This window comes from Rhinolophus ferrumequinum, chromosome 23, assembly GCF_004115265.2.
Source record: "Rhinolophus ferrumequinum isolate MPI-CBG mRhiFer1 chromosome 23, mRhiFer1_v1.p, whole genome shotgun sequence".
Taxonomy (NCBI): domain Eukaryota; kingdom Metazoa; phylum Chordata; class Mammalia; order Chiroptera; family Rhinolophidae; genus Rhinolophus; species Rhinolophus ferrumequinum.
Genome location: NC_046306.1, coordinates 12,477,665 through 12,547,056, shown reverse-complemented (window position 1 = coordinate 12,547,056; position 69,392 = coordinate 12,477,665). Strand labels below are relative to the sequence as shown.

Here is a 69,392-nt window from a genome sequence, read left to right as displayed (position 1 = left end):
CCGCAACAATCAGTATATAAAATGGTTTCATAATCCTACATTCCCCTGGGCAAAATCTCTTTCTAGTTAACCCTCCTCCCATTCCTGGCCCTGGCAATAACTGATATGTTTTCAGTCCCTATAGCTTTGCCTTTTCCAGAACATCATATAAATGGAATCCTACAGTATGCAGCCTTTTGAATTCTGGAATCCTTTCATTTATTACAATGCATTTGAGATTCGCATATGTTGGGTGTCATTTGTTTCTTTTAGGGTTTCCAGGTGGGAATGCCTGCCCAGTCTCAGGAATTTTTTTCGCTTTCCTGTTCCCGAATCCTGACATATAAACTGTTTTCTGTTCTCCACGATGAATCGTTTCCACAAAGGGACGGCCAATACTACCAACCACCTGGGTTCAAGGAGCCGTTTTTCCCGATTTCCCAACCAACTTTTCTCGGGATTCAGGAACTGGAAAGCGAAAAAAAAAAAATCCCTGAGAATGGGGTGGAATTCCCGCCTGGAAACCCTAGTTTCTTTCCATTACTGAATAGTATTTCATTGTATAAATATGCCACTGTTTGTTATCTAATACAAATATTATCTCCATTCTTCTATTGAGCCTATTGAGTGAGTTTTTTAATTTTTTGCTTTCTATATTAGGGCTGTTGTAACAAATTACCACAAACCTGGTGGCTTAAAACAACAGAAATTTATTTTCGCACAGTACTGGAGGCCAAAACTCCAAAAATCAAGGTGTTGGCTCCTTCTGGAGGCTCCAGGGGAGAATCTGTTCCAGGCCGCTCTCCCGGCTTCTGCTGACGTCCAGCAATCCTTGGTGTTCCTTGGCTTGTACACCCATCATTCTGATGTCTGTCTCCATCTTCTTATGGTATTCTCCTCTGTGTCTTTCTATGTTTTCACATCTTCTTCTTATAAGAATACCAGTGATTAGACTCAGTGCCCCCCCAATCCAGGATGACCTCATCGTAACTACTTATATCTACAAAGACACTGTTTCCAAGGAGGGTCACACTCTGTGGTTTTGTAGACATGTAGACATGAACTTTTGGGAGGACACTTTTAACCTAGTATAATTAGTTTTTCTTCACTTCTAAGATTTCTGTTTGGTTCTTCTTTATATCTTCTGTTTTTTCCCCCTGATATTTTTCATTTTTCATTTATTTCTAGAATCTTTGTAATTGCTTATGGAATCGTTTTTGTAATAACTGTTTTAAAATCCTCATCAGATAATTCCAACATCCTGTGATCTGTTTTATCTGTTGGTTGTCTTTTCTTATCCGAGTTGAGATTTTCCTTGTTCTTGGTATGGTGAGTTATTTTCATTTAAACTGAACATTTCAGAAATTATGTTATGAAACTCTGGATCTCGTTTAAGTCTTCTGTTTTAGTAGGCCTCTGCTGACCTGGGCCAGTGATATGGCGGGGCACCAACTCTTTACCACCCGGTGGGAGTGAAAGTCCAGGCTTCCCACATGGCCCCCACTGACCCACCCTGTAGGGGAAGGGGAGGGTTGCCTCATCACTGCTTGGCAGAGGTGCTCATATAGATTCTACACTTGGCCTCCTTTACATTGGGGGGAAGGGAGTGGTGCCTCATTATTGTTGGATGGGTGCCAGTGGGGCTCCCTACATGGCCTCCACTGACACCATAGAAATTGTCGGGAAGGGTACTTGTTACTGCTGGGCCCCGAGGAAAGCCCTGACTCCCCTCTTTGTCTCCTCTAACACCACCTGGAGGTGAGGGGGAGACGTGTCTTGTTATCACAAGAGAAAGATTAAAGTCTAGGCTTTCCCTTCTGCCTATGCTAGTGGAGGTTGGAACTGAGGTTTTGCTGGAGTGGGGCATGTCATGTCAAAAGATTTCTGTCTTGCTAGGGAGCCCCTTTCCCAGTCCTTTGACAGAAAACAGGTTTTTCACGGGGGTGATTTTTGTCAGCCTGTTTGGCATTTCCAGGTTGCAGGCTTTTCTAGCACCCTAGCAAAAAGAAAACCCAGGGACTCGCTGCTGTATCATTTGAGTACGAGGGTTCCTGGTTGGTCTGCCTTCTTATGTTTGTTTTATATATAATGTCCAGCATTTTAAGCTGTACTTAGTGGGAGGGATAAAGAGGTACGCATCTACCCCATCTTGTTCAGAATCGGAAGTTCTCTTTTTATTCTCTACTTCCTTGATCATCCCTATAAGCCCAAGCTGGAGACGTGTCTGGATATGTAATTCTTTTAAGAACTTGTGGGTCTCTGAATCTGATTTAGGTCCACTCTATCAGACAAAAACCATGCTTACAATTTCTTTGCGATAAGTCCTTCTCTCCATTAGGCTTCTGCCAAAATGGCTAAGGGACAATACCCTTAAGCTTTACAGAATCTGTACTGTTTGATTCACAGGATCTGTGAGACACACCTATCATCTCTTTAGAGGTCTTCTATCTGACTGACTAGTACACTGAGGCATTGTCTTAAATCTTTCTGAGATGTAAACAATAGGTTTTACAGTCACATTCTCAGTTTCATTTTTGGACCATGTTTTTTGTTTTGTTTTGTTTTGTTTTGTTTTGTTTTGTTTGTTTGTTTGTTGTCTATGTGCTGGACTTGAGTTGCTTTATTAGGAAACCATTTCTTAGTTTTACTGTCATTTGCCATTTGGGGTGGTTGAGAATTTTCTGCCATCAAGTCCTGAATCCTTCAAACTTAACAGTTCTTCCTTGTAGCTCAGGGTTTCTCAACCTCAGCACTGTTGACATTTTGGGCAGGATAATTTTTTTTTTTTAATTGAGGCACCTGATACCATTTCTTTTCTCTCTCTCTCTCTCTTTTTTAAGGAGGGAGCAGCTCACAGTGGCCCATGCGGCAATCGAACCGGCAACCTTGGTGTTATCAGCACCACACTGTAACCAGCTGAGCTAACTGGCTACCGCCAGGATAATTCTCTGATGAGGGGGGAGGCGGTCGTGGGGAGCGGGGTCTGTCTTGAGCATTGGCCTCTACTAACTATGAAGCCAGTAACAACCTCTCCGGTTTTGACAACCAAAAATGTCTCCAGACGTTGCCAAATGTCCCCCAGGAGGCAACATCCCTCTCATTTGAGAACTGCTGCTTTAGTTTCTTTCTCTCCTCTTGCATTTTACTATAAGCAGCAAGGAGAGACCACTTGAACACTTTACTTGGAAATATCCTTAGCTAGATCACCAAACGCATTAGGCATGTTTTTTTTTTCCCAAGTCAAGCTGTTGTGCTTTCCATGTAACTACAGGCAACAGGGTTGCTGAACTTTGTGCCACAACATAACGCGAAGAATTCTTCTTCCCCCAGCTTCCAGTAGTATTTACCCTGACTGCAGCCTCTCCAAGGCCGGAGGCTTCTAGTAACAGCTTTATCAAGGCACTTTCACTCCACTCTTCTCAAAATGTATTGTCCATTACTTAATGCCACTCCCATATTTTAGGGAGTTGTGACAGCAGCACTCTACCCCCATACCCAAATCTCTATATGTTATCTATTGCTGCATAGCAAATTATCCCCAAATTTAGTGGTTTAAAACAAGAGGTATTTCTTTATTTCAGAGGGTCTGAGCATCAGGAGCCCAGGAATGCTCTAGCTGAGTGGTTCTGCCTCAGTCTCTCACGAGGTTGCAGTCAAGCTGCTGGCCAAGGCTGTATCATCTCCAGGCTCTCCTAGGGCTGTGAACTTGTTTCCATGCTCACTCAGGAGGTTGCTGCAGGCCTCTGTTCCCTGGATGTTGGCTGGAATCTTCAGTTCCTTGCCACGTGGGCCTCTCTGTGGGGCTGTTGACAATGTACTAGATATTTGCTCCCTGCAGAATAACGGATCCAAACAATAGAGAGAACACACACCCAAGATGGAAGCTGGGCTCCTTTCTTTTGAAAATCCTAATTTTAGAAGTAATATACCATCATTTCTGCCAAGTCTTATTGGTCATATAGAGTAACCTTGACAATAGCATTGGAGAGGACTACACAAAGGTCTGAATAAACAGAAAGTAAGGAACATGGGGAGTGCTTTGGGTGGCTGCTGCATTTCAGTTTCATTCAATTCAAGATATTTTTCTGATGTCCTTGACTCATGGGTTATTTTGAAGTGTTGTGTTTTATTTCCAAGTATTGGGTTGCTTTCCAGATATCTTTCTGTTATTATTTATATTTTAGTTCTTTTATAGTCATGAAACATATTTTGTATGATTTAAATTCTTCTAAATTTATTGAGGTTTGTTTTATGGCCCAAAATATGATATATCTTGGTGAATGTTTTATATGCAGTTAAAAAGAATGTTTATTTTGCTGTTGTTGGGTAAAGTGTTATAAAATGTCAAGCAGAACAAGTTAGTTGATAGTGTTCAGATTTTCTATATCTTTAGCTCTTTTCCTGTCTAGAACTTGTTATTGATTACTGAGAAAAAAGTGTTGAATTCTCTACCTGAATTATAGATTTTTGTCTTATTTTAAAGGTCTGTTGGTTTTCACTTCACGTATTTTTGAAGCTCTATTATTAGATGTATATACATTTATGATTGTTAAGTTTTTTAGTGAATTGAACCTTTTATCATTATGTAATGTCCTTCTTCATCCCTGGTAATAGTCCTTCTTTTAAAATCTACTTTTCCTGATACTAATACTGCCACTCCAGTTTGCTTAGATTGATTTGTGTGGTATATCTTATTCCATCCATGTACGTCTTTTTTTTTTTTTCAATTGGGGAAGGGGAACAGGACTTTATTGGGGAACAGTGTGTACTTCCAGGTCTTTTTTTTTTTTTTCCAAGTCAAGTTTTTCTCCTTTCAACCTTAGTTGTGGAGGGCGCAGCTCAGCCCCAGGTCCAGTTGCTGTTGCTAGTTGCAGGGGGCGCTGCCCCCCATCCCTTGTGGGACTCGAGGAGTTGAACCCGCAACCTTGTGGTTGAGAGCCCACTGGCCCATGTGGGAATCGAACCCGCAGCCTTCGGAGTTAGGAGCACGGAGCTCTAACCGCCTGAGCCACCGGGCCGGCCCCATCCATGTACTTTTAACTCATGTATTTCTTTATAGTTAAATGGGGTTTCTTGTAGATATCGTATTATTGACTCTTGCTTCCCCGCCCAGTCTACTAATCTGTCTTTTAATTGGTTGTTGATACAGTTGGATTAAAATATTCCATCATACTACTTGTTTTCTGTTGTCTTCCTCTTTTTCTCCCTTACTTGGATTAATTATGTTTTGTCAGGGAAAAACCTTAACCTCATGGTACCAAAAGTAGACAGTGAGACTTACTGTATCCAATCAAGACAATTTATTATTCCTAGCACACCAAGCAACGTGACCATCAGCATAGTTTTGTGTTGGTTCCCTCAGCTCTGAGTCCCACAGGTGATAACAGTGGTCTCAGGTGCACAGTGGGTTTGTCTTATGGCTGAGAAACCCAGGCCCAGCACTTTTATAGCAAGCCGTACGCAAGCCTGCCTTTGTGCGATGTGATCTCACCTCTCAAAATTGCCAGCTATATTCACAATCCTGAACAAGGGCCCAGATGAAAGAGAAGTCAGGGCCTTGCAATCTTGACATACTCAACAAATCACATTGAACACAAAGAGACCCAGGAGGATACCTCCCGATATTTTTATGATTCCATTTTATCTCTACTCTTGGCTTGTTATTTATACCTCTTAACATTTCTTTTAGTAGTTGCTCTTGCACTTACAATATATATGTTTAATTAATCACAGTAAATCTTTTATTATATTATATCACTTCTTATGTAGCATAAGGACCATTTAACAGTATATTTCTAATTCTTCATCCTATAATTTTTACTATTGTTATTACCGGTATCATACATTTTCCTTTTATGTATGCTATAAACCCAGTGTATTGCTATTGCTTTGTTTTAGACAGTCAATTATCTTTTAAGGTGATTAAAAACAGAAAAATGTCTTATATTTACCTTTGTTCCATCCATTTCCAGAGATCTTCATTTCTATATGTAGATCCAGGTTTCTCTTTGGTATCGTATTTTTTATGCCTCCAGAACTTCCTTTACCATTTCTTTTTCTTTTGTTTTTCAATTACAGTTGACATTCAATATTATTTTATATTAGTTTCAGGTGTACAGCATAATGGTTAGGCATTTATATAATTTACAGTGATTTCCTCCCCCCCCATTAGTCTTGTACCAATTTTACCATTTCTTATAGTGCTGATCTGCTGTTAATGAATTTTCTGTTTTCGTTCATCCGAAAAAGTGTTAGTATCTCTTCATGTTTGAAAGATATTTTGCTAGAATTCTGGGTTGACAGTTTTCACTTTCAGCATTTTAAAGATACCATTCTATTGTCTTTTGGTCGTATAACGTCTCTGATGAGAAATCTGCTGTAATTCTTCTTTGTTCTTCTGTAGGTAGTTTGTCTTTTTCCTCTAGATGCCTTCATGATATTCTCTTTATCTGTGGTTTTCAACAGTTTGAATATGATAGATCATATTTGTGCGTGTGTGTGTGCACGTGTGAGTGTGTTTCTATCTGTATCTCTTCTACTTCTGGCATTCAAATTACACATATGTTAGCTCTTGGATGTTCTGTTCTGGCTTTTTTGTTTCATTTTGTTTCACTCTTTTTTCTCATCCTGTTTCAGTTTGGGTAGTGTCTGCTGACCTATCTTCAAGTTCACTGAGTCTTTCCTCAGCTGTGTTGAGTTTACTGATGAGCCTGCCAAAGGCATTCTTCATTTCTGTTACATGTTTTTAAAAATTTCTAGCATTTTACATATGCCTCTTTTTTATAGTCTCTATCTCTGCTAAAATGCTTCTTCTGTTTATGCATATTGTCCTTATTTTCCAACACGGCCTTTCACATATTGTTGTAGTTGTTTTAAATTCTGTGTCAGGTAACTCAAGGGGGTTATCTGGGTCCCAAGTCTGGTTCTGTTGCTTACTTTGTCTCTTGACAGTAGGACTTTTTGGTTTTTGGTTTTTTAAAGTTGCTTTTTGTAATTTTTTTATTAATTTCTGGACATAATATGTAGAACAGTAGAGACTGAGGACAATATTTATTATGTATGCTTGGAAATTGTCATATCTCTCCTTAGGCCATTAATGTGGAGGATTGAGTCAATCTTGTCAGGAGTTGAACGAGGGTTGGGTTTTGTTGTTTCTATGATTACTTTTAGTGTCTGTGACTTCCACAGATTCTATACTCTCACACTAGACACACTGGGCCTTTAGCAATTCAATTAAAAACTATAGCTTAACTCTTACCTGCTTGCGTGGATTCCTCGTCTTCCTCCTGCTTCACAAGTGTGCCAGTGCCTGCATCCCATTTTTTCTTGGAGGCTCCTGTCCTTCTTTGGAATTCAGGTTAATTTATTGCTCTGCAACCTCAGCTCTCTGATGGGTTCAACAAAAGTTATAATTCTATAGATTACCTAACAACTAAAAAAAAATTATTCATGTGGTAATGATACTCTCCGTAGCTTTCTGCATCTTAGGTGGAAACCAGAAGTGTAAGCCATGTATTTTGTCATTGTTCCTTTCAAGACCTTTTGCCGTCCATTTCTGGATCTCCTGCCTGGGTCTTTCTCTTGGCTGACACCCTTCCAGCGTAGCCCCCAGAATTATTTCTAGCTCGGATTCTTTTCCTCTCTCTACCTTTCCATCTTCTTTTCCATTCTTTTCCTCTCTCTACCTTTCCCTTCGCAAAGTGAGGGGACAGAGGTTCCTGATATGTCACTATCTTGGAGACAATTCAAAATAATCCATGGAGCCCTGTTCCCAGAGATAAGCCTGAAAAGGGGGGAGGTGACTTTGGGATCTGAGTTCTCATCCACTGTACAATGGCTTGGCCTCATTCCTTTGTGCTGGGAAATGAGACCAAGTATTTACTCCATCCATTAATAAGAAATAGGAATCAAACTGACAAAACACTAGTTGGAAGATAAAAACTGAAACAAGATAAAAGGGGAACAGGCTGGGAGTAGGGATTACAAACACAGTCTCTGGAAGCAGCCTACCTGGGTTCGAATTCCAGCTCCATCACTTACTTACTATGGTCTTGGACAAGTCCCTTTACCTCTCTGCATCTTCGTTTCTATATTTGTAAAGTGAAAATAATAGTACTTACCTCACAGGACTGTTAAGAGGATTAAGAGTTAATATATGCAAAGTACTTATAAGAGTGACAGGTACGTAAGCTCTGTAGAAGTATTAACTATTAGAGAGCACTTCCTATAATTTCAGAAATTCATGGATGAAAGCAGTTTACTCCCTTTCTCAGAATCCATTACAATCAGAACAGCTAATGTTTATCGAGCATCTCCAAAGTGTCCAAGTCCTGTACTAAGCATTTTATGTGAATTACCGTGTTTCCCCGGAAATAAGACCTAGTCGGACAATCAGCTCTAATGCATCTTTTGGAGCAAAAATTAATATAAGACCCGATATTATTTTACTATAAGACCGGGTCTTATATAATATAATATAATACAATATAATATAATATAATATAATATAATATAATATAATATAATATAATATAATATAATATAATACCGGGTCTTATATTAATTTTTGCTCCAAAAGACGCATTAGAGCTGATTGTATGGCTAGGTCTTATTTTCCGGTATCTCATAAGAGGTAGGAATTAACTATTCCTACCTAATAGGCAAGGAAATCCAGGATCAGAGAAATTAAGTGTTTTACATAGCTGACTAGATGCAGAACTAGGTTTACAACCCAAGAGGGTCTGACTGCCACGCCTGTGCTTTCAACCACTGCACTTGTTGCTTCCCGTAAACTAGTTTTCTTGCTTTTAAAATAGTGGGAAAGCTGTTTGCTGTATTTATCTCACAGAGTTGTTTTGAGATCCCAATAACAATAGAAGAGGCAGTGCTTTAGGTTTTTGTACAGTGCTGGTCCCCTGACAGGGAAACCTGAACCTGTCATGACTTTTCACTCCTCCATCCCTTTGCACATGCCCTTCCCCCTCATCTCTGCTTGTTGAACTCATTTCTTCAAGACTCAGCTCAAATAGCAGGCCTAGATTTTATTCTAACAATGGAGGGATTTAAGCAGGGGGTGGCACATCAGACTTGGGTTCTGAAATGATGACTGACTGCTGCGTGGGGATTGGAGAGAAGCAGGACCTGAATGAGGACAGGGAAACCATATATTAATAGAAGGCTGCTGTAGGAGCCAAGGGAGAGATGGTGGTGGAAACGGAGAGGAATGGTAGATTGGAAGGATATTTAGGAAAGAGAATCGACAGGAAATGGAGATTTATTTGAATGTGGGCAGCGAAGGACAGGGAGGTGCCAAGGATGAGTCCTATTCTTGACTTGCTGGAGGATGATTGAGTGACCTGCATGGCTGAAGCATCTCCGACAGACACCTCCTCCCACCCCGCCCCCCCCGTCCCCCACCCCCTGGAGCTAGGAGCACCGGAGGAGGAGAAGAAAGAGAATGGGCACAGTCTTGGTCCGGGAGCAACTAGATTGGACACTTCCAGCACGGGTCTGAGCCAGGAGGTGCTGCGAGGGGGCAAGCGTTTCCCCTATTGGCCCGCAGTTGGCGCCTCTCCCCTCCACCCCCGCCAGCCCGGCATGCTGCGCCCTTCTGAGCACCCTGCGGGAGTTGGCTCCTCGCGGGTGTGTAGGAGTGCGGCGCGGCGGCCCACCCCTCCAGCTCTGACCCGCCCCGTCCCGGCGCCCACCCCGCCCAGTGCGCTGGAAAGGCTGGGCGGTGGCTCTGTCCAGTCCCGGAGCCAAGGAACCAGAGGCTGCCGAGTGAGTCCCAGGGTTAGGGGGTGCTCCGCCGCAGTGCACCTGTCTTGACAGGAGGTACGGGGTCGGTGCCCTCCCCCTCCGGCAGTCCCCAGCCTCTCTTCCCCGGCATGCGCCCTCTCGAGATGTGCGCGCATCAGTGTGCGAGGGTGTCGGGGTGCGGGTGCATGCTCGTTGTGTCGGGGTTGTCCTGGAGCAGCAAGTGTGTGTGCCCGGGAGCCCGCGCGTGTTCCTGCAGCGGGTCTGCGCCCGCGGGCGGGGTGCGGCTAGTGGAGCCGAGCGTGCGGAACCGAGCGTGCGGGCGACGGCGGCGGCGGCGGGGAGAGCGCGGAGGAGGCCGGCTGGGCGCGAGGAGGAAGGATGCGAGCCGGGAACTTTTCGGCGGCTCTGGAAGTATGAGCTGTCGCGCCTGAAGGGGCTCCCCCCGGCCGCTGGACAAGAGGCGAGCGCGTGTGCCCGCCGCCACCCCTCCCCCACTTCCGCCTCCCGCCTCTTCCTCGTTCCCGGCTCCCAGGGCCCGTGCGTCCCGGGGGAGACCCGGCGGCGCAGCCCCACCCCGGCCGGCGCGGTTGGCTCCCACGCCCCCGCCGCCGTCTCGCCTGAGCGGACAGATTGAGTCAGCGGGTCCGCGGGCGCGGCAGGTAGGGGCTCCGCGGTGGCGGCGGGCGCAGGTGCTGCGGGGAGGGCTGGTGTGGGGCGGGGACGGCCGGGTCGGAGGGGCCTCTGTCGCCTCCCCTCCATTCCCCCGCGGACGCGGCGTGTCCCTTTTTAGGGAATTCTTTCGCTCTCACTGTCTCCAGTGCGGGTGGGGCAGAAAGAGAGGGTGCTTTCCATTTCACTGGTCCCCCGCCGGGCTCCTGGCAGCCTTCTGCCCCCGAATTTCTTCACCCCTCTCCCCAGCACCTTTAGTCGCGTAAACAACTCCCTTCCTCTCTCTTGCACTCGGCTTCGCGGCCCCCAGGGGGTAGCTCTTTCAATCTTGTGAGATTGATGGGGTTGGGGGAAGGGAAAAGAGAGGGGACGTCCCGGAGCCCCTAGTCCCTGTCACTCCCCTTACCCTAGCCTTCGCCCTCCCCCAACCGCTGCAGGACCAGACGGCCCCAGGGGCCTGGGTATTTTTAGCGTTGTGACCTGGGCCACAGCTCTCAGAGCCTTTCCCAGGAGTCGGCGTCAGCGCCTCCTTCCTCCGCCGCCGCCAGCCGGTGGCCACAGAATCTCCCAACGGTTCTGTGGCCCTGCCAGGCCCACTTGGGTTTGGGTCCCTCGCGGCCCGCCCCAGCGCCTGTGGAGCTGGCCAGGGTCTCGAGTCCACCCACATGTGGAGGGAAAGGCAGTCTACAGAGGAGGAGGATCTGGTCCTCGAGTTAGTTACTCCCTGGCCTCCGGTGATGGGCTCAGAGCCCAGTGCCTGGAAGGAGGCTGAGCTTATGCGACTGAATACAGGGCCTGGGAAGGCCCAGAGCTCTGGTGTTCTGGAAAGCTCTCAGCACTGGGAACCTGGTCTGAATTGGACCCAGGACCTGCCCTTCCAATGACTACTCACTGACTAGTGGGGAGATAAGACAGTGAGATATGTCAGAGGAGAGGAGCTCAAATAGAGAGCTGTGGGAGTACAGAGAAGAGACTATGGATGATTCTCTGAATAGCACAGGTATCAGAGCTTTACATTTTACGGAGCAGTGTCTTGTGTTTGAGGCAGGTAGGATGATTATGGCATTTTCCGATGGGGAGACTGAGGCTAGAAAGATGATTTCCTTAGGAACAAAACTAACTCTGGAAGTCAGGTCTGTAGCTTCAGAGCAGGGTGTGCAGTGGATGGGGGTGATGGTGACGCGGGTATGTGTGTGGGGGGAGAGAGAGAGAGAGAGCTCTAGCTTTTGTCTGGGTTCTGAAGAACGGGCAGGAACTGGAGTTGCAGTACTAGAGGAAGAAGACACTCCACCTTGAGATCTTTGTCCCATCCTCCTCCCTGGCCTTCTGAGGAGATGCCAGGTCCATAAAGTGGAAAAAGTGCCTCCCCTTTCTGGGCCAGACCAGTCCCTCCAACCCCTCTCAGAGGGCATGATTCTGAGATTTGGCCATTGGCGGCGTCTGTCCCCTGAATACAGAGGAGCCTCTCTTGCTGTGCCTGGAACTGGCATCCCCTTTGTGGAGCTAGGGTAAGCCCCGCCTCTGCATGAGACTTGAAGTTTGTGGTAATGGACTTTGTTTCAGGGAAGGGGAAGGAGAAAGCCAAGTCCAGAAGTGTCTGGGCTGGAACCAGAGGCCCCACTACTGGGATGCTGGCTGCAGTGGGACTCCCCAAGCCTAGCCCCCCGCCCCCACTCCCTGCATTCCCTCTCAACTTCATAGCTTGCTCTTCCACCCTCCAGGAGCTGACATGGACCCAAATCCTCGGGCAGCCCTGGAGCGCCAGCAGCTCCGCCTGCGGGAGCGGCAAAAATTCTTTGAGGACATTTTACAGCCAGAGACAGAGTTTGTCTTCCCCTTGTCCCACCTGCATCTTGAGTCGCAGAGACGTAAGTTCTAAGACCTGGGGAGAGGGCCTAGGATAGGGAGGACGTCTTGTAGGGCCCCCTCCTCTCTTATTTTCTTGGCCCTCTGAACTTCTGTCTCTGGACCTGACACATCGCTGACCATCCTACCGCCTGGGTCCTCCTGACTTGCCCCCTTCTTGATCTGCAGCCCCCATAGGTAGTATCTCATCCATGGAAGTGAATGTGGACGCATTGGAGCAAGTGGAACTTATTGACCTTGGGGATCAGGACGGAGCAGACGTGTTCTTGCCTTGCGAAGATCCTCCACCAACCCCCCAGACATCTGGTATGCCCCGCTGCTGGGAGATGGGCACCAGTTAGCCAGGGCCGGATGTCGGGCTCTGGAGTGAGGCTGCAAGGCTGGGCTGGGGAAGTATAGCCGTGGGGGCTGGAAGGGGGCGTTGCCACCAATGAAACAGCTGTTTGTTCTGATTTTAAGGAAGTTGACCCTGAGGGGAACTGGGTTACAGATCCCCAATCCAAGGTTCTAGGAATGCTCAACCCCCTTAGCCTTTGCTAATTTTACATTTGTGAAATTAATGTAATTAAAATAATATAAAAATGTAATATTTACATTAGGTAAGGTAAGCAGTATTAGTCATCTTAATAATATTTATTGAGCACTTTATTAGATTTCTAATACTGTGCTAAAATACTTTACATATATTATCTCAAGCCTTACAATGTCCTATTAGGGCAGGTGGTATTATCTCCATTTATAAAGAAGGAAGTTAGAGAAGTTGTCACATAGCCAGAAGGTGGCAAAGCTGGGTTCAAACCCTGGCTCTGTTACTCCAAAGCCTGTATGTTTAACTTACAAAAGATATTCACTTATTTAAAACTGCTGCTACTGATAGCCTACTACGTGCCAGACATTTTATAAGCATTCTTAGGTTTTATCCTCAAAACCCTTCTGGAATGTAGGTATCCCATTTTTTTACAGAGGAGGAGCAGAGTGCTTGAGAGGGAAAGTGACTTGCCCGAAGCTACTCAGTAGCAAGTAAGTGACAGGTAGAACTCACGCTCTTGCATTGATTGACCTGACTCTGGAGCCCAGACAGGCTCCCAGAAGTAGGAGGAACTAGGAGTCAGAAGACCGGGCTCTTTGCTGGACTGGCTAAGTGACTCTGGACAAGTCCCTGACCCTGTCTGGGCTTCGGTTTCTCCCGGCCAGATCATATCTGAGAGTCCTCTGAAGCCCTGTTTGTGACCCTGACCAGCTCTTCTCTCTGGGCAGGGCTGGACGACCATCCAGAGGAGCGGAGCCTGCCAACGCACATACCAGACAGGACCACATCCCGCATTTCCTCCTCATCTTCTGACTCTTCCACCAACCTGCACAGCCCAAATCCCAGTGACGGCGGAGCAGACACGCCCTTGGCACAGTCTGATGATGAGGAGGGTGGGGGTGATGGAGGGGCAGAGCCTGGAGCCTGCAGCTAGCAGTGGGCCCCCACCTATGGACTGACCGAGCTGGCTATTCTCCACTTGAGACCCTAGGGCCAGCCAGGGTCCTTCAGAGAAGACCAGACTCTCCTTGTAGTAGGCACCACCAGGAGGAAAGGATGGCGGGGTGGTGTGCCTCCCTGGGAATTAACCCTCTCCTGCTTTCCTGCTAACCTTGTCCCGCTGCAACCCTGCCACGAGTTTTTGGCTTACTCCTGAGGTACAGCTTGCAAGCAAGGAGATGGAGATGAGGTAGGACGTGATGCCACTGCTTTTCTTAGCACTCCTTCCTCCCCCAAACTATCCTGCAGCCTTCTAACAGTCTCTCTCTCCTACACCAGTGTCTCTAAATGGATGTGAACTCCTTAGCACTCAAGTGAGGTGGGACTCCGCCATCCTGCTTCCTTACGTCCTCTTTTGGAACAGGGCACGGTGTAAATAATAAACAAATAATACACCAGCCATTCCACTTCATTTTTTCACATTGCAAAGATATCAAACCCACTATATTTCTAATCAACACCATCTTCCCCTACTCATCTACTCCTTTTACTGAAGCAATGCTCACTCCTGTGCTGGGACTTCGGCATCTAGTTTGAATAAGAAGGCGGTACTGTCTTGGAGGAGGACAGCAAGTGAATACCACCCTTCACAGTGTAACACGTAGCATGACAAGGAGCGGCTGTGGTGTCAGAAAGTAGGGGCATCTTAGCCTGTACGGTTGCTGAAGAGCTGATTTTTAAATTGAGATCCAGAGCATGAGTAGGAGGTGAGTAGGAGCTAGCTAGGTGGGGGTTGTAATCCAGGCAGAAAGAGCAGCTTGGGAAGACTTTCAATGGAGAAAAATAGCCTGGAGGAACTTAAAAACACTCAACGTGGCTGAACTGTTGAATTTGAGAAGAAGATGAAGGGAGAGGTAAGACTGACAGAGGTCAAGTCATGAAATGCTTAGAAGCCTGTATCAACTTTCAATTTGGCTGTTCGCAAACTATCAGTGACTTAGGATATACACTTATGTCTTCATATAAAAGAAGTCCAAAGTATAGGGCTCTAGAGCCGCTCCATAGTTAGTGGGCATCAGGGTCCTATTGGGCTCTTTTTGCTCAGCCAGCCCAGGCACATGTCTCGAGTTCTTATTGCTAGTTCATGTCTAAACTAGCTGATGAAGCCCCTGCCATCATGTCCTTGAAACTGGCAGAAAGCAGAAGAAATTGGGGATGGCCAAAGCACACCCAGCTGTCTACTCCCACGTCAAGAAACATACTTGGAAGTTCTAACCAGTACCATCCACTTTCATCTCATTGGCCAAACACGAGAAACGTTTCATTTGTGGACGTTTTGCAGACATGAGGACACAGCATTATCTGGGAGAAAGGAAATTCTGGCCTTTGGAAAGATAACCCTCAAGTCACTGAATTACCAATGTATCTGATTTCTGTACGACCTTTCAAACCTCTCCAACACGCTGGTCACGGGGAGGCTGGGATGGTCCTTTCGTAGGGCACACTGCTGTAATCAGGGTTATGTTACTAAGGAACAAGAGGACGATAGTCTTTGGATAGGTAACTAGCAGATTACACATTAGAGGCCACGTTCGTGAATTTGAACTTTATTGGGAGTAATGAAAGATCACAAATGGGTGAATTTGCCTGTTGAAAAGATAATTCTGGCTGCAGTGTAAAGAATATACTGGAGGAAGGACAGGGTCAGGACAGACATATGACGCAATAATCCATGAAGAGGTAACAGTGGCCCAGAAGATTGTGGTGATCAGTTTAACTGGGTTGAGGCACGGTATAAATAATGACATTCATTCAGTAAACATTAGATGTCAGTGTTGAACATGAGACACTGAGCACGGCCTCGGGAATGTAGTAGTGGCAAAAAGGCCTGCTCTTACGGAGTTTAGACTCCAGTGGGGGCCACATGTAAAACTGCAACTATGACTAGTGCTAGGAAACAGCACTATTCAGAGACGTGACGGAGTGTTTCCCTTGAGGAAATGGCATTTGCTGAGATCTGAAGGATGAGGAGGAGTAACCTAGGCGAAGAATGGCTGGAAGACCTCCTTGTGGAGTACTGATTGGAGGGGACCGAAGTGGGTGTCTGGAAACCAGGAGATTGTAGCCATCTAGATAAGAGGTAATGGACTAGGGTGGAGGTAGTGGGGGATGTAGAAAACTGGAAGGAATGAAGATTTAGGAGGCAAATTCCAAACGGTTTGAGAGGTGGGTGTGAGAAAGGAAGGGGTCAGGAGTGCCACCACTGTTTCTGCCTTTTGCAATAGGATGATTTGGAGGGTGCTTCACCCAGACGGGGAGTTTGGGAGAGAATCAGGTTTGGGAAGGTCATAAATTTGGTTTTGGATGTGATGAGTTTGAGATCTCCAAGAGGACATGTTGAGTAGGTCGTTGGACTCACGAGTGTGGGATTTAGGTGAGAGGATTGGGCTGGAAAATAAATATGTGAGTTATCAATGTATAAGTGGTCAATGAAGCCATGGGTGTGCAGGAGCTTGCCCAGGGGGAGAGGAGAATGAGAGGAGCGGTTATAGGACCTAGCCTTAAGGAACGTGAAGTATTGAAGTCATTTTCTCACATTAGAAAAAAACGAGTCATTCCACCTGCCTTCCTACATCAGACACCACTGATGGGATCAGAGCCCTTCATCCTAAATTCCAAAGCTCTTTGTGCCATCCAGGCTGAGTGACAGGGCTGCAGTCTTCTGATCGTCCCATCCTGCTTTCACTCCCGCAGGAAGCCATTGTAAGTGACAGTTCCTAAGCGCTAGGGAGAGACTTGTGGGAGTTTTGTGCTCCTTTGTCTAAAAGCCTGTGTCCAAGTTGAGGTCATCGTCTAAGCTGGGCCAGGGCCCAGTGTCATGTTAAATTGTGCAGTTTTTCTGGATTGCTTATGACTTTGATGCACACACGGTCTGTGTCCTCTTGTGCCTTTTCCCTTTAGTAGCAAGGCTCAACCTCCTGACTGTGGCTGAGCTTTCTGGGCTGCAGCCCATGAACGCTGCAGCTCTGCTTTGCGGGGGTTCTCAGCTCCCAGGTTACTTCACTTTCCTTGAAGGTGAGTGATGGGAAGCTAGACTAGCTTGATTGCTGTCAGCATGTCAATAAACCTCTTAGTACCACAGGCATGCGATGCTAGGATCTGTGGGGTTTGGGCAGGGAGCCGCCTGGGGAGAGGAATCGACAGCCTTCTGGAGAGGTAGAATTGTTTGTGAGCCTATGGGGAGCCTTCAGTTCAGCTATTATGAGTCCCAGCCCTGCCTGGAAAAGTCTAGGGTCAGCTGAGACCCCAGGACCACTTCCTGGTTGGACAATGACCTCTTCTTCTGCCAAACCACAGGGGCTTGGCTGGCCTTCAGAGCCAGCAGCACCAGCTGTCTGTTTTTTGAGGCAACACAGTGCCCTTGGAGATGGGAGGAGGATTTGGTGCCAACTCCAAGGCAAGCAGCCCAGCTTTCAGTCTCCAGGCCACCGTGTGGCTTCTTCTGTCTGTTGTATAGACTTGTCATAGTCTCTGGAGAGGAGGGAAGAAGACGAACTCATTCTGCAGAATCCTGTACTGTGGAGGACACAGGAGGGACCACAACCCAGGGGAAGATTCTCTAGGAGGCTCACGCTGTAGCGGTCCCTAGGAGTGCACAGAACTCGGTTCTGTGAATAGCATGGCAATGTGGCAACAACGTGGAACTGCTATAATGTTGTCTGTTTGTTCGTTCAAACGTTACCGAGCACCTACTATATGCCAGCCTTCTTGCTTGGGCAACAGAAATACTAAGGTGACCAAGAACTCTTCCAGGAACAGATGTGGCCAAGGATAATGGAAATATAATGTGGGCCATAGCAGAAATGCACCGAGGATGGTAGCACACCAGAGGGAGAAGCTAAGTCTTCTCTGCAGGTGGCTGGGTCTTGAATGATGAGGACAGGCAATTTCAAAAGGAAAGAAAATGCAGAAATACAAAATAATCATAATGGTGCAGCTACTTGCCCCCCCTTATTGTGCCTCCCTCCCACTCCAGTTCAAGCCATTGCTTCTCAGTCTAGTTATATAGGACACAGCTCCCTGGCCCATGCTGGTATTATGAGCCTTGTACTCCCCCTGGCTGAGGCAGTCGATAGCTGGTCCGCTCATGGCAGCCCACAGAGCCCACAGAGCCCACAGAGCCCACAGAGCCCACAGAGCCCACAGAGCCCACAGAGCCCACAGAGCCCACGGCAGGCCACAGCAGCCCAGCTCCAGGGAGAGCTGTTGTTCGTAATCTTAGCTGTAGAGGGCGCAGCTCACTGGCCCATGTGGGAATCGAACCTGCGACCTTAGCCTTAGGAGCAGGGCACTCCAACCACCTGAGCCAATGGGCTGGCCCCCCCCTTTTTTTTTTTGATATGGATCATGTGGTCTCTAGTCTTGGCTCCATCACTCACTGTGATCTTAGGCAATTATCTCAGTTTTCTGTACCTCAGTTTTCTCATCTGTAAAGTGGAAATAATAGTCCCTACCTCAAAGAGTTGAGTAAACGTTAGTAAATGTTATTAAGCAGTTATTACATTCCAGATCCGACGTGTACAAAACTTTTAATCCTTGCAACAACACTGAAAGTAGGTTTATCCATTTTATAGAAGAGGAAAAGTGACACTCAGGTTGCTCACGCTCATATGGATTAAAGGCTGATGTGGGGATTTGAACCCATATCTATCTGACCTCTAAACTCACGGCTGTCCTTCTGCTCCCTGTCTAGTGGGACAGGAATACTGGATATAAGTAGAATGAAGTCATAGTGAAATAAAAACACCTTTTTGACACTTCATCCCTGGCTGGGGTGTATCTTGGCAGACCTTCCTGACACTAATTTGGCTCTTCATAGAAGTATGGTTGTGAGTGGTACCAAGACACAGTGTGCAAAATTCTTCAAAAATGTGTTCCCCATAGGGCAGCTGGGAAAACTAAAGCAGGAATTTAGCACTGGAACTCCTACAACTCAATAATAAAAAGGCGAACCAGCCAGTGAAAAAGAGGGGAGTGTGCAAAAAGTTTTTAATAGACGCTTCACAAACGAAAATACATAAATGGCGGATAAACACATGAGAAAATGCTCAACATCATTAAGTACCAGGGAAACGCAAAGTAAAACCATAATGAGATACCATTACATACATACCCACACGGCTAAAACGAAAAACTCCAAAAAATTCAAAACCAACGTTGACCATTCAAAACAATGTCTCATACATTGTTGGTACAAGTATAAAATGATACATTTTGGAGAAAGGTCTGGCAGTTTCTTATAAAATTAAACATACACCTACTCTTTGACTACTAAATATTTATCCAAGGTAAATGAGAAACATTTGTCTGCAAGTTAAATTGTACAGCGGTCTAGTTCATAATAACCAAAAACTTGAAAGAGCTTAGGTGTCCGTCAACAGAAGAATGGATAAACTATGGTATATTCATAGAATGTAATACTACACAGCAGTAACAAGAAACAAAATGCTGATACATGCAAGAACATGATTTTCAAAAACATTCTTCCCATGAAAGAAACCTTACACAAAAAAGTTTACATACTATATGATCATTTCATTTATATGAAGCTCCACAATAGATTAAACTATTTCGTGGAGAAAAATCCAAACAGTGGTTGCCTTTCTGGGGTTTTAGGAAGTTAGGAATTTGGTTTACGCAGGTATATGCATTTGTCAGACTCAGTGAATGTGCACTTCAGAGTTGTGCATTTCATTGTATGTAAATTTTACACCAAAAGAAAAGTGTAAACAAAAGTTGAAATCTAGTTAATAATAATGCATGGGGAAGTATGTGGCGGGAAGTGTACTTATGTCTGCAATTTACTTTGAAATGCATTAAAACATAGATGAATGAAGGGATTTATACACCGATATGTGATAAAGCAAGTATAGTAAAATGTTAATGGTGGAATCTTGGTGATGGGGAAACAACTGTTCTTTGTAACAGGTGTTCATTCTTTCAACTTGGATGTTTGTTTGAAATTTTTCATAAGAAAAGGACCAGTCATTTGGGGGTGTGCAGGAAAGCCTTCCACCAGAAGCTGGCTCGGCTTAGGACCGAGTACATGGAGACATTAGAAGCTGAGGAAGGCAGGAGCCAATCCCTGTGACCTCGCAAAAGTAATTAACCGTTTCCAGTCTATGTTTCAACTATCACAGAGGCGCCACTCGGCATTATTAAGCACTTTCTCGTCGGTAGGAATACCTCAAAGTTGGGTGATCCTCAGCCCAGCCTCCAGCTACACCACACGCCCATCGTCCTTCGTACCCTTCCAGCGCCCACATAGACCCACTAGTCCTGAAGGACCTATCCAGGCCGTTGCTCTGGTAACCACACCCGTTTCCGGGACGGTACCGGAAGTCTCTTCTCATACGCTCTTCCTATTGGAGGCCGGCCTCGTGGGGGCGGGCGCTGTTGGGAGGCGGAAGCGGCCGCAGGCATGGCGGCGGCCGTGCCGCTAGCGGTGCTCGCGCTGCTGCTCCTGGGGCCGGGCGGCTGGGGCTATGCAGAGCCCCTACGCGACAGTCTGAGAGAGGAGCTCGTCATCACCCCGCTGCCTTCTGGAGACGTAGCCGCCACATTCCAGTTCCGTACACGCTGGGATTCGGACCTGCTGCAGGAAGAAGGTGAGAGAACGAGACTGACCGGAGAAAGATATCTGTGGCACCTGCTGGGAGTGGGTGGAGGCAACCCTCGGGGGAGGAGCCTGGTCCCTGGGTGGGCTTCTGGCCAGTGGGCGTGGAGCCGGACGAAATGGGTCTTTGGGGGAAGGATGGGATAGTTATTGAAGAACCTCATTGTACCGTTGGTGAAACTAGGGTCCGGAGAGGGGCAGCGACTCCTGACTGCCACGTCCAGTGCTCTTTCCGCAGCTCCAGGCTGCCACTCTGAACCTTTAGTTAGAGCCCTCTCTTGACAACATTGATGATGATTTGTGGCTGTGGGCTGTTATCATTTATACTGGGTGCTAGGCATAGTGTTAAGTTCTGTGAACGATTACTAGGAAAAAAATTAGAGATGTAGCGAGGTAAAGATACTTTTTCAAGATCACATCGCTGGTGGATGACAGTCTGGTCTGGAATTCAGATCTCTCTGCTGCCAGAGCCTGGGGTCTACTGCTTCTTTGAGGTGGCTGAGACCCCTCCCTCACCAGCTCCCCTTTCTCCAGTGTCTCATTATAGGCTCTTCCCCAAAGCCCTGGGACAGTTAATCTCCAAGTATTCTCTCCGGGAGCTGCACCTGTCACTCACGCAAGGCTTCTGGAGGACTAGATACTGGGGGCCACCCTTCCTGCAAGCCCCATCAGGTGCAGAGCTCTGGGTCTGGTTCCAAGACACCGTCACGGAGTGAGTGCCCATTTTGAGTCCTGTTGCAGGCCATGGAGGGAATGTGGCAGGGGAAGTTGTTGTCATCCTGCCACTGCCTTTGGGGGCAGCAGTTCCAGCAGGCAGCAATTTCATGGGGGTAACACTGCATTGGAAGTAAGAAATAATGTTACCATTGAGTGGCATTCTTTATCTTGCTGAATATACTTCCTTCCCCTACTACTTCCAGACCTGAGGTAACACGTGGATCTCTCTACAGAGGCAGGTAACACATAGTGGATGCTTGCTTGGATGTATGGTAGTAGAAAACTGGCAAACTGGATAACCTTTTAAAAGACGTTCATTAAATAGTAACAATAATAATAATCATGATAGTTAAAAAGATACCATAAAGGCCAAACAAAACATCGATGAGCTAGAATGCCCTACAAGATGCCAAATCTCCATGCTACAGGAATTGCTTTTGTTCGGGAGGGGGCGGGCCTAGGTACCGCTGTTGTACCACAATTTTCTCTTAATTCCACTATGAGAAATAAATAGCGGAAGTATGATAAAAAAAAAAGTTCAGGGCATAATAGGGAGTGGTGGGAACGGTGGCAGGCTAGAGAGCTTGAAAGGACAGCTGCCACTCATCTGCTGTGGAAATAGAGGCCCGCTGTTGTCAATAATTCAGAAGTCTGGATTTTAATGTGATAATAGTCAAATTTAAATATCAGCAAGGAATTTAAAAATGTAAGACATGCTACGTGGGTCAGTGTTGTGTACACCAAATAAAACATGGTTCTGGTTTAAGCAGAGCTTTCAGACTTCCAGAGGACAATCTTTACTTAAGGTTTGAGGCTTGGAGCAGTTGAAAAGCTCTGAACAGAGGATTATCAAAACCCCCCAGGGCAGCACAAGGTGATATCAAATGAGGAGCAAGCAGTGACCCCCCAACTTGCCAAGCATTTCTCTCTTGCCTAAACGCTGGCTCTCTTGCCTTTGTCCCATCTGCGCTGCCCTCACTCTCTCCCCTAAGCTCATAATTGCCTATAATATGGAGTTGATGTTTAGAATTCTAGTTTTATGCTTTCTGTGATTAATAGAGAAAATCGGTTTTGATGTTTCTCTAAGGGAAAAAACACCTAATTTCATGTGATTTTTTTGTGTGTGTGGCAGGAAGGGGGTCCTAGAATGGTTGTTTTCCCTTGTTCAGTGAGCCTTTATAGACGGAAGACTTTCCATCCTGAACGTAGAACCAGGACTTACTTTCCTGCCCAGGGTGTTCACAGGAAGCTCTGTCCTTTTGCGCAGCAGAGCACACCTCAGCGTGGATCAGTGAGCTGAGGTCAGCCTCTGACATGTGGGGCACATTGCATGGTGCTGTGACGCATACAGAGGTGACCCAGCCTTGCTCCCTGGCCTCAGGTTGCTCACAGCCTGGTTGAGGAGAAATGATGCTTAGGACAAGATGCTGCCACCACTAGCCATTTCCCAGGAGGGACCTAGTGAGGGGCTTGGATGGTCAGAACGGAAACAGGACAGGTGGAGGCTGTGGTTGAGAAGGGCAGGGAAGACTTCCTGGAGGAGGGAGCCTCCTTGAAGATGGGCAGAGAAGAGTGAGTAGGGCATTCCCAGCAGGAGCAGGAATCACCTGTGCGGAGACCTGTAGGGCTGCAAGGCTGTCCAGAGGACAGTGAGGAGGAAGAGACTGAGCAGGAGCAGGGATGGTGTTCCAGCTCCATCAACTGGCCAGTCTAACGGTGTGGCCGCCAACTGCAGGCTTTGGGAAGGGAGCAGAGGCAGCCCTGGGACAGTGACGGGTTTGTGTCTCCATCCAGTGTGGATAAGTCTTGGAAGGAGCTCAGTAACATCCTCTCAGGGATCTTCTGCGCCTCTCTCAACTTCATCGACTCCAGCAACACGGTCACTCCCACTGCCTCCTTCAAACCCCTGGGGCTGGCCAATGGTGAGAAGCCCTTCGAGCCCCTTCCCTCTTCCTGTTATGTCTTGCCTAAATCTTTGCCTCCTTGCTGCTCAGCTTCCTCCTTCCTCAGCTGGGCCAGATCATGAGTCCCCTGGGTGTGCAGGCCCCAGGGGAAGGCTTCCCGAGACTGTGCTGTCTCTGCATTGTCTTCTTTATCCCCAGGGGTGGACAGGGTGCCGCCCCCAGCTGGGACTGTTAGGGCGCTGTGCTAGAGAGATGTCTGGCCAGCAGGAGGGGTCACTGCCATCTCTAGAGAGTGGGTCCTGAGGAGTGGGGCCCCCGGGCCCACCCCAGACGGACTTCTGGCTCCCTCAGGCACTGATCACTATTTCCTGCGCTACGCTGTGCTGCCGCGGGAGGTCGTCTGCACTGAGAACCTCACCCCATGGAAGAAGCTCTTGCCCTGTAGTTCCAAGGTGAGGCCAGAGGGGTCTGAATGTGCATGGGTGCCCCAGAGAGTGGATGGAGTTGGCAGGTGCCCTCTCACTGCCTGACAGCCAGGGTGCATTCCAAGATAACCTCTGCCCCACAGTGCAGGGCACTGACCGTTCATGTCTTCCTACCTCCTCCAGGCAGGCCTCTCTGTGCTGCTGAAGGCTGATCGCCTGTTCCACACTAGCTACCACTCCCAGGCAGTGCATATCCGCCCTGTATGCAGGGTAAGTCGTGGGGAATAGGGGTGGTTACCATCCAGAGGCTCGGAGAGAAAGTGCAGGTACAGCTCATGGCCCAGTGTCTGTCAAGGGCTGAGCCAGTACTCAGTGGTGGATATAGTGATGATTTCTGGGGGCTCTGGCCATGCACCAGGGAAACTGGGTGATTGTCTGGCAGTGTTCAATAAATCTTTGTCATGGAGTGTAGTGGTTCAGAATGGCTTGTGGATGCAGTTGCTGCCTTTGTCACTCACTAGCTGGCATGACCTTGAACAAATCATTTCATTTCCCTGAGGCTGGTTTTCCCACCTGTCAAATGAGAATAATAGTAGTTGCATTTCCTACAGTTGTTGGCGATGGTTCACCTGACTGATGCACATAAAACTGCTGGCACAGGATCGAGTGCTCAGTAGTGAGTGGTAGCAAATCAGTGGACGGGAAGATACAGAGTAGACGAGACTGAGTCTGGGTAGGAGTCCCTGAGGCTGTGTGGGGGGGGAGCTGGTGTGTCCTCATTGCTGCTGTCTGGCCCCTGTGGTAGAATGCGCGCTGTACCAGCGTCTCCTGGGAGCTGAGGCAGACCCTTTCCGTTGTGTTTGATGCCTTCGTCACAGGGCAGGGGAAGAAAGGTAAGCCGCCACGGCAACTCATCTCTGCCACCCATTGCCAGCCCTGTCCTGTTTCTGTGGATGAGGCCTGGTCCCAGCCCCTGCCCAACCCTGCTCTCTGCTCCTCAGACTGGTCCCTCTTCCGGATGTTCTCGCGAACTCTCACGGAGCCCTGCCCCCTGGCTTCAGAGAGCCGAGTCTATGTGGACATCACCAGCTCCAGCCAGGTACCAAGGTCTCCGCGCACACACATTGCCCCCCTTCCCCAAGGCCAGCCTGCCCCTCTGCTCGCTCCTCAGCCCTGCCCCTGTGTCTCCAGGACAATGAGACATTGGAGGTGAACCCGCCCCCGCTCACCACATACCAGGACGTCATCCTGGGCACCCGGAAGACCTATGCTGTCTACGACTTGCTTGACATGGCCGTGATCAGCAGCTCCCGCAACCTCAACATCCAGCTCAAGTGGAAGAGACCCCTGGAGAACGGTGGGTGAGGGTGGGCCACAGCAGTCTATGGAGGTGTCGTCTCTTGGGGAAGAGTCACAGCCCTGCCCGTCACTGAGATAACAGGCTTGTGTGTAGACCTGGGTCTCGCATCAGCCATTCTGGTTCTAAGTCCCATCTTCATAGCTCTGTGACCTTGGGCAGGTTCCTAGGCTTTCTGCTTCATCTGGAGAATGGGAACAGTGATACCTAGCAGATTGGATGAGATAATTAATGTAAAACAAGGAGTTTGTCCATGCATTCAATTAATCCACAAATATTTTTGAAGATGGAAGATAGCTACCCTGCATTCGAGAAACAGAATGTCCGCTGGTTGAGACAGGCCTCAAACAATGAATTAATTGTGGTTGTGTTCAGTATTATCCAGGGAAAGTGCAGAAGATCATGAGAATACCTGGTTTGGGCTGGCAGGGGCACGGAGCTCGGCACCTATAAGTCCTTAGGCAATAATAGTAATTCTGTCATCACCGCTGTGGGCTGGGGAGGACAGAGCTGGCTCCAGAATGCAGGTTTCCCAGTTCTGGTGGCAAAGCTCTTCTCTGTCCCCTCCTTGGCCTGGAGAACTCTGAACGTGGCCGGGGCCGTGCGGGCAGGGTGACCCTTTCCTTCGGGACCTATTAGTAACTGCTGACTTTGCTCTGCGCAGAGGCCCCCCCAGTGCCCTTCCTGCATGCCCAGCGATACGTGAGCGGCTACGGGCTGCAGAAGGGGGAGCTGAGCACTCTGCTGTACAACACCCACCCGTACCGGGCTTTCCCCGTGCTGCTGCTGGACACCGTGCCCTGGTACCTGCGGCTGTATGTGCACACGCTCACCATCACCTCCAAGGGCAAGGAGAACAAACCAAGTGAGAGCCGGCCACCCCTCCTCTACCCCGTGCTCACTCTCCCTCCAGGGCCGCCCCAAGCCCTCAGGTCTCAGGGTAATTCCTGAAATCCGTACCTCAGAAAAAATACTCAGGACGAAAGAGTTAGGAATAATTTGAAAAATGGAAAGGGTAGCGTCACCAGTGCCAGATCTGGGAAGTCATTTATAAAGCAAAAATAATTAAAACACATAGTACTGGTGATTTTTCATTTCTTTTTTTTTAATTTTTATTAAATTTATCGGGGGGGCATTGGTTAGTAAAATTATATAGCTTTTAAGTGTACAGTTCTATAGTACATCATCTATATATTGCATCTTGTGTTCACCACCCAGAGTCAGTTCTTCTGTCACCGTATATTTGACCCCCTTTGCCCTCTTCCACCGTAGGAGGGCAGTAGTTTTCCTACCTTTTCCTCTTACTCCTTCCTTCCTTCCTGGTGTCCTTGGGCGCAGTCTTTTGTGATGAGTCACAGGCTCTTTCGGGTGGAGAAAGGATTGGCAGGAACAGCAGAGTATTTAGAGCCCAGACAGCAGACCTGGCGCAGACGGCTTTTGCTTCCTTGGGAGGGGTGAAGAGGTGTAGTTTTTAAAATTTATTTGTATTTTCTATTATTTTCCTAAAGAGGAGTTAATATTTCCTGCTTTCTGTTAGGTGCCAGGCATAGCACTAAAGCACTTGTCTTTCTCTGCAGTGGAGGGAGACTAACACTACAGAAAAGGCTTCTTAGGAAGAGGTTATAGCACGTCCCACAGCCAGACTTAAAGTCTTCTGTTGTTTCCCAGATTTTCAAGTCTGTGGCTGATAGGTTTACTTATTTTCAACACCACTGTACCACCTTCAACATCTCTACTTCGAACATCTTACCTGTGTATTTTGTAGGTTTTTCTGGTGATTTTTTTTTTTTACCTTTTGCTCTGGAAAATTTCGAACACACACCCAAATGGAAGAGTATAATCAACTCCCACGCACCCATTCCCAGCTTCAGCGGTCCCCAGCTTTCTGTCATGTTTTTCATCCCCATTATTATTATTATTATTATTATTATTATTATTATTATTTTGGTTTGGTTGTTTTTCTGCTGGAGTATCTTAAAACAAGTCCTAGCATCTCATCAATTCACCTTTAAATCCTTCAGTAAACATCTCTAACAGATAAAGGACGTTTAAAAATTATGGCCTATCATTATCACTCCTGTTTTCCCCATTGGTCTTAAAAAATAACTTTTATAATTCTTTTGTTTGAATTGGGATCTAAACAGAGTCCTCCCATTACATTTGCTTGATACGTTCTCAAGTTTCTCTCTTTCTAAGTAATAGGCTTTATAGAAAAATTGAGCAGAAAGTACAGTAGTTCTCATACGTTCCCTTGCCCCACCTACAGCTTCCCGTGTTATTAACATCTTGCATTAGTGCGGTACTTTTAAGTCTCTTGTAACCTATAACAATTCCCATTCTTTCTTCTTTTTTTAAGTCTATTTGTTGGAGAAACTGGGTCCTTTGCTGTGTAGAATGTTCTGCATTCTGGGTGTGCCCTTGTGTCAGTGTTTAACATGTTCCTCCATCCCCTGTATTTCTTGGTTTGGTGATTAGTATTAGAGACTTGATTAGATTCAGGTCCCAGATTTTTGGTAGGAAGACTTTCCAGGTGAATTTCCTGTTGCATCATTTCAGACACCAGATGTCTGCTGCCCAGTGTCTGTGATGTGAACATGGACCACCATGTTTCCCTGAAAATAAGACCTAGCTGGACCATCAGCTCTAATGCGTCTTTTGGAGCAAAAATTTATATAAGACCCGGACTTATATTCCTGTACTATAAGACCGGGTATAATATAATATAGAATAATATAATATAATATAATGCCATGTCTTATATAATATAATACCGTGTCCTATAATATAAAACCAGGTCTTATATAAGACCGGGTCTTATATTAATTTTTGCTCCAAAAGACTCATTAGAGCTGATGGTCCAGCTAGGTCTTATTTTTGGGGAAACAGTAGTTGGCTGCCATGCCCTCGATTGCCTCTCTTGAACGCTCCTGGGACAGCCGCCCTGGACACGTTTCCCCTTTTCTGAGACCTTGGTCCCTTCCCTGAGCTTGCCTGACTTCTATGATCTCTGGGCACCCAGATCCAGGCCCCAAGACCTCAATAAGTGGAGCAGGAGGTGCAGATAGTCTGACCTCAGGAAAGAGGTGTGGGTGACCCTTGACCCTTGCCTGTCTCCAGGTTACATCCACTACCAACCTGCCCAGGACCGGCTGCAGCCCCACCTCCTGGAGATGCTGATTCAGCTGCCAGCCAACTCTGTCAGCAAGGTCTCCATCCAGTTTGAGCGGGCGCTGCTCAAGTGGACAGAGTATACCCCGGACCCCAACCACGGCTTCTATGTCAGGTGGGCCCCACCCACATGCTGCTCCGCCCTCCTGACCCACCTTGTCTGCCGCTAACCCTGGGTGGGGAACCGGTGAGGAACACGGCTCACAGAATACCTGCCTGCTTCTCTGCAGCCCGTCTGTCATCAGCGCCCTGGTGCCCAGCATGGTGGCAGCCAAACCTGTGGACTGGGAAGAGAGCCCCCTCTTCAGCAGCCTGTAAGCGTGGCCTCAGCTGCCTTCCCCGGGCTGGGCATGGACACACATGGTCCGGTTCCCGCAGCGGGGCTGGGGCTAGGGATTACCTCTCCCAAAGCAATGCAGAGATTGAACGCAACCCTAATGCCACGCCTCGTGGTCTATAATATTCCTACAGACTTGATGAAATGATTCGAAAGTGCTTCTAGAAGGATAAGTAGGTGAGCAGAGCAGTATTTATAGCCTACATTTACTCGCTGATTCTCTCAGCACATGTTATTTAGTTGATCACTTATCCAGTGTATTTCAGAGAACACCGGCTATACCACAATATGCAAAACAGGTTTGGCCCTGCCCCATAGTCCAGAGGGGAGATTCTGTTCTAGAGAGCAGTGGGTCCGAGGCGGTGCTGGGAGTGATTTGGTGTGTTATCCAAGAAGGCTTCTCTGAGGAGCTGGCCTTTAGGCTGAGACCCAGAATGCTAAGGGAGAGGCAGCCAAGGGAAGGCAGGGCCCGATTCCTCTCCCTTAGTACCAGGCAGCTCTCCTTCGGTCAGGTTTGTGTATTGAGCTTTCATCTGAGATGTCTTCTGTTGAAAAGGTTTGGAGGCTAAGAAAACTTGGAAAGTCCCTACCAGCGAGCACTGGCCCAATGCAGCCCAAGAGGGGACGGGGTGAGGTGGGGAGGGCCAGTGATCCTGCCTCACCCCTCCTTCCTGACCCCCAGGTTCCCAGTCTCCGATAGTTCTAGCTACTTCGTGCGCCTCTATACGGAGCCGCTGCTGGTGAGCCTGCCGACGCCGGACTTCAGCATGCCATACAATGTCATCTGCCTCACCTGCACCGTGGTGGCCGTGTGCTATGGCTCCTTCTACAATCTCCTTACCCGAACCTTCCACATCGAGGAGCCCAGCACGGGCGGCCTGGCCAAGAGGCTGGCGAACCTCATCCGGCGCGCCCGTGGCGTCCCCCCACTCTGAGACTCAACCTCTTCACAGGCGGGGCTGCTGTTTCCCTCTGGGGAAGGGTGGTAGGGACCACAAAAGCTCCTTCTGCCACTTGCTGTCCCCAGAGTTGGCTTTTGAACCAAACTGGACGAGGCCAGGGCCCAGAGCTACGTGTGCAGTACAGTAGCCACGAGCCAGACATAGCATTCGAATTTAAATTAAAAATTCCTTTCCTCAGCTACACTAGCCACATTTCAGGTGCTCAGTAACCAGAAGTGGTTGGGGGCTACTGTATTGGACAGTGCAGATAAATGTTTCCATCACTGCAGAAGGTTCTGTTGGACAGCACTGGACTAGTAACGGGGTGTGCTGAAGAATTTGTGTCACTGTGTGGTAGATGGAATTTTCTGGTTGTGGAATAAAACGTGGCTGCTGCCTGGGTTCTTGGCCTTCTGTTTCCTTGAGGCGTGGGAAGAGCTGCAGCTTGTGTGCTGGGTGCTGAACAGAAACTCCTACCCCCCAAACAAACTAAACACCCCTGCCTCCCCCACCACAGCCAGAAACTCCTCCTCTGCTTTTTGCTCCCCCACCAGCCTTACCTGACTGTAATTCCCAGAATCCCCTGGGTGTGGCAGAGAGGGTTTATATAAGCACATCCATGAGCATGAACATGACTCATCCTCTGCCTTTTTTAGGGGCCCTGAGAACGGGTCCCCTGTCACCTAGGGTAGAGCTGGAAGAGGTGGGAGAGCTGTGGTGTTTTTCTAACTGGATCGTGCACCATAATCATTTGGGGCTCCTGTGAAAATAAAGCAGATTCCTGGGGTCCAGACCCTGTGGATTCAGTTGATCTAGGCGTAGCCCAGCCTTTTTATCAGGCTCCTCACGAGCTTGTGTTGCAGGTGGTCCTTGGACCACCCACAGGCTTTGAAACCAGGCCCATTGGATTGAAGCCTATCCCTGCCCACCTCCCCTTCTGTATATACAACCCTGGATTCCTGTAACACAGGTCCTTAGGCGGATGCCTCTCCCTCCCCCCATCTTCTGTGTCTTCCTCTGACACAAGTGGCATCAACTATATATGCTACTTGGGGTCTGTCACTCCCCTCCCCCATTGTCCCAGTGGTTTGGCTTAGAATGCCCTGTTCCACCAGCCACACCACTCCTCAACTGCCTGTTTCACTCTTACTTACAAAACCAGATAAGATGTTGCTTCCTCTAGGAAGCCTTCTCTGATACACCAGGCTGCTGTAGATGCCCCTTTCCTCTGCTCCCACAGCACTCTGGACTGACTGTTTTTGGTTTTTTTGTTGTTTTTTTATTGGGGAAGGGCAACAGGACTTTATTGGGGAACATTGTGTACTTCCAGGACTTTTTCCAAGTCAAGTTGTTGTCCTTTCAGTCTTAGTTGTGGAGGGTGCCGTTCAGCTTCAAGTTGTTGTCCTTTCAATCTTAGTTGTGGAGGGTGCAGCTCAGCTCCAGGTCCAGTTGCCATTGCTAGTTGCAGGGGGCGCAGCCCACCATCCCTTGCGGGAGTCGAACCAGCAACCTTGTGGTTGAGAGGACGTGCTCCAACCACCTGAGCCATCCGGGAGCTCAGCGGCAGCTCAGCTCAAGCTGCCGTGTTCAATCTTCGTTGCAGGGAGCAGAGCCCACCATCCCTTAACGGGACTCGAGGAGTTGAACCAGCATCCTTGTAGTTGAGAGCCCACTGGCCCATGTGGGAATCGAACTGGCAGCCTTCGGCATTAGGAGCACGGAGCTCCAAACTCCTGAGCCATCGGGCCGGCCCTGGACTGACTTTCACGTATTCCTCGTCACCCTGGTTTGTTATTATTGTCCTTTAACTTCCATTAAACTATGGGCTTCCTGGACCCACAGGGACTGTCTTCCAATCTGGACCTGATCCAGGTCAGTCAGCAAATGGTAAATGTGTGAATGGTTACGGGCTATTCTGGCCAGGGGTAAGGATGGGTAGGGCGAGGGACACCTATAAATCCCAGTGCACCTGTTTTTAACACTGGTACTGGTGGTGTTTGGAGAGCCAACAGATGGGACTGTTCAGGCTGCTTCTGAGGGGTTTCCAAGAGCCCTCAGAACTTACGAGTGATGTGTGTGCATCCGCGTGTGAGTATGAAGGGAGCTGGTGAGCTAATCTAGACCCTGGGCAAACACAACTTAATCAAGATGCTTAGACTTGAGTTTATTTCCAAAGCAGTAAATAAGCAGAGTGTAAATGAGATAAGAATGCAGGTGGGTAGCTTTCAGAAGCTGAGTGGTCTTGGCAGCCTACATGAGACGGCATGTCTGCCCAGTCAGAAAAATATGAAGTCGTGGTCTGGCTGCCTTATGCACCCCACCAAGTTAGTACCTAGAAACAGCCTCCACTACCACGTCATAAGTAATCTGTGCCGTGACAATGCCCCACATCTCTAGTCTAGACCTCCTCCCAGAATTCCAGATTCATTTACCCAACTACTGCCTGCTTGCCATCTAGACTTGGCTGTCTAAAGGCACGTCAAATTGAGTATCTCCAAACCTGAGCTGCCATTCTCCACCCTCACCCCAAACATGGTCATCTGTAGTCGGCTCATCTCTGTCAACGGCAACTCTCATTTTTCCAGTAGCTCAGGCCAGAGACCTTGAGTCATCTTTCGTTCTTCTCTCGCCCCCCACCCCCCGCCATCAATAAGTCTGTTTGCTTTACCTTCAGAATCCATGCAGAATCCAACTCCTTTTCACCACCTCCACTATCCAGTTACCAGTAAGGTCTTGGCCCCTGATTCTAAATCGCTCCCCCAGCTACAAGCTCACTCCGTCCCTGTCCATTTCCTCTATAGCTCTTACCACATGCTACGTGTCTCATCTTGTTTATTAATTATTAAGCTCTATAAGGGCCAAGATTTTCATGTTTGGTAGCTGCAGTGTCTGGAACAGTGCCTGGCATGTAGTTTACATGCCAGTAATTGCTGAATGAACGTATGAATATCATGCAGTAATTTTGCTGCTGAGCAAGCCAGGTCACCCAAATCCCTGTGTTCTGAGCCTTGAAATACTTGCTATGGCAGCACTGGGACAATCTTCCCTCGTCCCTGCCCTCAAGGCCTGGGCATTTACATTTGTGGTCATTTGGGAGTTCTGCAAGTGTACCCTTGGCCATCGCCTTCTCCAAGTGGGTTGGCACAAGGCATTGTCATCTGGGGAAAGGGCCAGAGGTTCTGAAGGCCCGCAGGTAATCGTGAGGTGGGCTCTCCCCTCCCATGCTGGGGCTGTCGGGCCAGTCTAGGGGGACAAAGGGGCGCTCCTGTCCTCTGAGGGCCTCCCGGGGAAAAGAACAGCAGAAGTGGACTTGACTCAGAAGAACTTCAGTCTCCCTTGGTATCATCCCTCAACACCTGGGACAGCTCCTTGTAACCAACTTCTGTTCCATTTGCTGGACAGAACCCACCGACACTGTCACTGCCTGCCTACCCTGACCCTTCCAGGACACTGCAGTGGCCTGTCCCCTCTGAAGAGAGCCTGGAGAGAGTTGGCATGAGGCTCAGGCATGTTTGGCAGCAGCTGTGCCCTGGGAGTTTTGAGGCCCACCTGTCAGGTGCTCTCAGAAGACTCGGGGGAGCAGCAGGGCCCCCAGAACCCGACCCCTTCCCACCGCCGGTAACCAGGATCTGGAAAGGCAGCCTGGGGTCAGCCTTCTCTGCCTTCTACCTGCAGTGGGACAGGGTTGGTTGGTAATGCATTGAGAGCTGGGTTGGGCGGCGGAGCCCCTGCCCTGAGCAGGGAGTGCTGGGAGAAGGGAGAAAGAGGCAAAGTTCATCAGCCTTGCATTTCTCAGCCTCCCTGCCTCTGCTTCTGCACTTCTCATTAATGCCTCCCGGGTTTGGTCCCTGAGCTACATCTTCCCTGAAGCCTTTTCTGACCATCCGCAGTCCTACAGTGAGCATGGCTCCGTGTGAGCTTGCATAGTCATTCCTTTATTTGTTCATTCATTCATTCATTCACGCAGCCTCTGACCCATCTTGCCACCATTTCTATGTATCATCCATCCATCCATCCATCCATCCATCCATCCACCCACTCGTTCAGCAAATATTTGTCTAGTACCTATCATGTGCCGAGCACTGTTCTAGGCACCAGGGACACAGCAGTGAACGAGAAAGAAAATCCCGACCCTCCCGGTACTCAGCGTGCCGCAGGACAGACAGGTAATACAAGCTTAGACACAGCAATAAACACACTGTCATTTCAGGTAGTGCTATGTTTCTTGGAGAAAAGTAAAGCAGGGTGAACATGAAAAGGATGATCCAGACCTCTCAAGTGATGAATGAGCAGGGACCTGAATAAAGTGAAGGAGAAAATGACATGAAATCCGAGGGAAGGGCATACTAGTCAGAGGGAACAGCAAGTGCAAAGCCTGCAGCAGGAGCGTGCTAGTGTGTTTGCAAAACAAGAAAGTCTGTGTAGCGGGAGCTGAGAGGGGAGGCAGGGGCCTGATGGAAGCACGCCCTGTAGGCAGGGACTCTGGGTTTTATTCTCCATGTGATGGGAAGTTCAGGAGTAACACGCTCTGACTTACGCTGATTTGTTTATATACTTTTTTGGCCTCCTGGTGCACAGAATTGGGTTAATAATTCTTGCTTCATGATCCTTTCAGCTTTGGTCCATGCTTGGCCCTTTTTAGGTATTATGTCCACATGTATGCGTGTATTTCAACACAGTAAGCACCCATGACCCTGCTGTACCACAGGAAAACTAGCACCTCGATAGTAACTGATTTGATGTTTAAGAGAGCACTCTGATCGCTGTGACGAGACTAGACTGTAGGAAGAAAGAATGGACACCGGAGGCCAACAAGAAAGCGATGGTGTCATCAAGGAAAGGGGACTGGGGTGGTGGCAGTAGAGGTGGTGAGAGGTTGATGGAGTTTGGGGTAAATGTTGGAGGTAGACCCACCCCCAGGACTGACTTTTGGATTGAGTGTGGGGTGAATTCTATGACTGCGTGCATTCAAAGATTAATTCACTACCTATTCACTCGGTGCTTGCTGCTAAGTGTTTAAAATATGTTAAGTCCTTTGCGAAATACACGTCTGAACATGGTCTCTGCCCTGCTCACAGCCAAGACACAGAGAGAGAGAAACACAAATTTAAAACACATTAGAATAAATGCTGTGATCCAACCCAACCCCCAGGGAAGTATTGATTCATTTTCCTGGGAGAGAAGAAGAGGATGGTTAGTTATGACCTGGCACATGGGACGTAGTTCTTGTCCCATCTCTAGAATTGATGTGAGCTACTGATTAAACACTGTGTGTGTATGTTGTTTCTACTTTAAAATAAATACTTTTAGTAGTCGTATTTTAAAAACTGTATAAGCTTCAGAGACTAGAAACTATTTTAAAATACCAGTTGAAAGCTATCCTCACTTAATCTTCCAGAGCTCAAATCTCTGGAGTAACAGTTAAGAACAGGAAAGGGAGTGGGGAAGTACAGGGAAAAACTCGACCTTTCCATCTCTCTACATATTCATTCCCTCCTGGAGCCCAGCGCAGCTTTGGGCTACTGAGCAGGTTCTTCCTGGTATGATTTTGCGTGATCTAGGTTGGCTCCTGGCCAACTAGAGATGTCAGGACATCTGAGGGCTATGGGGGTGGGAAGCATACAAGGACACCAAGGACACCACCAAGGGTGGGTCTCACCTGGGAGCCGAGGTTCTGGCTTTTAGTATTGCTGCTTCATCTTAAGCAGCAGTTTCCGTCTCAACAAGGGGAAGTGGTTGGATTAGATGGAGGCCAAGAGGAGAGGGTTACGGGGGGACGTGGGTGGGTGCTCAGGGCAGACCCCATCTGGCATTCAAGAAATTATGCAACAGTGGGCTATTATTCAGCCTTAAAAAGAAAGGAAATGCTGACACATACTATAACCTGGATAAACCTTGGAGACATGTTGTTGCCCAAAGAAATAAGCCAGACTAAAAGGCCAAACACTACGTGATTCCACTTCGAAGCCGTACCTAGGGTGGTCAGACTCATGGAGACAGAAAGTGGAATAGGGGTTGCCAGGAGCTGGGGGAGGCAGGAATGGGGAGTTAGTTTTAATGAGTAGAAAGTTCCAGTTTGGAAAGATGACAAAGGGCTGGACATGGATTGTGGTGATGGTAGCACAACAGTGGGCGTGTACCCAAAGCCAGTAAATCATACACTTAGAAGTGATTAAAAAGGTAAATGTTATGTGGTATATATTTTACCACATGCAAAAACGTAAAACCTGTTTTTCCAGGATTCCTCTGGGTAGGGAGGGGAGTCACACCCTGGTTGACCAAGATTCCCTGAATTTCTACCCCTCCCCACACTCCTTTAGGGCACGGTTCCTGCTGGACAGGAAGAACCTCCCAGCTCCACAGGGAGCCCCAGGTGGCAGGCACTAGAAACAGACATGCCAGGTCCCCAAATTTCCATTCCCTCTGGCTTCCGTGAGGACCCCCTGGTAGGAGGGGAACTTGTATGCTGTGTCCTCATCCTTATTTTAAGGGCACAGGAGAATGAGGGCCCAATAGATGGAGGGGTGGGGGTGCCCCAGGATTGATCACCCACGAGAGCTCAAGAGGCTGTGAGCAATTTTTCAGGACAGGCCCAGGGTCCTTGGAGGAAGTCTTCAGGCCACATCAAGTCTTTGTTGACCCATTGCCAGCAGGTTCCAGGATGGGCTCAGGACAGGGCTCCAGAGCAAGAAGGCGGGCAGAGCCAGCTTTCAGTCAAGACCTAGGAATGTGCAGGCATCGTCTCTGCTGCCCTTTACCTTGGTCTCTGTAAAGGGGATGACAGTCACCTCCCCCATGGCTGGCCTATTGGTGACCGAGTGCCAGAGCCATCCAGGTGGACTCCTTAACCATCTACCACCCTGGGGATCTCTGCTTATCTATTGCCTCCCACCATGGTCACAGCCACAGTGACGTTCATCACCTCTGAACACGATCGTCCCCATTGCCATCTTCACCTGTGTCGCACCAGCACCACCACATTCTTACAAAGGCGTTACTATGGTAACCAGTATTCCTTTCACCTTTACGCTCCATTCCAGCACCAACCACAGCCTTGTTATCTACACCCTGGCACCGTCCTTACCAGCGTCACTACCATCCCATGCTGACATGTCCCTGATTTCCACTTTTCCCATCAGCACCAACTCCCATCATGACATCATCACCTCCATTACTACCACCATCCTCACCAACACTCTCTCCCTTCACACGTCCCTCATCCTGTCACCTCCATTACTCTTCCTTTTTCTGTAAGAGGACTTACCTGGTTTGCAGACGCTCAAACAGATCTCTGCGGTCCCAAAATCATTGGCATTGCCCTAGCAATCACCATCAGTAAATGCTCACACTCCTTGGACTTAGTAGGTGGAAACAGCCTTTGCTGGGGGGTTGGAGGGTGGCTGCCCTGGGCAGGGAGAGTGTGGGACAAGTCCTGGGGAGCCTCTTGCTTGAGATTGGCTGCAGGGCTAAGGAAGGATGGAATTGTCACTTATGTGTCCTTATGAACTGGTAAGGATCTTTTTCTGAGCACCTTTCCTACCCCAAGCACCATGCTAGGTCTTTGTCATACTCTGCATTATTTAACCAACAATGAGGCTGTTACTATCTCCACTTCACAAATGAAGAAACTGAGGCTCAGAGAGATACGGTAATTTCCCCCAAATCATAAAACCTACAAGTTCAGGCCTGAGGTTTAAACTCAGATTCAATTTCAAATCCCAGGCTCTGCATCCTGCCGCCTCTCATAACTCGACATCAAGATGTTTGTCGTGGTCTTGTTTATAATTGCAAAAAATTATAATTTGGAAAAAATGGAAATGTTTACCAACAGGAGATTGATGGGCTACTATGCATTAAAAAGCACAGTGTTGATCTATATACGTCAACATGGAGAGCGGTGCATAAATTTTGTTGAATTAAAAAAACACAAGATAGGAGCTCTAGTATGGTCCTGTTGATGCAAAACATGCGTTTAAACCTATAGAATGACGACTGGAACATTGCTCACTAATCCATTTAGAGTAGTTATCCCTGGGTGGTGGAACTTCAAGTAATTTTTATATTTTAAAAATTCACATTAGTATCATTTGAATGACAATGAACAAGAATCATTTTATAACTAGGAAAAAGGCATTTATATTAAACGATCTTTAATATTTATGGATAATCAGCAAATAAAGTAACCTTTTTCTGAATCACCTGATTTTTTTTTGATAGGAAGTTTTTATTGATTTTTCTAGAACCAGAATGTTATGTATTTATTTTTATTTTTTATTATTTTTTAATTTTTCAATTACAGTTGACATTCAATATTATTTTATACTAGTTTCAGGTGGACAGCACAGTAGTTAGACATTTATATACTTTATGAAGTGATCTCCACAATAAGTCTAGTAACCACCTGGCACTATACATAGTTTTTACAATATTATTGACTATATTCCCCATACTGTACTTTCCATCCCCTTGACTATTCTATAACTACCAATTTGTAATTCTGAATCCCTTTACTTTTTCACCCAGCTCCCTAACCACCTTCCCTCTGGCAACCATCATTTTGTTCTCTGTATCTAGGAATCTATTTCTGTTTTGTTTGTTCATTTATTTGTGTTTTAGATTCCACATATAAGTGAGATCATATGGTATATGTCTCTCTCTGACTTATTTCACTTACCATAATACCCTTTCCTCCACACCCTCACCAGCACTTGTTGTTGATTTATTGATGATAGCCATTCTGACAGGTGTGAGGTGATATTGTGTTTTGTTTTTTTTTAATTTATTGGGGTGACAATTGTTAGTAAAATTACATAGATTTCAGGTGTACAATTCTGTATCACATCATCTATAAATTACATTGTGTGTTCACCACCCAGAGTCAGTTCTCCTTCCATCACCATATATTTGATCCCCCATACCCTCATCTCCCACCCCCCACCCCCCCGATATTGTGGTTTTAATTTGCATTTCCCTCATGATTAGTGACATTGAGCATCTTTTCACATTCTATTGGCCATCTTATGTCCTCTTTGGAGAAATGTCTATTCGAGTCTTCTGCCCATTTTTTAATTGGATTGATTTTTTGGTGTGATTTGTATGAGTTCTTTTATAAATTTTGGGTATTAACCCTTTATCAGATGTATCCTTCATGAAAATCTTCCCTCATTCACTGGGGTGTCTTTTTGTTTTGTTGATGGTTTCCTTTACTGTGCAAAAACTTTTTAGTCTGATGTAGACCCATTTGTTTATTTTTAATTTTGTTTCCCTGGCCCGAGGGGATATATCAGTAAAACATATTACTAAGGGCAATGTTGGAGAGTTTACTGCCTATATTTTCTTCTAGAGTTTTATGATTTCAGGTCTTACATTTAAGTCTTTAATCCGTTTTGAGTTTATTTTTGTATATGGAATAAGAAAGTGGTTCTGTTTCATTTTTTTTGCATGTATCTGACCCGTTTTCACTGCACCATTTGTTGAATAGGCTGTCTTTACCCCATTGTATATTCTTGCCTCTTTTGTCATAGATTAAATGACCATGTAGGCATGGGTTTATTTCTGGGCTGTCTATTCTGTTCTATTGATCTATGTGTCGTTTTTATGCCAGTACCATGCTGTTTTGATTACTATGGCATTATAGTATAGTTTGATATCAGGTAGCATACCTCCAACTTTGTTTTTCTTTCTCAAGATTGCCGTGACTATTTGGGGTCTTTTATGGTTTCATATAAATTTTAGGATTATTTATTCTAGTTCTGTGAAAAATATCATTGGTATTTTGATAGGGATTGCATTGAATCTCTAGATTGCTTTGGGTAGTACGGATATTTAACAATGTTAATTCTTCCTATCCATGAGCATAATATATGCTTCCACTTACTTGTATCTTCTTCAATATCCTATACTTTTCAGAGTACAGGTCTTTTGCCTCCTTGGTTAAATTATTCCTAGGTATTTTCTTTTTGATGCAATTGTAAATGGGATTGTTTTCTTAGATTCTCTTTCTGATAGTTCATTATCGGTGTGAAAAATACAACTGATTTCTGAATGTTAATTTTGTATCCTGCTACTTTACTGAATTCATTTATCAGTTGTAATAGTTTTTTGGTGGAATCTTTGGGGGAATCATGTGCTATTTTAACTTCTTTCACATTTGGCTCTGATTATCATACAAAGATGATAACTGGAATTATGACTGATAACATTATATTAGGTTGGTACAAAGGTAATTGCAGTTTAAAAGGTTAAAAATAAATGCAAAAACCGCAGTTACTTTTGCACCAACCTAATACCAGGACATATCAGATTTTTAGGAATTTTATACAATTCTGGAACACTTATATTAATAATACATACCATTACAATGATAACCTAAGAAGGTTTAGCATTACTTCTTATTTTGCAATGCTTCTTAGGTAATTTAACATCAAATAAATCTAATTAGTTTAATATTTTGCTTTTTATAAGGAGAGAAACAAGTCTTTTGAGATGTTCCAGGAACCCTCTGAAAAATCCCAAAGATACTTAGAGGTCACAAAGAGTTCACTTAAAATTTGATTTGGAGGAAGTGTATTAAAAATATCATGGAATTGTTTAATTCTGCCAGGAATATTTACTGTTTTTCCCAACTGAAACTTGATGAGATATTTGAAACTTTTGATATTTAATAACTTTTCATCAGGAATTTGGCCAAACTGGAAGCTGATATTCAGAGCCTGATAGGATTTTTTTTTTTTTTTAAGGTCTTCTCTTCTAAGCTAAAATAAAACTGTACCCAGAGGGAAAGAAGCAAATTAAGGATGATGTACTCGGAGAAATAGATCAATCTATGTTGTTATTTAAGTTATAAGCCGGTTCTTTGGGGGAGATTGAGAGCAATCGTCCTCACCTTACAAATATTTGTGAAACCAGAAACGCAACTCTAGAAGCAGTTCAAAGCCCACTTATCTTTATTATCTTTAATTCCTAAGACTTGATGAGAAAAGAAAAGGAAAGGAATTTTTTTAAAAAAGTGTATAGAAGGATCCTTGCCTAAGATCTAGCCCACAGCTTCTATAAAGTTAAGTATCTTCTCCACAAATATTAATAAGAAAAAGCCTTAACTATCTGAGTGGATAAACTTAACTTATTCCAACTGTTCTCTAATAGCTAGTGAATTTTACATTATCGTGCCCATCTCATGGCAGTAATTATAAAACAAAGGCTAGAAGGTCTCTGTTTGCATCTGTCTATGTTCATGTGTGTTGTGTAGTATTTTCTACCTCTGGATGGTATTGCTCATTTGTCAAAGATTTCTATTTAATTGGCTTAAACAAAAAAGCCCTTATATAAACAAATTCTGAATAATATAATAGAAACTAACTTAAATGCCTTTCAGGTTCATGTGATCTGCTAATTAAATATGTTTGTCTAATTAAAATAGGCAAATGTTTAGAGTTATCACCATTAAATATAATACTTTTATTTTGCCTAGATTTACTGAAAGAAGTTCATGTCATTTCTGTTGCAAAATCTGTCAGCAAGAAAAGTAACACAATATAATAAAAATTTCATAAGTAATCTAAACATAATTGTTAAGAGCAAGTAAATTGAATAGGTAGTAGAATAAGAAGTTTTGAGATGAAACTGTTAACAATAATGTGTTATATATACTTAAAAATGGTTTCCCAAAATCTTTTGGTAACTTGCAACCTTAGAATTTTGGAAAGTTAAATTAAATGGTGGAAATTATTGAACACCCAGATCATTTCCAAGTAAGATAAAATAATGAAACATTAATTACTGAACATAGTTCTAGCAACTTATAGCTTCTTATTACAGAAAAACTAAAAGATACATTTGGGTCTGTTGGTAAACATGTGTCACATTGAAAGATTATACTATGAAAAAGCTTGTATTTCTAGAAATTATGGGATGTATTTGTAAATTTGTCAATCTAAAGAACACTGGGGTGACAGATGGTTCACAATTGCTTACTTCTAGTTTTTACTAGACATCAAGGTTTCTAAGGATTAAGAATGCTAATTAATATGGAAGGAAAATAATGTTTTTGGTAAGAGAAGAACTAAGGCATGGAGATACATTTTTGTGGGTGGTAAAAGAAGGTCATTCTATCCTAACATAAAGTTGTTTCGTTTTTTTTCTGAATGGCTAAAAGAACAAGAGAAGAAATAAAATGGAAACAGAAAGTTGCAGAAGGTATATGAAAAGGAAATCTGAGAAAGGAATTTTATGTGTGATCAAGCTGATAAGATTGAATGAATTTATGCGGGTTTTAAAAATTAAGCTTTAATATTAATGATGTACATTATAATACTGAAACTTAATTTCTTTTCACCTGCTAAAAGGACAAAGTTTTCTTGGGCTGTCCAGCTGGTACACTAATAAGAGATTGTAAAATGTTTTTCTTTTCGAGTAATCTGCTGAGAAAGCAAAGCTTCTGTGTTTATGTCATCTTAATTGGGTCGTTGATTACTTAAGGAAATAGAACGTTCTCAATATTAAGAGCTAACCTTTTGTATTTGGCTTTGAAATCTTTTATTGTTACTTTGGTCAGATAGGTAATTAAGTATTGTTTCATAATAATCCTTGGTCCTATTTAGTCAGTATCCAAACCATGTAGCCTTCTTTATGTTGTGTCTGTATGTAGGTACACGGTAGAAATGTTCCAGAAACTGTGCAAAGTAACTGTAAGTCTGATATCTCTTAGTATAAAATGTCTGTTGTCAAAATGGAGGCTCATACTAAAAGGACTGAACCTGAATATTAGGGAAATACCTCAGCTGACTTTCATGCAAAGGCAGCCACCACAAAATCTATCAAGATTGTGGCACATGTGGATGAAGTGCATTTTGCTTCTGCAAAAATGGCCCTTCAGTGCCAGATTTTGCCCTCCTGCTACCCTTGTAACATGGGAGCAATCTGCTCCTAAATTAGAAGGCTGTAAGATGGGTAAACGACAGCTGTAAAGTAAATCTATCGATCCAACATCTGGAAGTTGAAACTTCTCGGGAAATTTCAACATGAGACTGGAGGGTTCAGAACAAACCTCTCCAAGATGTGCTACTTTGGTATGTGGATTATTTTTCGCTGATGGCAATGGAGATATTGTAGGCTCCAGAGAATCTTTTACCTCTCCCTTAAAGAATTTAAATTCGAGCTCTTTCCAAATAAGATAACGAGAGTTATCATCATCTATAACTATTTATGACCTATGTAGAGCAGGGCAAACATGTAATTACGGAACATCTGGTTGTCTTATCGATCTGCGAATGACCCTCTTTCCCTCTGAAGTTCCAAGGCATCTTACCTCCTTCCTTGGTTCAGGATGCCATATATACGTTATTATATCTTTCTGTCTCTGAAACTCTCATGTATGTGGGGGCTCTGACCCTCGCAGGTATGTGGAGCTCCCATATGTACATATGTAACTAGATCTGGTTACTTTCTCTTGTTAATCTCCCTCCTGTACATTTAATTATTAGATCAGCCGAAAACCCCCAGAAGTGTGGAGGGAAATTGCTTTCTCCCCCATAGGTGTGATTATGATGACCATAATAGCAATCCTGAATTTCTGAGCATTTCCTACCCAAGGGCAGAGCTGAGCATTCTCTGTTCATTAGTCTCCAATACCCTCACAACAAGAACCCTGAGAAACGGGTTGATTTGATAAACACGCCTGTTTTGCAGATGAGGGCACTCAGGTCCAGAAACACTAAGAAATTTGCCAAACCCAAGTCCTCCTAATGGTGAAACACACAATCTTAACCACTGTGGTGTCTTATACTCCCGTTTGAGTTTGTCTCCAATATGTCAAATGAACTCAAAAAGGGTCTGAGTCTTTTCTGGGTAAATTATAGATTTACTCAAGGGTATCCAGGGTTTGGAAACTGAATATACAAGTAGGGAATATCCAGAGGGTTCTGAAGAAGAAAGAAAAGATAAGAACTCTTACAGTAAAAAGTACATTCTTGAGAAGGGTCAGTCATACGTTATCAGCCTCTGGGTAGCTCTGAGATGGTAATCCTCTAGGTGAATTATCCTCTGGGTAATGAATGTCAGACCATCTGGATAATGGATGTGATGTTGTCTGAATAGGTGAACATTCTTTCCTTAGTCCTTCAGGGGGTAATCAGGGGGTTATCTGTAGGTTTCCTGTTTGTAGGCATTGACGCAGGACTGGAAAGGTCAATGGTTTAAGTTCCCAGACTACTTAAAGCAAGAACAGAATCATTACCTCAGGCTGCATCCTACTTGCTTTTAGAAATTTAGCGCCTTGACTATAGTGACTCCATTTTATTTCTTCACTCTGTTCCTCCAGCATAAGATAGGAAGGAAGGTATTTCCGCTCCCAAGGGTACTTGCCACTTGTTCGTGGGTGGTGGCAACGCAGTCACATCCAGGCCTGCTGGTCTCTCTGTAGCAGCTGGGTGAGTGACATTAGAATGCTGAGTCTTCCTAAGTTGTGCACACTGTGTGGTGTGGTGCAAGCGCATGGAAATCTGCTCAGTTGCTCAGTCCCCTGAAGGGGTGGGGAGGAACTCATTCATTTTTGCAGAAGTCAAGTGAATTGTACTGGTCACATGGTTGACATTGTGACCATTCCAAAGAAGTAAGGGAAAGGTGCAGGTTCAGGCGAATTAGTGGGAGAGAATTGGGGGGTCCTCTAGGACTCCTCTCTTCCTGATCTTGTCTCTTCTGCCACTTTCCCAAGGTGTATGGGAATAGCAGCTTTTCCCTTTGCCTGCTCTCCCTCCTCTCCCGCTGAGGTTTCCTCCAGGCTTGCTACTCAAAGAGTGGTTCTGTAGACCATTTTATAGGCGAGGAGAGGGACTAGGGATGCACCTGTAACAGCCTGTTAGAAATGCAGCTTCTCAGGCCCCATCCCAGACCTGCTGAATCAGAATCTGCATTTCAACATAGTCCCCGGGGGATGTGCAGGTATGTTGAAGTTTAAGACGCACTATTACTGAGCCTTTTGGCCTCTGCAGGCAGAAGCAGGAAGCCTGGGGAGGTGGGGAGATAAGGTTTGAACAGGACTCACCCCGGCTCCTCCCCTTCCTCATTCCCCACTAACCTCACCTGTTCCCACCCCTCCTCTGGGATGTTAAAAGCTCTGTCAGTCTCCAGGTCCTCAAGAGCTCTCCCTCCAAGGCTCTGAAGATGGACCCGCTCTGCCTCTCTGCAGCCCTTCTCATCTTCTTGAACATCCAGGCGGCTGGCGCTCAGGGGAGTGACACCGTCTCCCCTTCCCAACGTAAGTCCCAGTTCACCTCTGCTCTGTGGACTGGGGCAGGAAATGAATTTGTAAGAAGGGGCTGGGGAAGCAGGGGTGTGGGTGGACGAAGCCAATCCGTTCTCTCTAGATTTCTCATGGTAAATGGGGACGTTTTAACTCCAGGGACATTTCTTGACTCTAAAAAGTAACTCATTGTGTTTTCAGCTTAAAAAAGATCCTGCCTAACACTCATCAGACAGCTCTAGCAGATTCTGCCCTCACCTCTTAGACTCTCTCTATTCCTGGTCCCTGCCTCCTCCCTGAACCTCACTGGAATATAATAAAAAGATACGTATTTGATCTGTCTAGGTTCTTGGCCCAGGCCTGAGAAGAGTCTTGGAATTTACCGTCTTTTGTATGATAATGCAAGGACTCAAGGTGGGGGAGAAGGGGCCTGAGAAAACCCACCAGGTGATGAGGTTAGAACTTTCAAACCTCCCTCCTGTGGGGATATGAGAGGGTACCAAGATTGAGTTCAATTAGTAATGGCCAGTGATTCAATCAATTATCCCTACTATATAATGAAACCTTAACAAGACCCCCAAATATCACGGGTTTGGAGATCTTCCAGGTGCCGTGAAGGTGACACACCCAGCGAGAGAACCCCCTTCTACTCTCACTCCGCCCCGTCCTACGTATCTCCTCCATTTGGATGTTCCTGAGTTTTATTCTTTATTATCAACTGGTAACAGTGAGTAAAGTGCTTCCCTGAGCTCTGTGAGTTGCTCTAATGAATTATTGAACCTGGGGGGTGTGGTCACAGAACCCCAGACTGGTCAGGAGTATGGGTCACCCCCATGACCTTGTGACTGGCACTGGGAGTGGGGGCAGTCTTGTGGACCGAGCCCTTCGCCTGTGGGGTCTGTGCTAACTCCAGGGATTAGTGTCAGAAGTGAACTGACTGTAAGACACCCAGTTGGTGTTCGAGAATTGGCTGATGTCGATAGAGACACGACATGTTGGTGTCAGGGGAAAAAACCAGATGCACTCATCCTGTGTTTTGTTGGCTGGGATGGAGCTAAGGGATAGAGGAGTGAGTATGGGGCAGTGCCCCCAGAGACCCTTACCTGTTATCTGGGTTTTAAGGTTTCGCTGCAGAAGTCAGGTGGTTTTGTCAGGTGGAGAGAACTGTGATTTCTTATGTGCAAGCAAGCAATTTCCAAAGTGATGCACAGGTGTTCTCATACTCAGAGCTTCCCCTCTGTGCTCTGGACAGTTATGGGACATTTTTAGCTTGTGTTTCACCGGGGGTTTTCTTCCCCCTGCTTAATTGATGGCTTATTGAAGGGCTTACGAAGTCTGTGGCTGAACAAACACATTGGATAATTCAGCAACTTATTAAGTTCCTATCTTAAATAATCCTCAAGACATTTTACATTTTGACAACTTATGCCAATCGTTAAGTCCAGATTGTCACCTAAGCTTCTGATCCACTGGCTGTAGATCGTAGATTCCCACCACCGGTGCTAGAGAGGCTCAGAGAAATATTTTACTTACTAGATTCTAGGTTTAAAAGGATGTAAATTAGGAACAACCCGATGGAAGAGATGCAGAGGGCAAGGTATGGGGGAAGGGCCCTCTCCAGGTACCCTCACCGAGTACCTGTACGTGTTCACGGGGCCAGAAGCTCTCTGAACCCCGTCTTTTTGGGGTTTTATGTAGGGTCCATCACATGGGCATGGTTGTTTAAATCATTGGCCATTGGCGATGGAACCAGTCTCCAGCGCCTCTCCTCTCCCAGAGGAGGGGTATGGGGCTGAAATTTCCAACTCTCTAATCACATTAGAGGCAACCCACCCCTCTCCCTAGGTTACCTAGGGGCTTACCAAAAGTCACCTCAATAACATAACAAAAGGCACCTTCATCGCTCTCACACTAAGAGAATTGTGAGGGCATTAGGAGCTCTGTGCCAGGCAGGACTGGGACCTACACCAAATGCATGCTTCTTATCATAAGTGACAATATCACTCCCACCCAATATTACATTATTCCGGTCCCCTAGGGGGTAACCAAAGTTAACATGCTGGTATGTTTTCTTCCATGCCTTTCTCCATGACAGCATGACACTTGAAGACTTTTTTTTAAGAGTGGAAACTTTGAAACATACACGAAAGCATAGGGATGAGTATAATACACACGATGTATCCACTGTGCAGCTGCAACAAGTATTGACATATGGAGACTATTGTTTATGTATTTTTTTTGTACTTTTCTGGAGCTTTTTGAAGCGCAGCTCAGTCATTATGCCAAGTAATCCATAAATACTCATTCAGGATATATAATTATTTACATTATCACCATGCCATTGTCACGCTGAACAAAATTAACAATACCTCAGAAAGCAGGCCATCAAATGAAGGTTTCCCATGTCCCCTCTCCCACCCCCAACTGTCCTCCATCCGGAGTCGTGCAGGTTGTTTCAGTTGTTCACTGTGTAGACCATCCTCATGTGACAGCCGTCCCCAGAGCTGACCGCAGTCCTGTTGCCTCCCCGCAGGCCGCCCTGTGTTCTGCCTGGAGCCTCCTTACAAGGGACCCGGCAGGGCTGTGTTGCCCAGGTTCTTCTTCAACACCAGGTCCGGCTTCTGCGAGGCCTTTGTGTTTGGCGGCGGCAGAGCGAAGCTGAACAACTTCCTGACCAAGGACGAGTGCACCCGAGTCTGCAGTGGGAGAAAACCAGCTTTCGAGACTCAGTACCAGCTCGAGCTCCAGGCGCAGCCTGCACTCAAGGATAAGCCTGTGGACAAGACCCAGGACAAGGGGCCCGCGTGCCGGCACCTGGAGCCTGAGAACCAGGACGGGGACGGAGACTCTGACCTCAAGGACGACGACGACGAGGAGGACGAGAAACCTGAGGATGAGAAGCCTGAGAACCAGGACGGGGACGGAGACTCTGACCTCAAGGACGACGACGACGAGGAGGACGAGAAACCTGAGGATGAGAAGCCTGAGAACCAGGACGGGGACGGAGACTCTGACCTCAAGGAGGACGACCACGAGGAGGATGAGAAGCCTGAGGACGAGAAGCCTGAGGACCAGGACGACGACGACGACTACGAGGACGAGGACGAAGAGCCCCAGGGTTAGGATGAAGATGAACCTCAGGCGGAGGGTAAGGCGGGAGCAGGCCAGGGAGGGGCCGCGCCAGGGCAGGGACAGAGGCAGAGGTGGGGGGCACCCCTCACTCCTGCACGCGTCTCTTCCTCGATGCCTTCGGAGGAGCAATGTCCTGTGAGACCACAGACTGAGCACACGCTCCACGGCCAGCTTGGCGGAAGGTCATGCTAGGAGCGCCCCTTGAGACAACCCGAGCCTTCTCAGCTGTTCCCCTTTTTCAGGGGGGTACACGGAGGCAGCCTCCCTGCAGAACGGGTCTGCAGTGCTCCCGAGCTGCCACCAAACTCACTCCCTTCTTGTCAGTCATCCGGGTCGCGGGACGAGCATGGTTGCTCATTCCTGGGATGGTGTAGGATCTGTCAGGACGGACTGCCTCGGGTCAGAGGCTGCAGTAAGGACCATCAAGTCCCTTTCTGGTTGCAGGGACCCTGGAACCCGAGCTGCCCTGAGACGCGGCAGGAGGCCCCACGCAGGGCTGCTCCCTTCCAAACCTCCCCTCCTGGCAAAACCCTGCTTCTGCCCTTCCACCCACAGCTCTGGTTTTGCTGTCTTACTCAGTAGACTGAGCAACGTGAGAGCACAGCTGTGCACCTCTGTTTGTCTCCTCGCTTTCTTCCTAGCACTTACTTCCTTCTCCACTGGGTTGGCTGTAGGGCCAGAGGGTTGAAGCCACCCCATGCCCCACCCACCATCCCTGGAATCTCTAGGGCTGGCGGTGGTGGAGTTTCTGGCTCCCAGTACTGAGAGTTAGTGGTGACAGGTGTTTTCACTACAGAAGCCCTTTCCGCCACAGCCATGTTGCATGTTTTCCTGCCTGAGGCCTCACACTCTCTAGCCTTGTATTTAATAAACACATTTCTGTTGTTTGCAACTAAGAATCCATGTCCTGTCCATACAGTCTGTAAAAATGGTGGCATTTCACATTATTCTATTCTGCCAAGCAGTGGGTACTTCCCCCCCTTCAGAGGGGGCCCCACCAGGTGTAGGAAGCAAACCCATTAGGGGGTCATCTAACTCTTTATGTCCCCTCCCCCACCCAGCTACACAAAAACCTGGACTGAGATTTCAACCTTAAAGTCTTTGTTCTTTACTTTTAAGCCAGGTCAAAGGTTAGGGCAGGTTGTTCTCCTGGACTCTCAGAAGGAGAAAAGAAGGAGCATGAGGCTTAATTGTCCCCTTGTCCAAGGAGCCCCTTCCCTGAGGTTGTTTGTGGGAGGGAAGGGACTTGCTATTTCAGTTACAACATAGCAACCACCCATTTAGTGAGCACCTTCTGTGTACCGGGCTCCATGCTTAGCATTTTACAAGCATTATTTCTTGAATCATCCTAAGAATCTGCGAGGGAGGCAATGGAAGCACGGAGATGTCACACTACTGGCATATTTGTGTCCTGGGGCTGCTGTAACAGTAAACGACAGATATTTATTCTCTTACAGTTCTGGAGGCTACCAGTCTGACATCAAGGAGACAGCAGGGCCATGTTCCCTCTGAAGGCACTGAAGAAGGGTTTGTCCCAGGACACTCTCCTACCTCCTGGAAAGTCCTTGGTTTGTGGCAGCAGAAGTCCAGTCTTCACTTGCATTTCTCCTGTCTGTGTCCTAACTTCCCTTTTACATAAGGCCATCAGTCATGTTGGATTAGGGCCCAGCTTCATGACTTCATCTTAACTGGATCACCTCTATAAAGACCCAATTGTTAAATAAAGTCCCATTTTAAAACTCCAAGATATCTTTTTCTGGGGGAGACACAGATCAACCTATAAGAGCATATAAATGGTAGAAACCGGGGTGATCTGACCCCAAACCGTTGTCCTTTGGATGGAGGAAGAACCTAGACTCTCTAACCAAGCTGCAAGGGTCCAAATCCTGGGTCGGGCTTAATTTGGGGTTCCCGAGGAGTACAGGGCAAGTAGCTTATTAGATAAGGTCGGGGCGGGTGAGAAAGGGAAGGAAAGGCAGCCTACAAACATTGAGTCATCAAGCCCACCACATAGTCCCCAGGGGATGTGGGCAGGTGGGGTAGAGAACTTTCTTACTATTATCTCCCCCAGCAGTAAGAGGGTGTTTACACACCAACATCCTGTCATTCATTGATTGAGGACTCTGGCTTGCTCTGTGCCCTGGTCTGAGGGCATATGTCCCAGGACCCCCAGTGGTTGTGAATACGTCTCAATCTCTCTCTCAAAATACCATGTTGGGCTGTACTCATCGTTCCTCTTCTTGTGATGCTGTGAGATGATACAATGCCTACGTGATGAGATGAAGTGAGCTACTCAGAACGGTGTGCAATTGAAAACTTAGGAATTGTTTATTTCTGGAATTTTCCATTTAATACTATTTGGGAGTGTTAACTGAAACTGTGGAAAGGAAAATTGCAGATAAGAGGGTGCTGTACTGGCAGCTGGAAGTCAACCAGCAACATGGGATGTGTAGCTCCCAGGGGGAAGGGTAGGGCACACAACTGCCACGCTATTTATGCGGTTTTGAACAAGTTAGTTAACCTCTCTGTGCCTGTCTTCCCACTACATGGGGTTGTGAGGATCAATGAATTCATACATGCTGAGCCCTTAGGCCATGTAATCCATGCAACTCAAACATTTGCTAGGATTATTACTGACTAAATGATACGGTCCCCTACTGGACAACGAGGGACTCCTATGCCACTTAGAAACAATGTTGGAAGGTATGTGGGAGAGAATCTGATCCAAACTCTCTACTTCACAGGTGTGGCTCTTGGGGCCTAATAAGGGAGTATCTTCCCCACAGTCATGCAGGTAATGCATGATCAGTTTAGTAAACTAAACCCAGGCAACGTCACTCATTCATTCATTCTCTCATGTATTGAAACCTGTTTTGTGACAGGCATCAGGGAACGAGTAATGACCAAAACAGCAGCCTCCAAATTTATTTGACTATTCACAGCCATATCGGTAAAATGATTCTGAGTGTGCAACTCCCATTTTTATAATTATTTGTAATTGTATGCACACTGTTGTACTACCACGTACAAGTGTTTGATAATATCAAGTTTAATAAAGGGTAGCTAGAAACAAATATGTAGACGTTCCTTGATATTTTCTTCTGGTAGCTCAGTGCATCCCACTTGGGAGACCACCAGACCAGGACAGGCTTTGCCTTCAAAGAGTTCCCCACCCAGTGTGGGAGACAGAGGCATAGCATTTCAGCAACATATGTGCTGTGGGAGGGATATGGAGACCCTGGGTCTCAGCTGAAGAAGTCAAGGCTGACCTCCCAGAAGAGGTCATGTCTGAGCTGAGTTTTAAAGGGTGAGTTGGATTCTGTCAGGTAGAAAGAAGGGGTGGGGGCAAGTGAGCTTTTGGGCATGACAAAGATGTGGAGAGGATTAAAAAAGATTCTAATTCCATCCATTTCCCACCTCACCACAAGGATGCTGAAGTCTGTATAGGTTTCCAAGTAGCTGCTGAGCGTGATGAGGGGACCCCAACTTTTCCTCAAAGTCCACCCAACCCTGAATCCAGATGAACTGGGGAGACCCCTTCCTTCGTGGAGAGTAGAGGAAGGGGAGTTACCTAGGAGAGATGGAGGAACCACCTCATTTGCATGAGAAACCTTATCCTGCTCCATCCTGCTAGTCCTAGTTCGTGAGGGCAGTGAGCCAGCTACCTTTATCATCTCTAAGAAAGACCTACCAGAGGTGAGCGACACAGCATGTGGGTGTTGGGATGGGGCAGCGCGTTGGTGTTGGAAGAAAAATTGGGGAAGGCTCTTGAATAATGAAATCCTCCAATTTCATAGAAGGCAGCTAGTCAACCAGCCTCAGCTTCTGTATTTCCCTCTATAGGGAGCTGCCGGTGTTGGGCAGCTGGTGCCAGCTGGCAGCACTCATCTTTAGAACCGTTTTTTGTCATTGACCAATCCCAATAAGTGTCCTCCTCACCCCCTTCATCTGCTTTCCACATTGGTCCTGACTCTGTTCCCAAGAAACCCACTAACCAAGTGTGCTCTCTTTGTCCTAAAACAATTCTGCAAAGAGGAGGAGATGGCAATCAAAAAAGTGCCCCTCCCACAAAGTGTCTTTAGGTTCCTGTGCAACATTTTACTAAGTCCCAGCCACCAACTTTCAGATTCTCAGGGTTGAAAGTTAGGGGAATTCCTCTTTTCACTCCCTACAATTTACGCAGAGGCTGCAAGGATGTCCTCTGACTGGGCTGAAGGAGAGCGGTTAGTGGAAGAACAGGAGGATTCTCAGAAGGCTAAAGCTCCCAAGTTACCCTCCCGATGTGCCTCCCCCAGTTGGCCAAGAGCTGTAGCAATCAGATAATGCAGAAATATGAACACATGAAGGAGGATGGCTGAGAGGAGAGAGGAGGAGATGGGTGGCGGGCAGGGGTCCTAGGCTCATGGAGGTATTTCCCAGGATGCACCACTTTTCAAGTTGGTTATTAGACCTTCCCAGCTGCAAGGCATTGTGGGAATGACTTGTTCAGAATCTAGTGGGTCCCCAGCCAAAGGGAGGTCCAGAGATCCCAAGTGGAGCCCCTTTGACAATGTTTTTATGCCCCTGCCTCTGGAAAGATGGTCGCTGGAGGGAAATTTGGAGAGCAGAATCTAGTTGTCTCACTACACATGAGGAAATTGAGGCGTAGAGTGCTCAAAGAGCAGGAATCATGAAAAAATGAGAACATAGAGGTTCTGGCACTCACTACCTTGCAGTCTTGTGCAAATTTCTCGACTCTCTGAGTTTCACTTTCCTTATTTATAAAATAAGGATAATGACTATACCTGTTAGCGTCTCCAGCCATAGACCGCTAGAAACTAGAAACTCCTGTTCCTAGTTTAAGGAGTTGGGTTTATTACTCACTGCAGCAAGGAGAATGCATACCTTGGGGACCCAGATGGGGTCTCATTGAAAGGCTGTTAGGAAAGACTTATAAGACTTGGGCATGTGTTTGGTGATTTGGGAGAGGGTTTAAGGAAGCTGGCTTTGCTCTGGATTGGATGCTGTTGAGAAGTGGGGCAGTTCTATGACGGGGGACCTTAATTTTAACTATAAGAAAGGAAACTAGATAGAGGTTAAAGCTGTAGTTAGTGAAGAAACAGCAGTCACTCATATTAGCCAGGATAGGGACGTGCTGGTCATTTCTGTGGCTTGTATAATCTCATGTTTTGTCTGTGTTCAACGATAAGTGTCATGTTTTTGTCTTGATCCGCCGTGGGCACAGAATGGCTTTGTCTGATTTGGATGTTCTGTGAAATTGTTTATGCTCATTAGGAGATCATCAAAGGCCGACTGTGCATTCCAGGTCAGCTCCCAGAAGTCAGGGGCTGCTTTTCTCTTTCTCATATCAATCTCATAGCATTACAGTGAGCATTAGAATGATATGTTTGTGAAATGCTTTGTACAAGTGCTTGGTAGAGTGACACCTCAATGAGTGGTAGCTTTGATAACAGTAATAATAATAAATAACAATAAGTAAGTTATTTAATTATTATTAATAATTATAAATTAATAATAATGCAATGGAAAAGGACTTGGTACTAATGAGAAAAGTTTGGCTTCAGTAGCTCTTGATGTTGCTGTGTGACCTTGAGCAAGTCGCTTCACCTTTCTGAGCTGCAGTTTCCTTCTTTGTGAAATAGGGTGATGGTATCTGCCTTAAGACATTCATGGGTTTGGGTATTTTTGAGAACTACGTTGATTATGGTGCTGAAGTGCTTTGAACAGCATACATCAAAGCAACTTATCAAAAGCACATAGATTTTTAGTTTCCTTTGGCTCCTGACTGCTTTTTAAATGTGCTGTCTACTGCTTTAAAGAAAGGAACAAATAACTTTTTTTTTTTTGTAGTGTTACCTCCCTGCCATCTACTCCTGAAAAGTCCCTCCAAGCGCCCAAGGAGTGCCACAATCTCTCCTCCAAATGGGTCACAGTCTTCCTCAGGGGTAACCTAATCCCCTCTTGTTTCAACGATAGGCCTCACCCGGGTCCAATCTTGTGCCCACCCCACCTTGCCCTTTATTTGACCCTCTGGTCTCTCAAGAGCATGCACATGTGGTGGGAGATACTGTGGGTTTTCTTTGGGATTAAAGATACCCCTTCTTCAGACTTTAGGAAGCCCTCTTGAAGGAAGCACTGCCTGCCCTCTGGTGGCAGCAGGAGGAAGTGCCACTTCCATCTGAACCTACACACACTCCCTTCCTTAACACGGATGATACTCATTTTTACTCATAAATGGGCAGCAAACTATACACATTTTACAGAAGCAATATTTGTAGAAGCCCTTATTTAAGTTATTTTGTGCATCACAACTATAAAAATGGCTTGAACAGTTTCATCTAACCATTTATAAAGTGCAACTACCTAATTTTCTGCGTTTTATCTCGGATGCGACAAATGTACCCTCGTTGCCAATTTCCACCACTTCTGAAAAGGTCTAGGTGCGTGAAAAAGGACTGTCCCCCATACAAAGGTGACTATGTCAAGAGCTTTAACCTCTTTTTTTTTTTTTTAAGTATTCAGCCCCCAGATGATTGTATGGATAGATCTTACATAGTCTCAGTTTAAATGTCACCTCTTCAAAGAGCATGTCCCTGGTTCCCCCACCCCTGACTTACAATCACATAACCTTGCTTTTATTTTTCAATAGCATTTATCCATATCTGCAATGATATTTTCCATTTACTAATTTACTTGTTTATTTTCTTCACTAGAGAGTATGAGCAGATTCCTTATTCATCTGGTTTACCACTGTGCTGGTGATCTACCGTATTTCCCTGAATATAAGACCGGGTCTTATATTAATTTTTGCCCCAAAAGACGCATTAGGGCTTATTTTTTATTATGAGCATCACGAAAAATCATGCTAGAGCTTATTTTCCGGTTAGGTCTTATTTTCAGGGAAACACGGTATTGTGTATAATGAACCCCCCAAAAAACTAGTGGCTTAAAACAATTTATTATTAACTCTTGTGGTCCTATGGGTTGACTTGGATCAGCTGGGTGGTTCTTCCTTGGGTTCTGTATGAGGTTGGTGTCAGATGGTGGCTGAGGCTGCAAGTTGCCTGACGGCTCGATTGGGCTAGACATCCACGATGGCTCCCTCGCAAGACTAGCAGTTGGAGCTGGCTGTTGGCTGGGAGCTTAGTTGGGGTTGTCCCCTGGATCACCCATATGTGGCTGCATGTGGAGAATGGATAGAAGGGGGGCCACCATGATAATACTTGGACCAGGCAAGAACAGTGGAAATGGTGAGAAGAGGATTCTGGAAGTATTTATATATTTGCGGCTAGTCAACAGGGTTTGCTGATAGATTTCTATGGGTTATGAAAGAGGCAGGTTTTGACTATAAGGCTTTTGGCTTGAGCCCCTGGGAAAATCAAGTTGCCATTTACTGAGATGAGAAAAGCATGTTAAGGAATAACCAAGAGAATGGTATGAGCCTATGGTGGGTATCCATTCTCCCTTCCTAACAGTTCTCTTAAGTTATCCCTAGTTGGATTCTTCTGCTTGCAACCAGTAGAACTGAAGGGAAGGGTAAAAGAAGCCAGCTTGGAAAGGATGGGAAACAAGGCAGAACTGAAGTCTTCCCAGGGCTCCTCTGAATGAGCTCCATACATTTGCAGGTCTTTTGTTATTCATTGCTCAAGGTAAAAAAAATCCAGGGAAATTGTCTGGCCACTCTTTGATGGTGGTAGGACAGGCACTTTGATGGGCAGGCCCCCACCCCCACCCCACCTGTCCTGGGTGGAGGAAGAGTCATTCCCAAAGCAAAATCAAGGTACTGTTATCAGAAAAAGGACAAATGGATCCTAGGTAACAAAACAACAAAATAGCCAATATACTCAGAGAGAGTTTTCCGTGGAGTGAAGGAAGTTTATGTGGGTCCAACAGTCCAAGAAAACAAGGCCCCATTGTCTCTTTAAAGAAACACGGTTCCTGGGAATTTCCGAAATCTTCAAAGTTAACTTGTTTGTGGTCACCTTAGAGTGGGCATGTCTACATCTGACTAATATCACCTCCCATTGTAAACGTGTCCTTCTCTCCTATTTCTTTTCTTTTCTTCCCTGATTATTATTGTATGCTCATGAAGTCATGTCCAAAATTTTTGATGCATCATCTGTGCTAACCTCAGATAGGTGTGTGTATGTGTGTGTGTGTGTTGTGTGTGTATTGTGTGTGTGTGTGTGTGTGTGTGTGTGTGTAAAGCACTGAATCACTGGAACCACATGATTAAAAGGTTTGGGCAAATTTCTTCCTTCTGGTTCACTGACTGTGTTTCCTCCAATAAGTCACTTTGTCTAACTGAATTTTAGTTTCTTCATCTGTAAAATGGGAATAATAATACTTCGTTCATGCATTGTTAAGTAAATACTAGCTACCTTTTACTGAACACTTACTATGCAACCACCCTAGAGGTCACAATTGTAAACGCCTTCCAAGCTAGGCAAGTAATGTGAACGGAAGGAGTTAGAGGGGGGTTGGGGCATGTTAGACAATAAGGAATGGTGGGCATTCTGGGAAACTGGAAAGCATTATCCCTCATAAGATGAGAGCCGATCTACTTGGCTCTAGTCAATGGTTTTCAAAGTGTAGTCCCTTGACCATCAGAATCAGCAGCACCTGGAAACCTGTTAAAATGCAAATTCTCAGGTTCCACCTGTGGCATGAACTCAGAAAGTGTCTGGAAGCTGTGCTCGAAATAAATGATAGGATTTATTCAAGGGTGTCATGCAGGGTGTCAGGCGGGGTCTCTGGTCCCGCTCCCCACATAAGGACGCAGGACATGGTGAGGCCAAAAAGGAACACCCACGGAGCCATAGATAGGGGAGTCATCTCACTACAGTCTCGTTGGCGGCTGCGTTAAAGACACAGGAAGCAGGAGCCACAGAATCCGCAATCCACACTCCGCCACACTCCGTGCGTGCTAGCTGCAATCTGCTCTTGCTAGCTCAGCCACCATCTTCTTGCTGGTCCCCATTTTCTCCTAGCGTAGCCACTGCAGTTATATTAGTGGCCAATGGCTCACTGGTTATAGCTGACGGCCAACTAGCCACAGCTGATGGCCATCCAATCACAGTTGATGGCCCTTTACTACCTGAGCCAGCACCTTTCCATGTTAGGCTAAGAGCCTGGAAACTGCACTCCTGGCTCTGTCCCCACAAAGGGTCTTAGGCTTTGCAAACTGGAAACATAACTAGGCAAAAAGCCAGAAGTGTTCCAAAGAAGAAAGAAAAGTTAAAGAGTTCTTACAGTAAAAAGTACATTCTTGAGAAAAATCAGTCCTTCATTCTTAGACTGATCCAGGATGGTTTTCAGTCAGAGGTCAGGTGGCCTGGAGGATGCGCTATAGGAGGCCTGGTCCTATCCAGTGATCTGGATAATGGATGTCAGGTGGTCTGGGTCCATGAGTCCTTCGGGGGGTCATCAGAGGGTTATTTGGAGGTCTGGTGTGCGTTCAGGTATTGACGCAGGACTGGAAGGTTCAAAAGTTTAAGTTCCCAGGCTAGTTAAAACAAGAACAGAATTGTTTCCTCCTACCGCAATCTACTTGATTTTAGTAATTTGGCAGCTTGACTATAGTGACTCCATTTTATTTCTTCACTCTATTTCTCACTACTGAATCAAAACTCTGGGGGTAGAGATCTTGAAATCTGTTTTAACAAGTTCTCTAGGTGATTCTGATGCCCGCTTACATTTGAGACCCACTGCTGCCACGTAGAACTGCAGGACTGTGCTGCCAGAGCTTTTACTTTTTCCAAGTGAAGCTAGACATTTATTTTTATGTGAAATCTCCCCCTTTTATGTCTTGGCAACAAATTCAAAATTTAAAAATGTACTGTGTGGGCTAACAACATATATGTTTTAGCCAGATTTGCAATCTCTGGTGTATGCTTTTTCCCTTTAATCCTTAAAATAGTCCTACAAAAGTTATGATGATGCCTCTTTTATGGAAGAAGAAATAGGTTCAGAAAGTGAAGTGTTGCTCTAAGTCACATAGCCAGGAAGTGGCCAGCCCCTGATTTGGACCTGAACGTATTTGTTTCTAAAGCCTTTGTCCTTTTTACTTTTTTGTAGAAGAGAAAATATATAAGTGTCCCTAGCACAAAGCCCAGCATCACAAAAGCAAAACATCTTTTGCATGCTACGGGCCACTGACCCATGAAACTTTTTCCTCCATCCTTTGCCCCACCCTCAGCCTCAGCCTAATCCTCATTCCTGTAAAAGGTAGCCAATCAGCAGGGGAGTTCTTGAGGCTAAGGAGAGGTGAGGCCGGGCAGTTTCCTGGCCTACGGAGTGGGGTAGGACCCGGAAGAAAGCTGTGGGCAGCAGTGCCCAAGGCGGAATGTCCAGTAGCCAGCTGAGACGACAGGCTAAAACCGGCTGCTCACCGAAGTGTCCTCTGCGTGCCCTAGACTGAGTTTCAGGAGAGCGCCCAGTGTTGTGCCCCCACCTGGCTCCTGCCTCATTGCTGTTGACTTCTCTGAGCTCAGAGTAAATAGTCCTGGCCTCTCCCAACAACGGCATGTCTCCAGTCCCCTGACTGGGCATGGGAAGTTGGAGGAGGCAATCTCAGCCTCTTTTACAGGATCCATCTGTGGGGACAGTGGCTGGAGAGGAGCTCTACTCACCTGTCATCCCAATGTTCACTGCCCCAGACCCTCTCTAACCTTCAGCTGCAAAGATCTCCTGGGGCTTACAGAATCTCAGACTGTTGGAGCAGGAAGGATGTTTGAAGGTACTTCTTGTCTAACTGCCTGGGTAACTCTGTTGTGGCATTTGCCAGCCTGGATTCGAAAGCTTGGTATATACTTATCAGTCTCCTTAGTAACACTAGACACCATTTATCCGTTATGTGTCAGGGCTGGGTTCCTGTGGCAACGACGTGGACCTAGCCCCCAATGAGTACACAGCTATCTCATGGCAGGAACATTACAATTCGTGTTCTTGTTGAATTCTGGTATTATCATCATCTCTGTAGACGACAAAATTGCTGCTCAGAACAGAGAAGTGATTCATTCAAAGTTCCTCCTTGACTAGAGGTGGGAGTCAAACCCAGACCCTGTCACCGCAAGGCCAGTGCTGGAAGGCTCCTGTGATGACTTTCTCTAAACCAAGTGTCTTGTCTTCTATGTGTCACATAGTAGGCACCTAGCGAATATTTAGGCTGGAATGGAAAAACAAAGGCTTGGGGGGGAAGGAGACGTGGGTTCAAAACCTTGTCTCTGTAGCTTTACATGGGCCCTTGAGGGGGCGGGGTCTAAACCTCAGAACATCCAGTCCATCTGTCCTATACAGCTGATGATGACAGCAATTATTCATAGGTTTGCCACAAATATCCAGGATACAAAGAGCACAGAACCTGGCACACAGCCATTGCTGAGAGAGGGAGGGTGTGGAAAAGAGACGAAGAGAGACACACACACCCAAAATGACTGTTAATAGGTGTTTCACCTTCATGGGCCATTTCTTGTGTGAAATGGGTTCATTTAGTCATAACCACTGCTTTTTGTCTAGCCCCTAGCATGTGCTCTTTATCACTACACTACACCTCCATCATTAATCCCTAAAGAGGGATCCCAGATGATCCGACCCCAAATCCAACCCCTTAACCCCCAGGCTCTGTCGCCTCTCTGTGGACCGGCGTGGGGGGGGGGGGCTCAGAGTCTTGGAATAGAGACCCAGGAGTCGTGGACCTGATCCTCTCCGGTGGCCCTGCCCTCAGGCCCCAGGAGGGAGGAGGAGAGAGGCGAGGGGACTAGGGTCCGGCTGCAGCTGGTTGAGCTGCGCCGCCTGGAAGATGATTAGGTTCCTGGTTCCCACCGGGGCCAGGAGTGACACCTGATCCCAGAGGATTGTGAAACGGCAGGAGGTGGCAGGCCGCCCGCGATGCCCGCAGGCTCGGCCCCGCCCCTCCCCCACGCCCCCCGCGCGCGCGGTTAAATCCCATCCCGGCGGCGGCGGCTCTCACCTGCACCCCGCCGGGCGCAGCACCATGCCTGCCTGCCGCGTTGGTCTGCTGGTCGCCGCCCTCCTCCTCGGCCTGCTGTTGCTCGGCTTCCCCCCGGTCACAAGTGAGTGGGGCAGGGAGAGGGCCGGGCCAGGAGCGCCAGGACGGAGCCGGGCGGAGGTGTAGCCTTTCTGCTGGCCGGAGAAATGAGGATTCTTGGGGTTGAAGTGGGGGAGACTAATGACTAAACTGTTTGGATCCCTGGTGGCTAAAGGTGGTGACCCTTGGAGCTTAGGGTGTGGGGTCCAAATTGCCGGGGGCAAGGAAACCACTGAAGACTGAAATTTGGGGGAGTCTTTGTGCTGAAGTTGGAGACTCAGTGGCCCGAGGGGGGACTCTCTGCTTAGACATCGGTAACTCCTAGACTGTCAGCTGTGCCAGGGTGGGGGGTCCCCTAAGGATAGAGGGCTCTGAGGCCAAAGGGTCGGTACCTCCTGTACTCCCAGGTGTCAGGGACTGCTGGCCTGAAAGTGGGAAGCTGGAAGGGGGGACGCCTAGAGACAGAATTCATTGAAGCTTGAGATTGGGGGTCCTGGGAGCAGGAGGTGGGCATCCTCTGGGACCGGGGCTCTGGTCCCCCACTGACGGCCCTCTGCCTCCGCTCCCAGGCACAGGAGTGGAGAAAACGGGCGTTTGTCCAGAGCTAAAGGAGGACCTGAATTGTACGCAGGAGTGCGGCTCAGATGGAGAATGCGCGGACAACCTCAAGTGCTGCCGCGCGGGCTGCGCCACCGTCTGCCACCTGCCCAATGGTAACCCTTGGGCGACCAGCGCGGAGGCGGGGCGGGTCGCAGGGAGGAGGCGGCATCGCCCAGGTTCCAGGAAGAGGGACGCTCCCGGACCCAGGGACCATTGGCAAAGTCTTAGGCGGATGGAACCAGATCGCCCGAGCTCTCCCTCGCTTGGCCCCAAGGACACAAAGGCTTGGCCCTGGGGACATAAAGGCGTGCTGAGCCGCAGCAGGGAGCGGGAGGGGGAGGTCAGGGAGGCCCCCACCCCTAGCTGTATTTGATTCTCTGGTGCATGACGGGTTTCCGGGCACGCAAAGCAGGGGGGTTGTTCCGGGAGGTGCGGGGACCAGGTTTTGAAGTTTCCTGCTCCACCGGGTGGAGCAGCCGAGAAGCCCAGAGCTGGCGAGTGGGCTGGGTCCCAAGGCCTGGGGAACTCACCCCTCTCGGTGGCCCTCCCCTGGGGTCACCCCTATCCCTGGGGGAAGCACTTAGGGCACCTGGCCTGGCAAGACTCCCCGGATTCCTCTGTTCAGGTGGAAGGAAACCTCACAGATTTAGGAGAGAGAAAGGTTCTTGCCCAACATCACACCACCAGCCCCGGGCTCTGGCAGGAGTCATAGCCAGGGGGTTCAACTTTTCCAGAGTGGATGGAAGAAAGTCAGGACTCCTCCATGGGCACCCCTCCCCCTTCCTCATCTTTAAAGCAATCCCTACCACTCTAGGGATTGCGTGAGAGAGAGAATGTGTGAGAAAGCTTGGGTGCTCCATAAAAAGTCCTTGCTAGCGCTCCAGTCTCCCCACTAGGCTGCAGGACTCCCCTCAGAGCAGGAAGGGGCATGAGACAGCATGGAATCCAAGCTTCCGGTTTTCACAGGGAAAACCTGAGGACTGGAAGTCGGGCTATGACTTGGGTGTGTACCCAAGGTAGTGTGATTACTGGTACTTATCCAGAATATGACCCCGGTAATTTTCCCTCTGTTATTTCTCCAAAGATGCTAGGAGGGGCTGGGAAGGTTTGTAATTAGAGACCCCAGGCACTGATGAACAGGGAGGTGAGAGGTGGTGGGAGGACTGGCCTATCAGGGCAGCTTCTGGGTCTGGAGGCCTGGAACCTGGCTCAGAGAGAGGAGAAGCAGAAGGAGAGGTGGAGGTTGGGAGAGAAAGTAGGAGGCAGACGGACAGATGAAAGAAATGGAGGGGCAAAAGAAGGAGCCTCTGGTGTTAGGAGGCTTTGCTGTTCCCTCATCTCAGATGGACAGGAAGAGGTCCAGGGCTAGATGGCCCCCTGAACTAGAATCCTAGTTCTGCCATCTGCTAGTTGTGTGATTCTGAGCCAGTCACTGTACCTCTCTGAGCCTCTGCTTTCTCATCTTCTCCAACTTTACAGGGATGACATGAGAGCTAAAGAAAATTATACATGTGAGATGTCTTAGTAAAGAGTAGATACTCGAGTAGACACAGCGTTTGGTCAGTACACTGCTGCGGATTCCCTTTGTCCTAGGGCGGCCTGGTGTCGAGAGCCCCTGCCTTTTTCAAAGGAATGAATTTCCTTGTGCTAGGAAGTCAGCCACACCTGTCCTCTGCGGCTAATCACCCAGTTCTGTGCCTGTGTTTGACATTTGGCTGGGCTGGTTCCTGGGGCTTCTGGGAAGTGAGCCGAACTCCCTTCTCCTTGACCCAAGAAGTGGAGTGTGGGGTGTGTGAGTATGTGTGTGAGAGAGAGAGAGAGAGAGAGAAAAAACAGATGTTGGAAGGTTTTGGTTTTACTTTTGACCAGCAATGTGGTGTTGGGTGATGTGTCGTTTTCCTCGTCTGTCATAGGAACAGGGTTAGAAATATCCCCTGCAGAGGAGATATTTATGTGAGGATTAAAGGAAATAATGGATTTACACAAAGAACATTGTAAGCGGCACATCTCTACAATGTTAGCTGTGTGTGTGTGTGTGTGCGTGTGCGTGCTGGTGGAAGAATGCTTGTCTGCATGGATGAGTGAGTGTGTATGGGGGACCATGGTGCTCCCTGGTTGTAACTGGGAGTGAGTATATGGCAGTGAGTGAAGAGATCGTGGGTGTGAAACCCCTCACACGTGCACAGAACTTAACAGCGTACAAAGCAGCAGAGTGCACGGCGCACAGACTCTGAAGCCAGATTTCTGGATTTCCAATCCTACCTCTACTCTGTAGGACCTTAGGCAAATTACTTAACCACTTGGTGCCTAAGTTTCCTCATTGGCAACATGAGGAAACATTAACAAAACACCTCTCCCTCTTTTAGGATTATTGTGAGGGTTAGATGAGTTAATGCACATCAAGTGCTTAGAATAATGCCTGACACATAGAAGGAGCTAAGTAAAGCTTACTGTTCTAATTACTCATTCTTATTACAAAGTAGTTGAATTTTTCAGGGAGAAGTAGTGTAGACACACTGCCTCCATTGCTTTCAGAGCAGTCCCAGGATGTGGGCGGCACTGATCTCATGTAACACCTAAAGACGGGACCTCTGGGAGATTTCTGCCCGGGGGCACAAAGTTAGGCAAAGGCAGAGCCGAGACTCAGGCTGAGGTCCTGTGATGCCAAAACCAGTGAAGGAGACAGCAGGAGGGAGGGGGAAGGGTCTGCAGGTGATCTTCCTAGGCCCCTGGGATCACCTGTTTGTGCAGCCAGGGTAAGGACCGTGGGACACCGGGCTGTGGATAACTGTTCATTCGCTCTGCATTTTCCTCTCCCCACGTCCCCTTTTCTACCCAGAAAAACAGGGTTCCTGCCCCCAGGTGGACCTTCCCTTGACCCCTCTTGGCCTCTGCCGGGACCAGTGCCAGGTGGACAGCCAGTGTTCTGGCCAGATGAAATGCTGCCGCAATGGCTGTGGGAAAGTGTCCTGTGTCACACCTATCTTCTGAGGTAGGTGGGTGGGAGGACGGAAGTGCACTGATGCCCAGATGTGATGCCACCTGCGGGAGGTTGAAAAGGAAGACCTGGGCGACCATACTGCTGTTCCCTTATCTGTCCGTTTCTTAACTTTCGCCCACTCGACAGCTATTGAGCATGTATCACGTGCCATCCTCTGCTCTGGGTGCTAGGGTTGCTCCATGACAAATCAGACAGAAATTTCTCCGATGGGATTCATATGCTAGCGGACAAAATAAAGACAAAATAAATAAGCAAGCACATTCTGTAGAGTGTTAGCGGGAGATATCTGTGATGGAGAATGAGAAAGCCGAAGGGGGATAAGGAGTCCTGGGGTGGGAGTAGGGTGGGCAGGGGACAGTGCTGCCAGTTTTACCTGGGACAGTCAGGGAAGGCCCCACCTGAAAGGCTGCATTTGAACAAAGACTTCACGGCACTGACTGAGGGAGCCAGGAGCCGTGAGGACATCTGGGGAGAATGTTGCAGGCAGAAGAGGTAGCAGGTGCAAAGGCAGGAGCATCCTGGTTTGTTTCAGGAAAAGCCCAGAGGCTAGAACTGGATAGAGGTACGTGAGCAGCTCGTTAGCTCACAGATCATTGTAAAGACTTTGGTCTTGACCCAGAGGTGTTGCACCCTTGGAAATGGACATGCTCCCACTGAGATTGGACAAGCCGTGCTCTGGCTGCTGTGTGGAGAATAGACTTGTAGGGGCAGCAGTAGGAGCAGGGAGACCAGCGAGGAGGCACCTGCAAGAGGCCAGGTGGGAGATGGACCAGGCGACATAAGTGGCTGGGTTTGAGACATATGTGAAGGTAGATGGGACAATATTTGCTGATGAATTGGGCTGTGAGGGAAAGAGAACGTTTACTCTTTTGTTTCCTTAACATGCACTTAAGTAAGTCAGCAGCTGGAGGAAGAGCTGTGTCCTGGGAGAGGGGACAGCGGCTGGAGGGCCACTGGGGAGGTAGGAAGCTCTTTACATGGCCAGTGGGACGCAGAAGCATTGATCTTAACTTTTGCCAAGAAGCCTGGCTTTTCAAGGTGAACGTGGTAGAGGTCAGGTAACTTCAGTTCACTTCGTCAACTGTGTGTTGGAAGTGTGCTGGGATTTACTCCGTGACAGGCTAGGGCGACGTTCGGCTGCCTCTAGTGGCCCTGACACAGAAACGAAAGGCTTGTGGAGCCTCTTTTTCCCCATCTGTCATTAAAAATAAAACACCATGAAGTCCTAAAGTCAGTGTGAGGAAGTAAAGAAAAATCAAACCTAAAGTGCTTGCTTCGTCGGCCCACTGGGCGATGCAGGACTGTGCCACCAGCTCCATGCCAGTGCTAGGACAGGTGTGACCAGTGCCCTTCCTCACAGAGCTTGTAGCCCCGTGGCTGAGGTGGACAGATGGGCAGACACTCCCAGGTCTGTCGTCAGTGCTGCAGTGGAGGGAAGGGCTGGGTACTGTGGGAACAGAGAGGAGAAAACCCTCCCCCAGGCGGGGGTAGGGGGCAGCGGGAGTAGGTTTCCTGAGCCAGTCGTCAAGGATGAGTGACAGGTGGGCTGTCTGGTGAAGTACAGGCTTTCAGGCAGAGCTAACAGAACAAGCAAGAACCTGGAAGCGCCCTTTGGTTGAAACCTCATTGTCGACCTTGTGCTGCCTTTGACAAGCTCTCAGCCAAGGGGCTGGCAGGTCACAATGGAACCCAGGATTGCACAGATAAGATTGAGGCCCAGAGAGAAGGGAGGACGTGCCCCAGGCCCCACGGTTGTTATTTCAAGGCGTGCTCTCCAGGGCCTGAGAGGGAACCACCGTCTCCCGAGGGCCCAGAGCTCTCCAGCCATGCCAGCCATCTCTTGCCTCCGTGAGTGCCAACAGCACGGCTGGGCTTTGCCAGTCAGGAAGACACAGATTCAAGTTTCTGCTGTGACACGTAACTAGCCTTTCACCTCCCGCAGCTGCAATGATTTTACTTATAAAATGGGATAAATTAGATGGTTTCGATTAGCGAATACCAGCTTAACCTAAGGAATGGAGGCATGGTGAGTCTTTCTGGAGGTACTAGAGGGACTCTTAGGGAGACAAATGAAGATGGCTCCTCAGGAAGGCCATGTGGTCAGTTGGGACCATGGGATAGCCAGGTGTGTCCTGGGGGATGGTCTGAAGCAGAAGACGCAAGTCTAGGGCCTGCAGAGAAGTACAGGTCTCCAGGGCCTCAAGAATGTGACGGTTTGCTGTGGGAGGAGGGGAAGATTTTGTCCAGAATTTAAGCTGCGGGTGCTCTTGTCTAGTATTATGGGTATCGTTGATGGTTTTATTATGATTTTCTTCCTCCAGCTCCAGCCACCACAGCCCGAGGAATGGGAGGGAGTGGAAGTTTCTACCTGGCCCTGTCGGGGTCCAGCCCAGCTGCCCCTCTGTTTCGCCTTTGCCCTTCTCCCGCCTGCACTGACCACAGCTTCTTTTGCCAACCAATAAAGTAACCATTTCCAGCACTGGTGGGGCCGTGGCCTCCGTTCTTATCATTCTGTCCTTGCCTCCCCTGACTCTGGGTTGAGGTAGGATGGAGGACGACCTGATCATTCAGGCATCAGACCTGATCCGCTCTGAAACAATCAACATAAATTCAGGGCTCGTCGTGTGTGCAGTTTCTGTTATTCTCCGAGGGCGGTGAAAGAGCAAACTGAGGCTCAGAGAGAGGGTGGGATGTTTCCACGGTCGCTTCGATCCACTGCTGGGGGTTCTGCTAATAGCAGCACAGTGTACTGTGTGCCAGACAAAGAACTGGGAGAACTTCTGGATCCACAAAACACCCTCAGTGGTTGATGACAGTCTCATGTTATAGATTTGGCCTCCACCAAATTACTTGCTGTGGCCACAGAGAAAGAAGGTGGCAAAGCCAGGGTCCTTTGTTGTTTTAAACCAAACCATTGTTTGGTATAAAAAGTATATGCACCTCTATCAAAATTCAAAAGGTTAAAAAAAAGGATATGTAATAAAAAGCATCTTTCACCCCTGACTCCCTCCCTCTAACCCCGCCACCCAATGTCTACAATTTCTTGTGTATTCTTTCTGAGATATTGCTCCATCTCTCTCTCTAGCCTCCCTCGCTCTCTGTCCCTTCTCTTTTTCTCTCTCGTCCTCTTTCGTGTTTCCCCCTCTATGCATTACTCTCTCTATCCTTCTCTCTATCCCCACTCTACCTTCCCCATATCTTCTCTCTTTCTCTTTTCTGTTTTCCCCTTTCCCTTACTTTCTCTATTCTCTCCCACCTTCTCCCTCCATCTGCCTCTCTTCTCGATCCTCTCTTTTCCCCCCCTCTATTCCTCACTCTATCCTCTTTTTTGACCCCCTTCTCCATGCTCCTCTCTCTTTATCTTCTCTCCCTCTATCCCCTTCTCTCAGTACCCTGTCTCTCTTCCTCTATATACATGCTCCCTCTATCCCTTCCTTTTCTGTCCCTCTCCTCTCTTCCTTCCTCCCTATTCCTCTCCCTCTCTTTTTCACCCCTCCCTCAGTGACCAGCCATCACTGTCTCATACTCTTGTAGGTCACTGCCCCCCTGGACACGAGCCAAGCAAGAACCGAGGGCTTCTCCACCCACCCCCTCAGGAGTACAAGGTGAAGGAGTGTCCTGGGTGGGAGTGGCAGTGCTCAGTGCATAAGGCTGTTTCCTGGTGATAGATGGCAGTATAGCTTTCCTCCTAACTTACCTGTTGTGTGGGGAGTCACATGGGGTCTCAGCTTCAGCTCCCCACATAAGAACGCAGGACACGGTGAGGCCAAAAAGGAACACCCACGGAGCCATAGATAGGGGAGTCCTACCACTATAGTCTCACTGGTGGCTGGGTTGGACACACAGGAAGCAGAAGCCACACAATCTGCAACCTGCTGTCAGCTTTTCTGCCAAGCAACCAACCCCACTTGCTAGCTGCAATCCGCCATGCCAACTGCAATCCGCTCTTGCTAGCTCAGCCACCATCTTCTTGCTAGCCCCCATTTTTACTGCTAGCGTAGCCACAGCAGTTGTATTAGTGGCCAATGGCCCACTGGTTACAGCTGACGGCCAGCTAGCCACAGCTGATGGCCATCCAATCACAGTTGATGGCCATTTACTACCTGAGTGAGCACCTTTCCACGAGAGGCCGAGAGCCTGGAAACTGCACTCCTGGCTCTGTCCCCACATTACCCTTTCCTGATTTTTATCTGCCCAAGCTTGGGTCTCCCCAGCCCCTCAAGGCCCAAACAAAGGCATTGAGCAATGAGCTGGATAGAGGTTAGGGACTAAATGTGTGGCTACCATCCCCTCCACTTTCTCCAGGTTTGCATTCTGAAAGAGCCCGGGGCAGGACCATGGCTAAGTCACGGATGGCAGGGGTCTGCCTGTTGTATGCGTGCCAACATTTCTTTCACTAGCACCCACATGGCAAAACTGTATCACTTATGTTGCGCCTTTCGGAAGCCTATATGTGGCCACAGAATCTTTGAAACAGGGCTCCAGGCAACTGCTACCAGCTATTCATTGATTGGAATTGGCAGGCAAATTTGCTACTCCTGATTTAACTCAAGAAATAAAGCGCCAACAGGGGAATATCAAGCTGGTGGTTGAGGTTTCACTGAGTGAGAAGGCCCAAGGAGACGGAACCTTATCACCTCCACTGGAATCTAAAGAGGGGGTGGGGCTTTTTAAATGGGGCCCTGGCCAGGGGCTTCCTGAGAAAGATGAGTGGGGAGAACCAGAGGTGGAGGTTAGGAAAGACCCCACTGACGAACAGGAAGAATCTGCCTGGGAAGGAGGGCTGGGGGTGTGTGGGGACAGAGCCAGGAGTGCAGTTTCCAGGCTCTCGGCCTCAGGTGGAAAGGTGCTCACTCGGGTAGTAAATGGCCGTCAGCTGTGGCTAGTTGGCCGTCAGCTGTAACCAGTGAGCCATTGGCCACTAATATAACTGCTGTGGCTACGCTAGCAGCAGACGGTGGCTGAGCTAGCAAGCGCAGATTGCAGTTTGATGTTCCTTTTAGGCCTCACCATATCCTGCGTTCTGGTGCAGGGGGCAGGAGCTGAGACCCCGCATAACACCCTGCATGACACATGGTGCCGGCCAGAATTTTCAAAGGGGTAATGGAGCAGTTTGTACGTGTGAAAGCTCAGCTTCGGGAGGCCCATGAGGAGCGGTGCCGGTGCCGGTGCCGGTCTGCCTGGGAGATTCTAGCTTCCGGATGGCATACCACCCTCTAGGTCATAGAAGGTGTCGCCTTCCTTTTGATGGTCCGCTGTTGCCCTGGGCTCCTGGAGTTGTGAATATCTTACACCGGGGCCACCACCCACTCGGACACCTGGCACGGCAAGCAAGCTTCCGACCAGCACAGGAAAAGCCATGCAACTGTCGGTGAACTGGACCCCCATGGAGGGGTGGGAAGAGGTGGACAGTTCTCCCACCAGCATAGGCTGGAGAAAGTGAAGGTCATTGTTGCCGGCAGTGGGGGCTGGGAAGTGCTTGCTGAGGCCCTCACCCCTAAGTTGGGGAGGACTTGGAGCCCTCGCTCTGCGGAGAGGGCACACATTGTGGGGCCGGTGCACAGTCCCGGCGAATGACTGTGGACTCTGGGGAATTGCCTTCCATCCCTGATTTGATGGACCACTTGACTGTTTGCTTGGGAACGTACCACCATGCAGTGGAACTGGCGGATGTTTGCTTCCTGTGTCTCCACTGGCCGCTATCGAGAATATGTAAGCACTCTCGCTGTGCCTAGGGAGTCTGGCTGTTGCCCAGAAAGACTGGCAGTGCCCTGAGAAACACTGGCTGTGCCCAGGAAGTCTGACTGTGCCCAGAGAGAGTGGCAGTGCCCTGAGAGGCCCTAGCTGTGTCCAGGGAGACTGGTGGTACCCTAAGAAGCCCAGGAAGTCTGGCTGTACCCAGAAAGACTGGTGGTACTCTGAGAACCCTGACTGTGCCCAGGAGGTCTGGCTGTGCCCAGAAAGACTGGCAGTATCCTGAGAAACTCTGGCTGAGCCCAGAAAGACTGGCGGTACCCAGAGAAACCCTGGCTGTGCCCAGGAAGTCGGGCTGTGCCCAGAAAGACTGGCGGTACCCAGAGAAATCCTGGCTGTGTCCGGGAAGTCG

At 47.5% G+C, this 69,392-nt stretch overlaps 4 protein-coding genes across 7 annotated transcripts; all 4 read left to right on the top strand.

The window, feature by feature from the left end:
- Positions 1 to 9,580: 9,580 nt before the first annotated feature.
- Positions 9,581 to 14,197, top strand: DBNDD2 (dysbindin domain containing 2). Of its 4 annotated transcripts, none has more exons than XM_033094769.1 (4): positions 9,581 to 9,759; positions 12,129 to 12,275; positions 12,442 to 12,579; positions 13,531 to 14,197. In XM_033094769.1, exons 2-4 carry the CDS (start codon positions 12,137 to 12,139, stop codon positions 13,734 to 13,736), a joined length of 483 nt encoding a protein of 160 aa, XP_032950660.1. In that variant the 5' UTR covers positions 9,581 to 9,759; positions 12,129 to 12,136; the 3' UTR covers positions 13,737 to 14,197. The 4 variants fall into 4 exon arrangements, with proteins under 4 accessions (XP_032950660.1, XP_032950659.1, XP_032950658.1 ...); XM_033094768.1 differs by having other exon boundaries at positions 9,581 to 9,813; XM_033094767.1 differs by lacking the exon at positions 9,581 to 9,759 and adding an exon at positions 10,252 to 10,397.
- A 5,986-nt stretch (positions 14,198 to 20,183) lies between these two features.
- PIGT (phosphatidylinositol glycan anchor biosynthesis class T) lies at positions 20,184 to 29,674 on the top strand. The gene is made up of 12 exons (XM_033095075.1): positions 20,184 to 20,409; positions 20,952 to 21,129; positions 22,929 to 23,056; positions 23,390 to 23,490; positions 23,647 to 23,733; positions 24,269 to 24,356; positions 24,465 to 24,562; positions 24,655 to 24,820; positions 25,485 to 25,685; positions 27,938 to 28,103; positions 28,219 to 28,302; positions 29,008 to 29,674. The coding sequence occupies exons 1-12, from the start codon at positions 20,223 to 20,225 to the stop codon at positions 29,258 to 29,260; spliced, it is 1,737 nt and encodes a 578-aa protein (XP_032950966.1). The 5' UTR covers positions 20,184 to 20,222; the 3' UTR covers positions 29,261 to 29,674.
- A 14,714-nt stretch (positions 29,675 to 44,388) lies between these two features.
- Positions 44,389 to 49,359, top strand: LOC117016112 (glutamic acid-rich protein). Its single transcript, XM_033095207.1, has 3 exons — positions 44,389 to 44,519; positions 47,038 to 47,652; positions 49,094 to 49,359. Exons 1-2 carry the CDS (start codon positions 44,426 to 44,428, stop codon positions 47,625 to 47,627), a joined length of 684 nt encoding a protein of 227 aa, XP_032951098.1. The 5' UTR covers positions 44,389 to 44,425; the 3' UTR covers positions 47,628 to 47,652; positions 49,094 to 49,359.
- A 10,193-nt stretch (positions 49,360 to 59,552) lies between these two features.
- Positions 59,553 to 65,765, top strand: WFDC2 (WAP four-disulfide core domain 2). Its single transcript, XM_033094372.1, has 4 exons — positions 59,553 to 59,710; positions 60,255 to 60,398; positions 63,125 to 63,277; positions 65,608 to 65,765. Exons 1-3 carry the CDS (start codon positions 59,632 to 59,634, stop codon positions 63,274 to 63,276), a joined length of 375 nt encoding a protein of 124 aa, XP_032950263.1. The 5' UTR covers positions 59,553 to 59,631; the 3' UTR covers position 63,277; positions 65,608 to 65,765.
- The last annotated feature ends 3,627 nt before the right edge of the window (positions 65,766 to 69,392 follow it).

Coding starts and splice junctions, on each gene's coding strand:
- DBNDD2 (XM_033094769.1), top strand. CDS start 12,137: ATGGACCCAAATCCTCGGGCAGCCCTGGAGCGCCAGCAGCTCCGCCTG. Junction 12,276..12,441: donor GCATCTTGAGTCGCAGAGAC/GTAAGTTCTAAG, acceptor CTTGATCTGCAG/CCCCCATAGGTAGTATCTCA. Junction 12,580..13,530: donor ACCAACCCCCCAGACATCTG/GTATGCCCCGCT, acceptor CTCTCTGGGCAG/GGCTGGACGACCATCCAGAG.
- WFDC2 (XM_033094372.1), top strand. CDS start 59,632: ATGCCTGCCTGCCGCGTTGGTCTGCTGGTCGCCGCCCTCCTCCTCGGC. Junction 59,711..60,254: donor CGGCTTCCCCCCGGTCACAA/GTGAGTGGGGCA, acceptor CTCCGCTCCCAG/GCACAGGAGTGGAGAAAACG. Junction 60,399..63,124: donor CGTCTGCCACCTGCCCAATG/GTAACCCTTGGG, acceptor TTTTCTACCCAG/AAAAACAGGGTTCCTGCCCC.
- PIGT (XM_033095075.1), top strand. CDS start 20,223: ATGGCGGCGGCCGTGCCGCTAGCGGTGCTCGCGCTGCTGCTCCTGGGG. Junction 24,563..24,654: donor ACATCACCAGCTCCAGCCAG/GTACCAAGGTCT, acceptor CTGTGTCTCCAG/GACAATGAGACATTGGAGGT. Junction 24,821..25,484: donor GAAGAGACCCCTGGAGAACG/GTGGGTGAGGGT, acceptor TGCTCTGCGCAG/AGGCCCCCCCAGTGCCCTTC.
- LOC117016112 (XM_033095207.1), top strand. CDS start 44,426: ATGGACCCGCTCTGCCTCTCTGCAGCCCTTCTCATCTTCTTGAACATC. Junction 44,520..47,037: donor CACCGTCTCCCCTTCCCAAC/GTAAGTCCCAGT, acceptor GCCTCCCCGCAG/GCCGCCCTGTGTTCTGCCTG.